Source organism: Hibiscus syriacus, unplaced genomic scaffold (genome assembly GCF_006381635.1).
Source record: "Hibiscus syriacus cultivar Baekdansim isolate YM2019G1 unplaced genomic scaffold, ASM638163v2 tig00110201_pilon, whole genome shotgun sequence".
Taxonomy (NCBI): Eukaryota; Viridiplantae; Streptophyta; class Magnoliopsida; order Malvales; family Malvaceae; genus Hibiscus; species Hibiscus syriacus.
This window is the reverse complement of record NW_024062624.1, coordinates 1,284,396-1,356,484: the sequence shown is the minus strand read 5'-3', so window position 1 is coordinate 1,356,484 and position 72,089 is coordinate 1,284,396. Positions and strand designations below refer to the sequence as shown.

The window sequence follows — 72,089 nt, the reverse complement described above, 5'->3', positions numbered from 1 at the left end:
GGGTGGAACTTGATTATGGAAATAAGATCAAGTGTTTCAGAACAGATAATGGAGGAGAATACACAAGCGAAGAATTTGATGACTTTTGCAGGAAAGAATGCATCAAAAGACAGTTCACATTGGCGAACACTCCTCAATAAAATAGAGTGGCAGAGCGGATGAACAAAACCTTGTTAGGAAAAACAAGAGCAATGTTGAGGGATGCAGGCTTAGAAAAATCATTCTGGGCAGAAGCAGTCAATACCGCCTGTTATTTGGTGAATCGAGCTCCATCAACTGCAATAGAGCTGAAGACACCAATGGAGATGTGGACTAGTAAACCAACTGATTATTCAAACCTCTATGTATTTGGAAGTATTGTGTACGTAATGTACAACTCCCAAGAAATTTCAAAGTTGGATCCAAAATCCAGGAAATGCAAATTCTTGGGGTATACTGATGGAGTAAAGGGGTATCGCTTGTGAGATCCCACAACCCGCAAAGTGATCATTAGCAGAGATGTTATCTTTGTAGAATATAAACTACAAAGAAAAGAAGACGATGATAGCACTGAAAAGTCAGAGACTACACATATATATGTGGAAAAGGAGTTTGAAAAAAGAGATTCTTCTGAAGTAGAACCAACACATGATGAACAAGAACCAGAGAGTTCTGAAGCTCCAATAACTCGTCAACCAGATCGTGTGAGAAGACGTCCCAATTGACACTCAGATTATGTTATAGAAGGTAATATTGCATACTGCCTTTTAATAGAGAACGTTAAGCCATCAACATACCATAAGGCAATAAACAGCTCAGATGCTTCACCGTGGATGATGACGATGCAAGAAGAAATTGAAGCCCTTCATATAAATAATACATGGGACCTTGTGCCACTACCACAAGGAAGGAAGCCAATTGGTAACAAATGGGTCTTCAAAATCAAGCGAAATGGTGACGATCAAGTGGAGAGGTATCGTGAAAGAAAGGATATGCTAAAAAAGAAGGTATTGATTTCAATGAAATATTTTCTCCTGTGGTTCGACTAACAACAGTTCTAGTAGTTTTGGCAATATGTGCTACATTAAACTTACATCTAGAGCAGTTAGATGTTAAAACAACTTTTCTTCATGGAAATCTTGAAGAAGAGATTTACATGCTCCAGCCTGAAGGTTTTAAAGAAAAAGAAAAGAAGAACTTGGTTTGCAGGTTGAACAAATCTCTGTACGGTTTAAAGCAGGCGCCGAGGTGTTGGTATAAGAGATTTGATTCCTTCATTATGTGCCTTTGATACAACAGACTTAATGCAGACCCTTGTGCTTATTTCAAGAGGTCTGGTGATAACGATTTTGTTATATTGTTGTTTGTCCGCGTGTGTGAGTATTATAAAATATACGCAAATAATGTGCAAGTATACACAATCGTTCAAGTAATATAATGATGAGTGAGTATCGTCTCCACAGGGATTGAGTGAAATTACAAAAGTCTAACCAAAGCTAAGCACTAATCTATCTATGTATAGTTAGTCTTTATATATATAAATGTCACGATAAATGAAAATGTGTATACTGATGGATGCAGATGAATGGTTTGATGGTGTAGCAGATGGAAATGCAGTGGCAAGATAAGATGTTTAGTGTTGAAAATGGTGCAATGTCGAGGTAATAGAAGATGGTAAATAAAAAGTAAATAAAATAAAAAGAAGATAATCCTCACGTGACAAGCTTCTAATGGAATGAATGATAGGGATTGATTTAAGGATGCTAAACATATTCCTCAGGCATATTCAAGCTATCTAATCTTTACTTGCTCGACAGGGATTTCCTAAAATGTTCTCAAAAGAACCTAACAGAATAGGATGCCAAGGCATCTTATCTCACTCAACGATGTTGGCCAGCCTATCCTATTGATAAAGACACACTTTTTAGTCGTTGAAATCCTATCCTAGTCTATTCCGAGATCTAAGGGATTAGGTTATAATATCCCTAGGACGGTTCAAAGCCCCTTGAAAATACTCTAACCCATTGCTTATGAGGATCTTGTCTTGTGGTTCTCTCGAATACTTACAAGTATTTTTAGCTTAGGTTTCTCCCGAATACCTAAACTTCATCTAAGAAATGGATATTTCCACGCCTCTTACAAGCCTAGATGGTGAATCATTCATAAGCAAAGCAAATAAAGAACCAAAATAAACTTAAACATACCATTAAAATAAAGTCTAAATATCCATTAAACCAACCACCACCAAATAAGTTAGTTCATGGTGGGGTTCGAAATATCCAAACTCAAAGTCATGCAAAAATTTGTTCCAACAACCCACAAATAAGTAGAAAAATAGTAGCAAAAAGGGAAGTGAGAAGTAGCCTTCGACGCGCCACCGAAGGTCTTCTCGGCCACCACAAATCACCTTAGCTCGCTAGCTCCTCTCGACACTTAGCTCGCCACTCCTTGGAGCTTAATCAATGGAGGAAAACCCAAGGAAGAAGAAAAGGAATAAAAATAAAAATGGAATTTTTCTGCTCTATGTGTGTGCCTCCTCTTCACGTGTTCCTCTTCCTCTCTCCCATGAGGTGTAATATATAATAAAAATATATAGGGGTAATGATGAGGTTGTTGGGTGCAAAATACCCCTCATACCCCTAGAATCACATGTAGTGCGTGAATCTTATCATCCAGGTGGCAGTGGTCCCATAGCAGCTCTGGCAGGCGGTTACAACAATCATTTCACGTGCAGAGCCAGCTTTCCTCGTACAGCTGTATCTTTTTGTCATTTTCTGCACCAGAAATGCCAAGGCATTTCAATCTGCTTCAGCAACGTGTGATGCCACGACATTACTTCCCATCTAGTCCTTTTTGCTTGCTATTCCCTGCACACCACAGACAAGCTGCACATTTCCTTCAAACAACATCATTAAGAAATAAAATAACATTACCACCACAAATGCAACGATATGCAACTACATGATCCTAAAATGCCTAAAATGAGCTTTTAAACAAACAATAACTTAAGTGAAAAAGGCCTTCAAAGTAGCCTTTTTAGGAAGTTGACACACCCCCAAACTTAGCGCGTGGCTGAAGACGCTCTCTGTTGACCGAGTATCTACTTGTTTGGCGCCCACTCCACTCAGTGTTTTCGAAGCATAAGTCCTCAAGGATTTCATCGTAGGTGGTGCTATCGGCTTCATCCTCGAACTGGGCATGTCGGTCCACCACATCCTGCAAATGATAATATAGATTAATCGCAGTGGGTGTAAAACGAATTTGTTTACCTCACAAAAAAATGGCATGTTGGTTTGGCTTGGAAATATTTGCATAAAATTCCTTAACCAACGAGGCATTCACTGAACCCGGATGGCGTGCGAACTTCTTCCACTTGAGTGGCGTAACAATGTCCATTACGTCGGGTCCCAAGCCACTATCGGTCTCCTCAGTAAAAATAAAACCCAACTCGAAGAAGAGTTTACGATTTGAAGTTTTAGAACCGAGCCTTGGCCTTGTCATCCTTAAACTGTTGCCAAGCGGAAGCATCAGTTGGAGCCGGTCTTGAACGCACCATTTTCAATGTTGTTAAAGTAAGAAAAATGGAAAAGGAAGTATCTTTCAAAAGCTTTGTGAAGTTTCGGCTATAGAGAGAAGAATGAAGAATATGAAGAATATGAGAGATAAAAAGTAAAAGTTAAAAATGAAATAGAAAAGTTAAGGAAGAAAGAGAAAAGAAAAAGTTAAAAGTTTAAGAGGGAAAATGGGTGATAGGACGGTTAAGAGAGAAATTAGTGGGTGAAGGGTTATGTGTCTATGAGGAAGGAAAATCTGCCAAAACAATTATGATGATGAGACAAAATTGTGGACAGAGAAAAGAAATGTCAGAAATAAAATAAATTAAAAAGAAACAAAATCAAAGAATATCTCTCCCATTAATGCGCTGTCATTTTCTCCATTTGGGTAACCGCTCCCTGCACGGTTTGCAGCAATGTGGTCCCTACAAATCAGATCAAAAATTAATTACAAAATAAAATAAAATAAAAATAAAGAAAAGCCTAAATTTTAAATTTTATTTATGCACAGACACAAATTCAATGCCGTGGCATCGAATTTTTGTTCTCCTCTTAGCACGCTTCAGCATCATGCAGACGTAACACTTCCTTGTTGTGCGGTGGTGGAACTCTATTGTAGGCTTTCAGACGCTGGCCATTGACCTTGAAGATCGTCCCATTGTCCATTCTCTTGATGTCAACAGCTCCATGAGAGTAGACATAATGCACCTCAAATGGTCCTGACCATCGAGATTTGAGATTCCCAGGAAAGAGTTTGAGTCTGGAGTTGTAAAGCAAGACCTGTTATCCCATATGAAAATGATGTGGCATCAGTTTCTAGTCATGCCATTTCTTGGTTTTCTCCTTGTAGATCCGAGCATTCTCATATGCTTGTGCTCTAAACTCTTCCATTTCATTAAGTTCCAGTAATCTTTGTTCCCCAACTAGTTGAGCATCAAAATTCAATCGCTTGATGGCACAATATACCTTATGCTCGAGTTCAACCAGGAGATGACAAGCTTTACCATACACTAAATTGAATGGTGACATTCCCAAGGGAGTTTTGAACGTTGTTCTGTACGCCCAAAGTGCTTCATCTAACTTTGGCGACCAATCCTTTCACCTTGGGTTCACCACTTTCTCTAGTTGGCAATCTTGTATCGAACTTCATATCTCTTCAATGCCTTGGCAATCAACTTGTTATCAAAGTGGGTTCCTTCATCACTAATAATAGCACGAGGTACTCCAAACTGAGTGAAGATATACTTGTGCAAAAACTTGAGTACAGTCTTGGAGTCATTCCTTGATGTCGCTATTGCTTCCACCCACTTTGACACATAATCCACAGCAAGCGAGATATATAATTTTCTTTCAGAAGACGGGAATGGTCCCATGAAATCGATGCCCCACACATCAAACAACTCTATCTCCAAGATATTTTGCAGCGGCATTTCATGACGTCTGGAGATGTTTCCAGTTCGTTGGCATCGATCACAAGCCTTGTAAAATGCTTGGGCATCTTTAAACAGAGTTGGCCAGTAAAAGCCTGATTGCAGAACCTTAGCAGCAGTCCTTGCTCCACCAAAATGACCTCCACTTGGGGCCGAATGACAATGGTACAAAATATCAAGTTGTTCCTCTTCGGGTACACATCATCTAATGAGCTGATCGGCACAATGCTTGAACAAATATGGCTCATCCCAAAAATAATCCCTTGCATCGTGCTTGAATTTCTTTTTAGCCTGACTATCTAAATCAAAAGACAGAATTCCACTAACAAGAAAATTAACCAGGTCAGCGTACCACAGGATTGTCGTGGCATATAAAATTTTCTTATCAGGAAATTCCTCTTGGATATCTACAGTGTCATGGCGTTCAGAATTGTTCTCTAGCCTAGATAAGTGATCAACAACTTCATTTTCAGTTCTTTTTCTATCTACCACCTCTAAGTCGAATTCTTGCAAAAGTAAGATCCACCTAATAAGTCTAGGCTTGGCATCCTTTTTGTTCACTAAGTATTTTATAGTCGAATGATCTGTGTGAACAATGACTTTAGTGTATATTAGGTAAGGTCTAAATTTATCAAAAGCAAATACCACAACAAGTAATTCTTTCTCAGTGGTGGTATAGTTCAATCGTGCTTTATTTAAAGTGTGGCTAGAATAATAAATAACATGAAAGATTTTACCTCGGCGTTGCCCCAAAATAGCTCCTACGACATAATCGCTTGCATCACACATCAGCTCAAATGGTGATGTCTAATCGAGAGGAACTACAATGGGTGCTGAGATCAGTTGTCTTTTCAGCTCAGTAAATGCGCCAAGGCATAACTTGTCAAACACAAAGGGTTGGTTTTGCTGAAACAATGTGCACAAGGGCTTAGAAATCTTGGAGAAGTCTTTGATAAACCTTCTATAGAATCCAGCATGTCCAAGAAAACTTCTTATCCCCTTGATCAAAGTTGGTGGTAGCAACTTTGCAATCATTTCAATCTTTGCCTTGTCCACCTCGATACCCTTGTGTGGAATTTTGTGGCCTAATGTAATGCCTCCAGTCACCATGAAGTGACATTTCTCCCAATTTAAGACCAACTCAGCCTCTTCGCATCTTTTGAGAACTTTTGCTATATTGTCGAGGCATCGTTCAAAATCGTCCCCACAAACAGAAAAGTCATCCATGAAGATCTCCAGAAAATCCTCAACCATGTCTGAAAATATAGCTTGCATACAACGCTGAAATGTTGCCGGGGCATTACAGAGTCCAAAAGGTATCCTCCTAAAAGAAAAAGTGCCACAGGGACAAGTGAATGTAGTCTTTTCTTGGTCCTCTGGTGCGATGGTAATTTGATTGTATCCCGAGTACCCATCCAAAAAGCAATAGAATGCTTTGTCGGCCAATCGATCCAACATTTGGTCGATGAAAGGTAGAGGAAAATGGTCATTCTTCGTAGATTTATTGAGCTTTCTATAGTCCATGCATATCCTCCATCCGGTAACAGTGCGAGTGGGTAATAACTCATTATCCTCATTAGTAACCACAGTCGTGCCTCCTTTCTTCGGAACACACTGGACAAGGCTCACCCATGAGCTATTGGAGATAGGGTAAATCACTCCAGTATCAAGCCATTTCAGAATTTCTTTCATTACCACTTGCTTCATAACAGGGTTGAGTCTTCGTTGTGGTTCGATTGAATTATCGTCGCAATCTTCAAGCAGAATCTTGTGTATGCAGATCGTGGGACTAATGCCTTTCAAGTCGGCCATAGTCCAACCAATTACTTTCTTATACTGCATCAAAACACTTAACAAACTTTGCTCTTGATTAGCAGTAAGGTTAGCGGAAATAATCACCGGTAAAGTCCCATTACTACCTAAGTAAACATATTTAAGATACCCTGGCAAATTCTTAAGCTCTAGAGTTGGTGTATGTAATAATGAAGGCTTAGGAGGAATAAATTCATCAAAATTTAGAGGTTCAAAATTCATACCTGATCTAGCTTGTAGTAAGCTAGATTACTCCTCCAAGATTGGAAAGTCGTCGGACTCCATTAAGCTTTCATCATCCACCAAATATTCCTTTTCTCCTAGATGAATAAAATTGTTCTGGTAAATATGTTCAGTTTCTTCTTCAATCATTGAGTTCAATTCAGAAATGCCTTGGCATTCTTCATTGTCATCAACATATTTGAGCTTACGAAACACATTGACAGTCACACACTGATCAGCCACTCTCATGGTGAGTTCACCTTTTTCACAGTCTATCAATATACGTCCAGTGGATAGGAAAGGTCTTCCCAGAATAATCGGTGCCTTGGCATCAACTTCGCAGTCCAAAATTAAGAAGTCGACTGGAAACACAAACTTATCCACCCATACTATGACATCCTCGACTCTCCCTTTAGGTTTCACATGGGATCTGTCGACAAGTTATAAAATAACCGAGGTGGGTCTTGCATCTCCTATGCCAAGCTTTAAGAATATAGATTTCGGTATTAAGTTGACACTTGAACCAAGATCACACAATGCCTTTCCAACGAAATTAGCTCCAATCGAACAAGGAATTATGAAGCTGCCCGGATCATTTCGCTTTGGCGGTAACTTACTCAATGAAGAACAAAATTCTGTTGCTGTGGCAACAGTCTCTACTTTCCTCTTCTTGGTACAGATTTCCTTCAGAAATTTGGCATACATCGGCATCTGTTCAATAGCTTCCAAGAGAGGTACATTGATTTGGAGCTGATCAAGAATGTCCACGAACTTTTTGAGTTGAACTTCATCATTATGCTTCTTCAATCTTTGCGGGAATGGTCGTGGAGGTCTATCTTCCTTGACTGCATTAGTAGGAATTGCTTTCGCCTTGGCATCAGAATCTGGTGCCTTAACAGAATCCTCCACCTTTTCCTTCTCAGTACTGCTATCATCATGCAATTCAGCTTCATATTTTTTTAGTAGTGGGAGTAGATTCATCATGTTGTGCCTCACTAGCTTTGACTTGTTGATTGATTTGTGTTCCACTCCTAAGAGTTAACACATTGCAATGCTCATTTCCATGCCCTTTAGTGACTTCAGTATCACTTGGCAATCGTCCTTGCTGACGCTCTTGCAATGCCGAAGCAATCTGACCAACTTGACCTTCCAAAGCTCTCAAAGACGAGCTATAGCTTTGAAGTAAGGCACCTTGACTATGAAGTAAAGCTCCTTGATTCTTAATTGAAGTAGAATAGTCTTGCAGTATTGTCTTCCTAGTAGATATGAACTCTTGAATTGTAGCTTCCAAGGAACTCAAGCTTGCTGACGTTGAAGCTCCTTTGTTAGTATTATGCCATGGCATAGTATTCTGGTAACCTTGAGACTCATTGTGATTATGCTGCCAAGTAGGCTGATTAGAATTGTGGGCTCCTTGATTTCCCCATGAGAAATTGGGGTGTTGACGCCATCTAACATTATAAGTGTTAGAGTAAGGATTGTTGCTGCCTCGATTGAAATTGCCTATAAAGTTGATGAACTCATGGTTGCTCAAGTATTCGCTCTCATGATGATTGCCTTGGCATAACAGACATGCCAAGCTAGTTGATTTCGCCTTAGTAGAGCGTTGTAAGTTTTTCAGTATATTGGTGATAGTTGAGAGTTGAGCGGACACCGAATCCTTGGTATCCAACTCAAATGCTCCAGATGCTCTCATCCCACTCCCAAGTCTTGAGGAAGGAAACTGATAATCATTGTTAGCAATTCTGTCCAAGATAGAAAACGCCTCAGTAGGTGATTTATCCAGCAATGTCTCATTTACCGAGGCATCAAGTAACATCCTCGTAGGTGCATTAACTCCATTATAGAACATGACTACTTGAGTCAAATCGTGAAAACCATGATTTGAACACTTTCGAAGCAAACTCTTGTAACGATCCCAACACTTATACATGGATTCTTCGTCGCCCTGGCAAAAAGATGATATGTCATTCCTTAGCTGAGTATTCATGTTTGGTGGGTTGTACCTCAATAAGAAACTCTTGCAAAGATCAGTCTATGATTCCATCAAACTGGCTGGTACACCACTCAACCAAGCCCTTGCTCGGTCACGCAATGAATACGGGAACAACTTTAACTTCAGAAAATCCTCATGTACTCCCTCTTGGCGAAAAGAATCACAAACTTCCAGAAAATTTCGAATGTACTGCATGGCATCTTCATTTGGCATACCCCCAAACTGCCCAATAGAATTCAACATGTTGAACATGACTGATTTCAACTCGAAATGTGCAGCTTGAATATCGGGTACCACGATTCCAGGATTCAGATCATCTAGCATCGGATTTAAGTGATCACGAATAACGCTCGGCCTAACAGTAGAATCAACATTGTCTAATGCCGCGTCATTCTGATTTCCGTCATCCTGATCAATGCCTTGGTTTCCAATATGATACATATTTCCTCTAGCGCGTTGAGAACGTCTCCTTTGTCTAAAGAGTCTTTTAATCTCAGGTTCTATTGGTTCCAAAGGCTCTTCAGAATTTCTTCTAGGCATACACTAAATAAACCTAAAAAATAAAATAAAAAATATAAAGTAAACTATACATAAATAAAAATGTAAGACAAAATAAAATGCTTTAGCAAAACTAAATAACTTCAGGCTATCAATCCCCGGCAACGGCGCCAAAAACTTGTGCGCGTGTGTGAGTACTATAAAATATACGCATATAATGTACAATATACACAATCGTTCAAGTAATATAATGATGAGTGAGTATCGTCTCCACATGGATTGGGTGAAATTACAAAAGTCTAACCAAAACTAAGCAATAATGTATCTATGTATAATTAGTCTTTATATATACAAATATCACGGTAAATGAAAGTATGTATGCTGATGGATGCAGATGAATGGTTTGATCGTGTAGCAGATGGAAATGCAGTGGCAAGATAAGATGTTTAGTGTTGAAAATGGTGCAATGTCGAGGTAATGGAATATGGTAAATAAACAGTAAATAAAATGAAAAGAAGATAATCCTCATGTGATAAGCTTCCAATGGAATGAATGATAGGGATTGATTTAAGGATGCTAAACTTATTCCTCAGGCATATTCAAGCTATCTAATCTTTACTTGCTCGACAGGGCTTTCCTAAAATGTTCTCAAAGGAACCTAACAGAATAGGATGCCAATGCATCTGCTCTCACTCAACGATGTTGGTCAGCCTACCCTATTGATAAAGACACATTTTTTAGTCATTGAAATGCTATCCTAATCTCTTCCAAGATCTAAGGGATTAGGTTATAATATCCCTAGGCTGGTTCAAAGCCCCTTGAAAATACTATAACCCATTGCTTATCAGGATCTTGTCTTGCGGTTCTCTCAAATACTTACAAGTATTTTTAGCTTAGGTTTCTCCCGAATACCTAAACTTCATCTAAGAAATTGATATTTTCATGCCTCTTACAAGCCTAGATGGTGAAGCATTCATAAGCAAAGCAAATAAAGAACCAAAATAAACTTAAACATACCATTAAAATAAAGTCTAAATATCCATTAAACCAACCACCACCAAATAAGTTAGTTCATGGTGGGGTTCGAAATATCCAAACACAAAGTCATGCAAATATTCGTTCCAACAACCCACAAATAAGTAGAAAAATAGTAACAAAAAGAGAACTGAGAAGTAGCCTTCGACGCACCACCGGAGGTCTTCTCGACCACCACGAATCACCTTAGCTCGCTAGCTCCTCTCGGCACTTAGCTCGCCACTCCTTGGAGCTTAATCAATGGAGGAAAACCCAAGGAAGAAGAAAAGGAAAAGAAATAAAAATAAAAATGGAATTTTTCTGCTCTATGTGTGTGCCTCTTCTTCACGTGTTCCTCTTCCTCTCCCCCATGAGGTGTAATATATAATAAAAATATCTAGGGGTAATGATGAGGTTGTTGGGTGCAAAATACCCCTCATACCCCTAGAATCACATGTAGTGCGTGAATCTTATCCTCCAGGTGGCAGTGGTCCCATAGTAGCTCTGATGTGCGGTTACAGCAATCATTTCACGTGTAGAGCCAGTTGTCCTTGTACATTTGTATCTTTTTGTCATTTTCTGCGCCAGAAATGACAAGGCATTTCAATCTACTTCTGCAACGTGTGATGCCACGACATTACTTCCCATCTAGTCCTTTTTGCTTGCTATTCCCTGCACACCACAAACAAACTGCACCTTTTCTTCAAGCAGCATCATTAAGAAATAAAATAGCACTACCACCACAAATGCAACTATATTTAACTACATGATCCTAAAATACCTAAAATGAGCTTTTAAACAAACAATAACTTAAGTGAAAAAGGCCTTAAAAGTATCATTTTTAGGAAGTTAACATAGTTGTATGTGGATGGCATGTTGGTTGTAGGACCCAACAAAGATCATATTGAAGAATTGAAGGCACAACTGGCTAGGAAATTTGAAATGAAGAACTTGGGATCAGCAAACAAGATTATAGGGATGCAAATTCACTGGGACAGAAGTAATAGGAAGATTTGGCTTTCACAAAAGAATTACTTGAAGAAGGTCTTGTCACGATTCAACATGCAATATTGTAAGCCAATTTCTACCCTTCTTCCTATTAACTTCAAATTATCCTCCAGTATGAGTCCTAGCAGTGAACATGAGAGGATGGAGATGTCTCGAGTACCGCATGCATCAGCAATGGGAAGTTTAATGTTCGCTATGATATGCACAAGACCAGACATTGCACAAGCAGTGGGAGTGGTTAGTCGGTACATGGCGAATCCAGGCAAAGAGCATTGGAATACAGTAAAGATGATCCTGAGATACATCAAAGAGACCTCAAATATTGCATTATGTTGCAGAGGATCAAACTTACTAATCAATGGGTATGTAGATTCTGACTACGTAGGGGATTTGGATAAAAGCAAATCTACTACAGGATATGTGTTCAAAATTGATGGTGGAGCTGTAAGTTGGGTTTCAAAATTGCAGTCTGTTGTGGCTACATCCACAACAGAGGCAAAATATTGTAACAACTACACAAGCCAGTAAAGAAGCAATTTGGTTGAAGATGCTATTAGAGGAGCTTGGGCACAATCAAGAGTATGTCTCTATATTTTATAACAGTCAAAGCGCCTTGCATTTAGCAAGGAATTCAACATTTCATTCAAGGACAAAACACATACGAGTTCAGTACCATTTCATTCGTGAAAAGGTGGAAGAAATGATGGTAGATATGCAGAAGATTCATACCAAAGACAACATAACAGATTTCATGATGAAGGCGATCAATGCCGATAAATTTACTTGGTGTCGATCATCTTGTGGCATGTTAGAGACGTAAGCAACATGATGGTACAAGGTAGAAAGAATGGTGTGAAGATATGATTGTTCCAATCAAATCTTCAAGTGAGAGATTGTTGAAAGTCATGTCATTTCGGTGCAATTAATGCACCGAATGGAAAATGTCAAAAAGGGTAATTTTGTTTGAAAATTAGCTAAGGTAGAAATGTAATTTTAGTCATTGTAATTTTGGATATTTATAAATTAGTCCTTAAGTTTCAACTATAAATACCCTAGCTCATTTAGCTTCAAAATCATCCCAAAGCATTCTAGCTTTCTTCCAATACTAGAGAGAATTTAGAGAGTTTCTTGAGAGTTGTTTTCTCCTTTTTATCAAGAGATAATTATCGTTGTTTTCTCATTGGTCGATCGAGAGAAGTTGTAATTCCTATTTTCTCATAGTGAAATTCTTCTACCGTTGCCCGTGGTTTTTACCCTATATTATTTAGGGGTTTTCCACGTAATTTTGTGTCTCTTTTATCTTTATTTTTATTTTCTCAAATTATCAGTTGCGATTTTGCTCTATCCAGTAGCCGTCTTCCGCAACATGTTCATCTATCGGATAGTAATTTGGGTTTGAATTGAGTGAGCTTTGGATATTTTTAATAATTTCAACCGAATTCTTTAAACAAATAATTCTTTTAATTTAATTATAAAAAGAAAAAAATTATTTAGGGTATATTATACCAAAGGCATTGAACCATGCTAAAATGATCAGTTTGGTCATTGAGCTTTCAAAACTTACAAAATGATCTTTGAATTTTATTGAACTGTTACAAAATAAACATTAAATTTATCAAACGTTTACAATTATCATAAACATCACATTGACTATTTTATAACAATTCGATAAATTTAATGATTATTTTATAATTTTTATAAGTTAATTGACTAAAATGATCCTTTGAGTATACTTTGGTGATCTTTCTTGTACTTTACCCTATTATTTAATACATTCAAATAATAAAATAAGTTTAATCTAATCCTATTCTAGCTAATCAAATTTGGGATTCAATAATGATCAATGAGCAAAGCTGTTAATCATGTTGGGGTATGGCCTATTTGTGCTTTCAGATTGAACTTGGGATTTCTTTCTTCTAATCTTTGCCTGTAGTAAAATAGTGGGCCTTGGACAACTTGGTCTCCACGCATATAATTTAGAGCTTCTTGTAAATCAAAAGTAGCAGAATTGCTCAAATACTAACACAAATCAATAAAGAATAGAGGAATACAATTTTCTCACCTTCTGCTCCAAGTTAGAAGGTCAAAGACTCGAGATCTCGCAATCAATATATTTAGTGAGAATATAAAAGTCCAAGAAATGAACTTTGAACGGAATTCGAAGTCAAATATATCAGCCAGATAATGCCACGCATAAGCTGTACATATATATTCCTCCAGTTTAGAACATTATACATCAAACAAGATTTCAACAAGTCTCATCGGATAAATATAGAACTTGGCTGAACTTCTTTTTGGATGGATTGCTTTGTTTTAGTAACCACTTTATTGGTGTTGATCCTCCTCTATGGGGTTGCAAAACTTTCCAATTCCGTTTGGTTGAAACCCAAATGGCAGCAAAGGCTTTTAAAGAAGAAAAGAATCAGAGGCAGGGCTTAAAATGTGCTGGTCGGGGACATGAAAGAGTTCATAAAGCAGATAACTGAAGCTTGGTCAAAGCCTATTAATCTATGTCACCAGATTGTACCACGTGTTGACCCTTTCACACATGATAATGTCCAGAAATATGTTAGGCCAATTCAAGTATTGAAACAAGTTTTTCAAACATTTTGTTTATTTTTGTTTTCCAACATTTTTAATGCAGGGAAAATATCATTTTGCTGGACTGGAAAACGACCAAGGTTGATCATAAAGGATCATGAATTGATGAAAGAGGTGTTGGCCAATAAGCAAGGTCACTTCCAAAAGCCACCACTGAATCTCATTATTCTCGTTCTATGCAGAGGAATCACGACTCTTGAGGGCGAGCAATGGTTTAATCGCTGAAGGATGATCAGCCCCGCCTTTCATCTCGAGAAACTCAAGGTTCCATTCAGACAACCTTGCTTTCCTTTTGTTTTTAACCATGTGTCAGCTCGATTACTTGAAGAATCAGTTGGGTTCTCATTGTTTCTTGAATTGTTTTTTCAGGGGATGATTCCTATGTTCTCAGTCAGTTGTGGACAGATGATAGAGCAGTGGAAGGAAATAGCTACTTTGCAATCAAGTTGTGAGATTGACATCTGGCCAGAGTTTCAAAAGCTTACCGCTGATGCTATTTCCAGGACAGCTTTCGGAAGCAGCTATGAAGAAGGGAAGAAAATCTTTGAATATCAAAAAGAGCTAATTTCATTGACCCTTGAAGCAATGCAATCATCGTGCATTCCAGGTTTCAGGAGCATTTTTGTTCACCGGTTCAACACAAAATACAAACTCTTTCGTATCTTCGTAGTCGTCGGTATCTTAGGAAGACAATTAGTAGAGATTATGTGATACAAGTTCTAGTCTGTTGTGACGTGCAGATTTGTTCCTACAAAAAAGAATCAGAGCAGAAAGAAATTGAACAAAGAAATCACATCAATGCTGAGAAATGCAATCCAGAGGAAAGCATGGAATGAGGATGGAACAAGAGAGGGCCGATGATTTGCTAGGCATGCTATTTCTTGCTGTGCAAGAAAACACAAATGGAGCAGAAGGGATGACAATTGATGATGTAATAGAGGAATGCAAACAGTTCCACCTTGCTGGCCAAGAAACAACCTCGAGCTTGCTAACATGGGCAATAATAGTCTTAGCTCTGCACCAAGAGTGGCAAGAAAAGGCAAGACATGAAATCTTACAGGTTTTCAGCAAGGAGCTCAATTTTGAGGCTATAAGCCACCTTAAGGTTGCGAGTATTCCACTGCTTTCATGATGCAGCAGAAGCAATGTTATGAACCACAAATCTGTTTTTATTTTATATCAAATATCGAATGATGTAAATTTTCCTGTATGTGACAATGATACTTTATGAAGTACTGAGATTGTATCCACCTGTCGTAGCTCTATATCAGTTTACTAACAAAGACACCAAGATTAAAGAAATCTCTCTTCCGGCTGGAGTTGATATAACACTTCCCAACCTGCTCATGAATCATGATCCTGGACTTTGGGGTGACGATAATGAAGAATTCAAACCAGAGCGATTTTTTGAAGGAGTTTCAAAGGCATCGAGAGATAAATTGGCATTTTTCTCATTTAGCTGGGGCCCGAGGACCTGCATCGGGCAAAATTTTGCCATGATTGAAGCCAAGGTAGCTTTAGCTATGGTTCTAAACATTTCTCATTCAAGCTCTAACCTTCCTACTCCCATGCCCCATACACTGTTATGACTCTTTGAACCACAGCATGGAGCACAAATAATTATACACCAAATCTAGATGGCAAGCTTGGTTTTATGTGGACTAGGTGGATTCACATTTCGGAAATAAAGTTGAGTTTGAATGGGAGAAAGAATTACCTATCATTTGTGTTGCATTTTCTGTAGGAGTGACGTAATAAATGGATACCAGGACATATGATTTGCACATTGTACAATTATGCAGTTATTTCTCTTATCTTGATAAAGTGACCTTTTTAATTGAACACTAGCATTGCAAAATCTAATGGCCATGAACTTAAAGGTGACAAAGTCATCCAGAATCTGTAAGGTCGGTAGAAATAATCCAAACTTAAAGGTGACAAAATACGAGTGATTATATAAAAATAATAATTTAATAAAACAATTTATATGTATATTTATTTAATTTATTATGTATTACATGTGGAGCGACAGCGTTTCTGAGAGAGCATTTCCATTTTAAAATATGGTGACTGACGAAAAAAAAAGAACATGAAAGAGTCTGAGACAGTGTGAGAATGAGACAGGGAGTATGTGCGTGGAGGATAAAAATTGTACCCCATCAGTTACTGACTACTGGCGTTAATGGAGCAAATCAAAGTCTTTATGTAACCAATGCATCCCACTTATCTGACCAACTCACTATTAACTTCCTAAAAAGGCTACTTTTAAGGCCTTTTTCACTTAAGTTATTATTTGTTTAAAAGCTCATTTTAGACATTTTAAGATCATGTAGTTGCATATAGTTGCATTTGTGGTGGTAATGCTATTTTATTTCTTAATGGTGCTGCTTGAGGGAAAGGTGCAGTTTATCTGTGGTGTGCAGGGAATAGCAAGCAAAAGGACTCTTTGGGAAGTAATGTCGTGGCATCACACGTTGCTGAAGCAGATTGAAATGCCTTGGCATTTCTGGCGCAGAAAACGACAAAAATATACATGTGTATGTGGACAGCTAGCTCTGCACGTGAAATGATTGTTGTAACCACCTGCCAGAGCTGCCAGAGGATCACTGCCACCTGGAGGATAATGTTCACGCACTACATGTGATTCTAGGGGTATTTTGCACCCAACAACCTCATCATTACCCCTATATATTTTTTATTATACATGACACCTCATGCGAGACACACACAACAAGAAGAGAAGGCACAGGCATAGAGCAGAAAAATCATATTTTTATTCTTCTTTTTTCCTTCTTCTTTCGAACCCAACCATGAACTAACTTATTTGGTGGTGGTTGGTTTAATGTATGTTTAAACTTTATTTTAATGGTATATTTAGTTTATTTTGGTTCTTTATTTGCTTTGCTTTGAATTTTTTCACCATCTAGGCTTGTAATAGGCATGAGAGTGTCCATTTCTTAGATGAAGGTTAGGTGTTCGAGAGAAACCTAAGCTAAAAATACTTGTAAGTATTCGAGAGAAATGCAAGACAAGATCCTCATAAGCAATGGGTTATAGTATTTTCAAGGGGCTTTGAATCGGCCTAGGAATATTATAACCTAATCCCTTAGATCTCGAGAGAGACTAAGATAGGATTTCAACGACTAAAAAGGGTGTCTTTATCAATAGGGTAGGTTGGCCAACATCGTTGAGTGAGAGCAGATGCCTTGGATTCCTATTATGTTAGGTTCCTTTGAGAACACTTTAGGAAAACCCTGTCGAGAAAGTAAAGATTATATAGCTTAAATCTACCTGAGAGACAAGTTTAGCATCCTTGAATCAATCCCAACCATTCATTCCATTGGAAGCTTGTCACGTGAGGATTATCTATTCATCATTTTATTTGTTGTTTATTTACTATTTTTACCATTTTCCATTATCTCGACATTACACCATTTTCAAACACTAAACTTCTATTTTTGCCACTGCATTTCCATCTGCTACACCATCAGACCATCAATCTACATCCACCTTCATACACTTTTCATTTGCCGTGACATTTGTATATATCAAGGCTAACTATACTTAGATATAATAGTCCATTGCTTTGGTTAGACTTTTGTAATTTCACCCAATCCCTGTGGAGACGATACTCATTCATCACTGTATTACTTAAGCGATTGTGTATACTTGCATATTATTTGCGTATAATTTTATAGTACTCATAACACGCAATAAGTTTTTGGCGTCGTTGCTGGGGATTTGAAGCATGAAGTTATTTAGTTTTGCCAAAGCATTTTTATTTTGTTTTGCATTTTTATTTTTGTATAGTTTACTTTATATTTTTGTTTTATTTTTCAGGTTTATTTAGTGTATGCCTAGAAGAAATTCTGAAGAGCCTTTGGAACCGATAGAACCTGAGATTGAAAGACTCTTTAGACAAAGGAGACGTTCTCAACGCGCTAGAGGAAATATTTATCAGATTGGAAACCAAGGCATTGGTCAGGATAACAGAAATCAGAATGTCGTGGCATTAGACAATGTTAAACCTGTTGGTAGGCCGTGCGCTATTCGTGATCACTTTAATCCGATGATGGATGATCTGAATCCTGGAATTGTGGTACCTGACATTCAAGCTGCACATTTCGAGTGAAACCAGTTATGTTCAACATGAATTCTATTGGGCAGTTTGGGGGTATGCCAAATAAAAATGCCAGGCAACACATTCACAATTTTTGGGAAGTTTGTGATTATTTTTCGCCAAGAAGGAGTGCATGAGGATTTTCTGAAATTAAAGTTATTTCCGTATTCATTGCGTGACCGAGCAAGGGCTTGGTTAAGTGGTGTACCATCTGGTTCGATGGAATCATGGGCTGATCTTTACAAGAGTTTCTTATTGCGGTACAACCCACCAAACATGAATACGTAGCTAAGGAATAATATAACATCTTTTCGCCAGGGCGACGACGAATCCATGCACGAGTGTTGGGATCATTACAAGAGTTTGCTTTGGAAGTGTTCAAATCATGGTTTTCATGATTGGACTCAAGTACTCATGTTTTATAATGGAGTCAATGCACCCACGAGGATGTTATTGGATGTCTCAACAAATGGGATATTGCTGGATAAATCACATACTGAGGCATTTGCTATCTTAGACATAATTGTTAACAATGATTATCAGTTTCCTTCTTCAAGGTTTAGGAGTGGGAGGAGAGCACCTGGAGTATTTGAGTTAGATACTAAAGATTCGGCGTCCGCTCAACTCTCAACTATCACCAATATGCTGAAAATTTTACAACGTTCAACCGAGGTGAAGGAAGTGAAAGCAACTAGTTTGGCATGTTTGTTATGCCAAGGCAATCATCATGAGAGTGAATACCCGACCAACCATGAGTCCATCAATTTTGTAAGCAATTACAATCGAGGCAACAACAATCCTTACTCTAACACTTATAATGCTGGATGGCGTCAGCATCCCATTTTCTCATGGGGAAATCAAGGAGCCCACAATGCTAGTCAACCCACTCGGTAGCAGATTCACAATGAGCCTAAGGGTTACTAGAATGTTATGCCATGGCATAATGCCAACAAAGGAGCTTCAACTTCAGCAAGCATGAGTTCCTTGGAAGCTACGATTCAAAAGTTTATATCTACTACGAAGACAATGTTGCAAGACCATTCTACTTCAATTAAGAATCAAAGAGATTTGCTTCATAGTCAAGACGCCTTACTTCAAAGCCATAACTCGTCTCTGAGAGCTTTGGAAGGTCAAGTTGGTCAGATTATTACGATATTGCAAGAACATCAGCAAGGACGTTTTCCAAGTGATACTGAAGTCACTAAAGCACTTGGAAAAAAGTACTGCAATGTGTTAACTCTTAGGAGTGGAACACAAATCAATCAATAAGTCAAGGTTAATAGGCCACAACATGATGACTCTACTCCCATTACTGACAATGTTGAAGCTGAATTACATGATGATAACATTTCTGAGAAGGACAAGAAGGAGGGTTCTACTAATGATTTGGCTAAGGTACCAGATTCTGATGCCAATGCAAAAGTAAATTTTATTCTTGCAGCTAAGGAAGCTAGACCTCCCCCACCCTTCCCACAAAGATTGAAGAAACATAATGATGAAGTTCAGTTCAAGAAGTTCATAGACATTCTTGATCAGCTCTATATCAATGTACCTCTCTTGGAAGCTATTGAACAGATGTCGATGTATGCCAATTTTTTTAAGGAAATTTATACGAAGAAGAGGAAAGTAGAGACTGTTGCCACGACAACAGAATGTTGTTCTTCATTGAGTAAGTTGCCACCAAGTGAAATGATTCGGGCAACTTCATAATTTCTTGTTCGATTGGAGCTAATTTTGTTGGAAATGCACTGTGATATTGGTTCAAGTGTTAACTTAATGCTAAAGTCAATATTCTTGAAGCTTGGCATAGAAGATATAGGACCCACCTCGGTTATTTTACAACTAGCCGACAGATCTCATGTGAAACCTGAAGGGAAAGTCGAGGATGTCATAGTGAGGGTGGATAAGTTTGTGTTTCCAGTCAACCTCTTAATTTTGGACTGCGAAGTTGATGCCAAGGCACCAATTATTCTAGGAAGACCTTTCTTAGTCACTGGACGTATCTTGATAGAATGTGAAAAAGGTGAACTCACCATGAGAGTGGCTGATCAGTGTGTGACTATCAACGTGTTTCGAACGCTCAAATATATCAATGACACTGAAGAATGCCAAGGCATTTCTGAATTGAGCTCAGTGATTGAAGAAGAAACTGAACATCTTTGCCAGAACAATTTCATTCAGCTAGCAGAAAATGATTATTGGGTGGATGATGAAAGCTTAGTGGAGTCCAACAACTTTCCAATTTTGGAGGAACAATCTAGCTTACTACAAGTTAGATCAGGTATGAATTTTGAACCTCTGAATTTTGATGAATTTATTCCTTCTAAGCCTTTATTATTGCATGCACCCACTCTAGAGCTTAAGAATTTGCCAGGGCATCTTATATATGTTTACTTAGGTAGCGATGAGACTTTACCAGTGATTATTTCCGCTAACCTTACTGCTAATCAAGAGAAAAGTTTGTTAAGTGTTTTGATTCAGCATAAGAAAGCCATTGGTTGAACTATGGTCGATTTGAAAGGTATTAGTCCTACGATCTGCATACACAAGATTCTGCTTGAAGATTGCCACGATAATTCAATCGAACCACAAAGAAGACTGAACCCTTTTATAAAGCAAGTGGTGAAGAAAACAATTCTGAAATGGCTTCATGCTGGAGTGATCTACCCTATCTCCAATAGCTCATGGGTAAGCCATGTCCAATGTGTTCCAAAGAAAGTAGGCATGATGGTGGTTACTAATGAGGAGAATGAGCTATTACCCACTCGCATTGTTACCGGATGGAGAATATGCATGGACTATCGAAAACTCAACAAAGCTACAAAGAAGAACCATTTTTCTCTACATTTCATCGACCATATATTGGATCGATTGGCCGGCAAAGCATTCTATTTCTTTTTGGATGGGTACTCGGGATACAATCAAATTGTCATCACACCAGAGGACCAGGAAAAGACTACATTTACTTATCCTTATGTCACTTTTGCCTTTAAGAGGATGTCTTTTGGACTCAGTAATGCCTCGGCAACGTTTCAGCGTTGTATGCAAGCCATATTTTCAGACATGGTTGAGGATTTTCTGGAGATTTTCATGGACAACTTTTCTGTTTGTGGGGACGATTTTGAACGATGCCTCGGCAATTTGGCAAAAGTTCTCAAAAGATGCTAAGAGGATGACTTTGTCTTAAATTGGGAGAAATATCACTTCATGGTGACTGAAGGCATTGTATTAGGCCACAAAATTTCACAAAATGGTATTGAGGTAGACAAGGCGAAGATTTAAGTGATTGAAAAGTTGCCACCACCAACTTCGGTCAAGGGTATAAGAAGTTTTCTTTGACATGCTGGATTTTAAAAAAGGTTTATCAAAGATTTCTCCAAGATTTCTAAGCCCTTGTGCACATTGCTTCAACAAAACCAACCCTTTGTGTTTGACGAGTTATGCCTCGGCGTATTTACTGAGCTGAAAAGACAACTGATCTCGGCACCCATTGTAGTTCCTCCCAATTGGACATCACCATTTGAGCTGATGTATGATGCAAGCGATTATGCCGTATGAGCTATTTTGGGGTAACACCGAGGTAAAATCTTTCATGTTATTTATTATTCTAGCCGCACTTTAAATGAAGCACAATTGAACTACACCACCACTGAGAAAGAATTACTTACCGTGGTATTTGCTTTTGATAAATTTAGACCTTACCTAATATGCACTAAAGTCATTGTTCACACTGATCATTCGGCTATAAAATACTTAGTGAACAAAAAGGATGCCAAGCCTAGACTTATTAGGTGAATATTACTTTTGTAAGAATTCGACTTAGAGGTGGTAGATAGAAAAGGAACTGAAAATCAAGTTGCTGATCACTTATCTAGGCTAGAGAACAATTCTGAACGCCATGACACTGTAGATATCCAAAAGGAATTTCCTGGTGAGAAAATTTTATATGCCACGGCAATCTTGTGGTACGCTGACCTGATTAATTTTCTTGTTAGTGGAATTCTGCCTTTTGATTTAGATAGTCAGGCTAAAAAGAAATTCAAGCATGATGCAAGGCATTATTTTTGGGATGAGCTATATTTATTCAAGCATTGTGCCGATCAGCTTATTAGACAATGTGTACCCGAAGAGGAACAGCAAGACATTTTGTACCATTGTCATTCGGGCCCAAGTGGAGGTCATTTTGGTGGAGCAAGGACTGCTGCTAAGGTCCTGTAATCAGGATTTTACTGGCCAACTCTGTTTAAAGATGCCCAAGCATTTTATAAAGCTTGTGATCGATGCCAACGGACTGGAAACATCTCCAGACGACATGAGATGCCGCTGCAAAATATTCTAGAGATAGAGTTATTTGATGTATGGGGCATCGATTTCATGGGACCATTCCCATCTTCTGAAGGAAAATTATACATCTTACTTGCTGTGGATTATGTGTCAAAGTGGGTGGAAGCAATAGCAACATCAAGGAATGACTCCAAGACAGTACTCAAGTTTTTGCACAAGTATATTTTCACTCGGTTTGGAGTACCTCGTGCTATCATTAGTGATGAGGGAACCCACTTTGATAACAAGTTGATTGCCAAGGCATTGATGAAATATGGAGTTCGACACAAGATTGCCACGACATATCATCCGCAGACAAATGACCAAGGAAAGATATCTAATCGAGAGATCAAGCATATTTTAGAGAAAGTGGTGAACCCAAGGCAAAAGGATTGGTCACCAAAGTTGGATGAAGCACTTTGGGCATATAGAACAACGTTCAAAACTCCTTTGGGAATGTCACCATTCAAGCTAGTGTAAGGTAAAGCTTGTCATCTCCGGGTTGAACTTGAACATAAGGCGTATTGGGCCATCAAGCAATTGAATTTCGATGTTCAACTAGCTGGGGAGTAGAGATTATTGGAACTTAATGAAACAGAAGAGTTTAGGGCACAAGAATATGAGAATGTTCGGATATACAAGGAGAAAACCAAGAAGTGGCATGACCAGAAACTAATGCCACGTCATTTTCATGTGGGGCAACAAGTCCAGACTCAAACTCTTTCCTGGGAAGCTCAAATCTCGATGGTCAGGACCATTTAAGGTGCATTATGTCTATCCCTATGGAGCTGTTGACATCAAGAGAATAGACAATGAGACGATCTTCAAGGTCAATGGCCAACGTCTGAAAGCCTACAATGGAGTTCCACCACCGCACAACAATGAAGTGTTACGTCTGCACGATGCTGAAGCGTGCCTAGAGGAAAACCAAAATTCGATGCCACGACATTGAATTTGTGCTTGTGCATAAATAAAATTTAAAATTTAATCTTTTCTTTATTCTTATTTTATTTTATTTTGTAATTAATTTTTGATCTGATTTTTAGGGACCACAACACTACAAACTGTGCAGGGAGTGGTTACTCAAATCGAGGAAAGGACAGAGCATTAAATGGGGAAGATATTATTTGATTTTGTTTTCTTTTTATTTATTTTAATTCTGACATTTACTTTTCTCTCTCCATAGTTTTGTCTCATCATCATTATTGCCTTTTGGCAATTTTTCCTTCCCCATGCACGGATAACCCCCTCCACCCACTCATTTTTTTAACCGTCCTATCACCCCTTTTCCCTTTCAAATTTTTAACTTTTTCTTTTCTCTTTCATCTTTAACTTTTCTATTTCATTTTTAACTTTTACTTTTCTCTTTCATCTTTAACTTTTACTTTTCTCTCTCAGTTCTTCATCTTCTTCCTCTTTTATTTTCTCCATAGCCAAAACTTCTCCAAGGTTTTTAAAGTTTTCAAAAGCTTCGTCCTTTTTCATTTTTCTTTCTTCAACAACACTGAAAATGGTGCGTTTAAGATCGGCTCCAACTGACGTTTCTGTTTGGCAACAGTTCGAGGATGACGAGGCCAACGCTCGATTCCAAAACTTCAAGAACCGCAAACTCTTCTTCGAGTTGGGTTTCATTTTTACCGAGGAGACCGATGGTGGCTTTGGACCCGACGTAATGAACATCGTGACACCGCTCAAGTGGAAGAAGTTCGCACGCCATCAGGGTTCCGTGAATGCCTCGTTGGTTAAGAAGTTTTACGTAAATATTTCCAAGCCCAACAAACACTCTATTTTCGTCCGAGGTAAGCATATCCGTTTTACACCCACTACGATTAATAGGTATTTTCATTTGCAGGATGTAGTGGACGGACATGCCACGTTTGAAAATAAAGCCGATAGCCACACTTACGATGACATTCTTGAGGACTTATGCTTTGCAAACATCGAGTGGAATGGGCGCCAAACGAGTCGATACTCGGTCAACCGTGAACGTCTTCAGCCGTGTGCCAAGTTATGAAATCACTTCATTAAGCATAAACTTATTCCTACTTCCCACAATACGACGGTATCACTTTCTCGCTTAATGCTTTTACATTCGATAATGGTATCCCGTCCTATTGATGTTGGTCGTATTATTGTTCAGCAAGTTAATGATTGTTTGGGTAAAAAGACAAGTGCCTTGGTGTTTCCTAACTTAATTACTGCTTTGTGTCGTAAGAAAAAAGTTGAGGAAAATGCTTTTGATGAGATTTTACCTGGATTATCGGGCATTACTAGGGCCAGACTACCACTGCTGTTGGGAATTGAAAATCCCAAGTCTAAAGACCCTGTTCATGAGCAATATACAGGAACTACGCAATCAAATGCTGAGGCAAGATTGCTTGCTCTCGAGGATGCTGTTATGCAGACTCACCCGCATGATTTACACGGTGACATCCATAATTTCTTTAGATATGTGAAGCATAGAAATGTTGTGGTGGAATCAATGTTTCAAGAAATTATTCCCACTGTCAACGAAATTTCCCTGGCTTCCCAGACGAAATTATGTCGGCATTTAATGCCGAGGCATCTCCTAAGCCCGATCAAGATGCAGTCGATCCTTCAGTTGATAAACCGAATCCTGTTCCACACCGTTCTGAAACCCCTGAATATCTACCCATTGTACCTGTCGAAGAAACACCTAGTCCTGTCCCTGCACCCGATCCTTCTCCTGCACCACGAAGTGGTCGTCGCACCAAGATTACAGCTGGACACATTGCGCGTATGACTCCAGTTCTTTCGAGTCCAGTACCCCTACACAAGCGCACCAGACGAGGAACTGCTAGCACCTCCAAGGCAACACCACCACGTAAACATTGAGGTACCTCACTTGCATTCATTTTCATTTAGTTTGCATTTCATTGCATGGCATATAGTTTATATTTAGTTTAGTTCTCTTTAAGCATTGAGGATAATGCTTCTCTTAAGTTTGGGGGAGGTAGTGTTCTTGGTCATATGCATGATAGCATTAGTGTAGTATTATGCCATGGCATCAGTAAATGGTAGGATAGTCAGATAGAATGATGATGATCTTTTTAGGCTAGAAATTAAATGTAAATGGCTATTGAGAATGATAGAACTCATTCTAGGGCTTGATGCATTGTGAAAAATTTTACACGATTTGTATGTTCTCTATACTTAGAAAATTTGGAAAAATTTTATGAAGAAACTCCAGTTAGTTTTGGCATTGGAATATGGTATTGTGCTTAAAAGAAAAATCAGAAATAACTCCCTTATATATGAAACTGTGAATAAATGTTTAGGCATAGCTGTAGAGGGATACTCCTCTTTGTTGTGGCATTGCCTGGAACTATCTTTAATAAATAGCAGCCTCGTGCATATGAGTGAATCAAAGTAGTCATGGGATGACTCTACTTAACTAGCTTGGGGTGGAAGGTATGCTTCATTTCATCTAGAGTGTGGGAGAGTATGTGTGATGAGATGACTCCCTTCGTAACAGCATCTAAAAAAAAGTTTAGAAAAGAAAAATGGAGTCAAGAAAATGTGCTTGATGAATGAGTAAATTCCTTGGCAAAAACTAGAGGACTTGAGTAGAAATTGTCTAAATTTGCTAAGTATAGATTGGATACAATCACGCACACACACTACCACAAAGGATCATAACCTAGGGAAAAAGTATTTGATTTCTTGATAAGTCTAACATGTTGAAGCCTATTTTTCTGAGGGTTGAAATTTAATTTTGTCCTACTGTCTTATTGTCGAACATTTCCATGACATTTTGCTTATGTAATTGCTATTCATTGCTTGAGGACAACCAATAGCTTAAGTTTGGGGGTGTGTTAACTTCTTAAAAAGGCTACTTGAAAGACCTTTTTCACTTAAGTTATTGTTTGTTTAAAAGCTCATTTTAGACATTTTAGGATCATGTAGTTGCATATAGTTGCATTTGTGGTGGTAATGCTATTTTATTTCTTAATGGTGGTGTTAATTGAGGGAAAGGTGCAGTTTGTCTGTGGTGTGCAGGGAATAGCAAGCAAAAGGACTCTTTGGGAAGTAATGTCACGACATCACACGTTTTTGAACCAGATTGAAATGCCTTGGCATTTCTGGCGCAGAAAATGACAAAAATATACAGCTGTACGTGGACAGCTGGCTCTGCACGTGAAATGATTGATGTAACTACCTGCCAGAGCTGCCAGAGGACCACTGCCACCTGGAGGATAAGGTTCACGCACTACATGTGATTCTAGGGGTATGAGGGGTATTTTGCACCCAACAACCTCATCATTACCCCTAGATATTTTTTATATTATATATGACACATCATGGGAGACACACACAACAAGAAGAGGAAACACACACATAGAGCAAAAAAAATTAGATTTTTATTCTTTCTTTTTCCTTCTTCTTCCTTGGGTTTTCCTCCATTGATAAAGCTTCAAGGAGTGGCGAGCTAGGTGTCGATAGGAGCTAGCGAGCTAAGGTGGTTCGTGGTGGTCGAGGAGATCTCCGATGGCGTGCGTCGAAGGCTTTTTCTCATTTCCCTTTGCTGGTATTTTATTTATTTTATTTGTGGGTTGTTGGAACGAATATTTTATGGATTTTTCTATGGATATTTCGAACCCCACCATGAACTAACTTATTTGGTGGTGGTTGGTTTAATGGATGTTTAAACTTTATTTTAATGGTATATTTAAGTTTATTTTGGTTCTTTATTTGCTTTGCTTATGAATGCTTCACCATTTAGGCTTGTAAGAGGCATGGGAGTGTCCATTTCTTAGATAAAGGTTAGGTGTTCGAGAGAAACCTAAGCTAAAAATACTTGTAAGTATTCGAGAGAAACACAAGACAAGATCCTCATAAGCAATGTGTTATAGTATTTTCAAGGGGGCTTTGAACCGGCCTAGGAATATTATAACCTAATCCCTTAGATCTCGGGAGAGACTAGGATAGGATTTCAACGACTAAAAAGGGAATTTTTATCAATAGGGTAGGCTGGCCAACATCGTTGGGTGAGAGCAGATGCCTTGTCATCCTATTCTGTTAGGTTCCTTTGAGAACACTTTAGGAAAGCGCTGTCAAGCAAGTAAAGATTAGATAGCTTAAATCTACCTGAGAAATAAGTTTAGCATCCTTGAATCAATCCCAACCATTCATTCCATTGGAAGCTTGTCACGTGAGGATTATCTATTCATCATTTTATTTGTTGTTTATTTACTGTTTTTACCATTTTCCATTGTCTCAACATTACACCATTTTCAACACTAAACTTTTATTTTTGCCACTACATTTCCATCTGCTACACCATCAAACCATCAACCTACATCCACCTTCATACACTTTTCATTTGCCGTGACATTTGTATATATCAAAGCTAACTATACTTAGATAGAATAGTGCATTGCTTTGGTTAGACTTTTGTAATTTCACCCAATCCATGTGGAGACGATACTCATTCATCACTGTATTACTTGAGCGATTGTGTATACTTACACATTATTTGCGTATAATTTTATAGTACTCACAACATGCAACACCCACCCACCACAACCTTTAGACCAATCTGCAGGTTTCCTCCTTTTTTGCCCATAGCTTAACCCCTCACCACCTGACCACTGCTCTGAATCCTTAAATTCATTGACCAGCCTCTCATGACCCGATCATCTTGGTCGAGTCGTGTTATTAAAATATAAACTAGAATTATCTTTACGAGAATGTTGTATTTTGTGTTGCTATAGTTCCTATTAGTAATTGCAATTCATTGACTTGAATACCCTTGTCTCCTCCGATGAAACATATAATTTATGGACCAATCTAACTAGCCTCAGTCTGCTTTTTGTTAACAATGGTGTGAAACCTTTAGTTTTCTTTATTCGCTTTTGGTTTAAATACGAATTAAAAAGTAGATGCTAGGGGAAACTTTCGGTGATTATAGGAACATTACATTATGTACTGTAGTACTAAAGCAGGCAGAGTAGAGTACATAAAAGAAAGAGATGGAAAAGAAAAAAACATGGTGGAACACTAACGATGATGAACATGGTGAAAAGTGGCGTATCCCTGAACCCACATTTATATGGAATGGAAGATGCTTCTTTTTACTTTTAATAGTGGAATGTTTTCCCAAAAGCTGAAACACAGAGCACTTGATTTAAACCACAGCTCTCAACTTAGATGATATAATATTATAGTTTCATCGTATTTTCTCCCACAACAATGGGACAGGTTTAGATATTATTCAGTGGACCATTTAATTTGGTTTTGGCTTATTGTTTTGAGGGTAAGAGGCTTTGCCAAACTTCAACACATGGGCGTACTCAGAAGCGACAGATTAGCGAATCCTGGGAACATAGGGCCCAACTATTATTATTACAGTACATCTGCAGTAGGTTAAGTGCCTTGAAGTTAAAGCCAACGTGAAAACCCTCAGAACAGCACATTCACATGTTACCCACCACCAAATCTTATGTTTGGAGGACTCATTCAGTCTTAATATTTATCAACACTATAAATTTGCAGTTGGAAAATAACATGAAACCAGTAACATAGAAGTCACTGGATCCTTCATTAACAAAAGAGAAAAAAAGAAGAAAAAAAAACACAACCCGGTTCAACCAAATTTTGCAAAAACAAAAAAGCCAAAGGAGAAGGAAGAAACAAATGGAAGACTACAAAACAGTCGGAATTTACAGAAAGAAGTGATCCCCACTAAGTACATCCTTGACCTCTAATGCAGAAACCTACTACTTGATATTCAACCATCTGCAACAAGAAAAAATCTCTTGTTTTTCAGACCAAAATATTAAATGTCTTAAATTAGATAAACTGACTAGGAGCACAAAAACCAGCCAAAAAAAAAGATACCATTATGAGCTCTTGAATTGAAGATAGGGAAATCATGTGAAAGGATGAATATGGAGAGCCTGGTTGTTGAAACTGATGAGCTGCTTGATGATTTATCGTCCAAATCGAGCCATGAATCTCTATGTTTCGGTGGCCATTCATCAAAGAAACGATGGACTGTCTTCGGGGGTTTTTCTTTCTCCAATTCATTAGGCATTTCGAATTTGATATAGCAATGTTCATCATCGTCCCGCTTGCTTTGTTTTGTGCTGTGATCGGTGAGGCTTTGAACCTGCAAGTAAGAGTATTCACTCTGTAAATCAGAGAAGCTCCTCTGCTTCGAGGAAGAAGCTCTCATCGTTAGTGGTGCAAGTTGCCATGAATCATCTACAGATGAACCAGAGAAGCTCCTCATTGTCCCGGAAGGCTCAGAGAAAAATATATGTTCATCGACCTCTTCTTTTAGCCCATAAACATAACTGTTTCTTCTTCATAAAAACAGAAAAATCGTAAGCGAAAAAGAAAACAAGTACAGTAAAAAGAAAAATCCAAGTTTCTTTTAAAGAGAAACCTGTAATCCGTGTTTGTCTGGGAATACGAGCCAGAGTCCAAGAGAGAATGGGTTGTGTTTTCTTGAGATGACAGGTCATCCCCTGGAGATCTCGATGCAAGGGGATACATAAAGGGATGATTGACTTGGGAATGATAACCATGGTGGCGAAGTTGATGGTGGTGCTGTTGAGACTTATTAGAGTATTATGCAGTTAAGGTTGTTATAACTGTTTAGAGGTTGTTGTAACTAATGGTTAATCTGTTATATATTTTGTTGGGTTAATCAGTTGGGCTAGCTGATATTATAAATAGTGGGCCTGTCCACTTTGAAATATATGAGAGTATTTTTTGTATTTTCTCTAAAAACTCTGTATTGTTCTGATTCTTTTTGGAATAACACTAAACTATTTTCATTCCTGTTGCACTTCTTCTTTCGTTCTCTATCTGTTGTTCATAACTAGATTCTTAGTGGTTACTGTGTGTATCTCCTATCATTATCTCGTGTGCCCTAACTTTTCAAATTGGTGCTAGATTCCTGATGTTATGTTCTTGATCCTTGTCGAAGTGATGTGCCTCATTCGTTTGGTTTATGAACAGTTCGATTGCTTTCTGCACTCTGGTTAATTGTTCGATTTGGTTCTGATTCGGCTCTTTTGATCATCGATTCTGGTGAGATTGCTCATTTACTGTTCTTGATCGATCTTGCATACTGCTCTTTGATTTGTGCTTACTGCTTCTTGATTGGTTTGGCTTACTGCTTCTTCATTGTTATGGTATACTACTTCTTTGTTGTTCCTGTTCTGCTTTGCTATTCGTATTTCGTTCTGGTTGAAAGCTTGTGTGACTGGACTTCTGCATGTTTCTTTTCTTTATGGCAAATACTGCTGATGACAATTCTGTTAGTACTGCTTCTGTTGTCTCCTCTAGATTGTTTTCTACTAAGAAAATCAATGTGACCTTAGATGATCACAACTACCTATTATGGCATCATCAAGTATTTCTTACTATTAAAACTCATAGGCTTAAAAAATTCATAGACTCTAACATCTCATGGCCTACACAGTATGTTACTAGAGATGGTGTTGTTAGTCTAAATCTTGAGTATGAAATTTATGAAGAGCAGGATGGAGCTATTGCTTCCTGGTTACTCTCCACTGTTAGTGATGAGGTGTTTCCTCACCTCATAGGTCTTAATACTGCTGCTGAGATATGGAACACTTTGCATAGGCTGTATAGTGGAAAAACTACCTCTAGATTGATGACTTATAGGAGAATGCTTCATTCTCAGAGGAAGGGGGGCCTGAGTATGAGGGAGTACTTGATGAAAATCAAGGCTGTTTATGACAATTTAGCTAGCTGTGGTGAAATAATTTCAGAACATGAACATATTACTACTATACTGAATGGTTTGCCACCTGAATTTGAGTTAGTTGTTACTGTCATAACTAATACCCCTACTCCTCCAGATTTAAGGTTTGTCAGCACTATTTTACTGGATGCTGACACAAGACAGTCACAGTCCTTTAATCATGTCACTGTCTGTGCTCACATCACCACTCAAGCTATAGTTGATCAAGTAACCTCTAATAATGCTTCTTATTCTGACTATCAAAACAAGGGAGAGGCTGGTGATAATTCTGGTCATAACTTTAATAATAATACCAACAGTAATAGAGGTAGAGGTCGAGGACGTTTTTCATCCTCTAGACCGCAGTGCCAATTGTGTGGTCGAATGGGCCACCTTGTTGAAAGGTGCTATTACAGATTTGACATGAATTATAAGAATGAATCCTCTCGACCTACTCAAAACAATAATAATAAAGGCTACTCTGGTGTTCAAGCTAATGTCAGTTTATATTGTCCCAACAATAGTAACATCAACCCCTATAATTCAATATATTATGCTCACCCACCAATAGCTCCTTAAGCTCATTAGTTTTCTACAGCCCCTCTGGTTCACCAGTTTTCTGCAGTCCCTCAAAGTCCTCAGTTTTCTGTTTTTCAACCACAAGTTTATCCCTTTAATACTCAACATCAAGTACACTCAAACACTCACAACATGTCTTCATTTCCTGCTGGAAATTTAAATCAGCTCACTGCTGTTACACAACCACAATCTACATCTCAAGCCTATATAGCCACACCTGAGACAGTGGATGATAATGCTTGGTATCCAGACTCTGGAGCAACTCACCATATAACAAAAGACTTGAATAATCTGCAGATTAAAGATACTCACCTTGGAACAGGTAATGTAATTGTAGGCAATGGTAACTCACTTCCAATACAGTATACTAGACAGTCTCATTTCTATGTTAACTATAATAAGTTTCATTTAAACAAGTTGTTGTATGTTCCTAACATTACTAAAAATTTGCTCTCTGTTTCCAAGTTCACTCAGGACAATCAGGTTCTGCTTGAATTTTACCCTGATTTCTGTCAAGTTCGTGATCTGTAATCTCGAAAAGTGTTGTTAAAAGGAGGTCAAGATGGAGGGTTATACAAACTCAATATTACTATGAAAAATGCTTGCATGTCTGCTGGTGATGAATTGCATGTTAATAGTTCTAATAAAGAAAAAATTTCTTCAATAAGCTGTCACATTGTAAATACTAGGGTGTATGCAGATGTGTGGAATAAAAGACTTGGTCACCCTTCTAAATAGGTGTTACTTTCAGCATTAAAGCATTACAGTGTAACTCTTTCTGATATAAATAAAGAACAGATGTTATGCAAAGCGTGTCAACTTGCTAAGTCACACAAGCTGCCCTTTTATGATTCACTTACTGTTTATAAACAACCGTTAGAACTTATAGTTTCAGATGTGCGGGGTCCTGTTCCTGTGTATTCTAATGGGTTTAGGTTTTATGTTACCTTTACTGATGCTCATAGTAGATATACTTGGATCTATTTCTTGAAACAAAAATCTGAAGTTAAATATGTTTTTCTTCAGTTTCATAGACAGGTTGAAAGGCAATTTGGTGTCAAACTCAAGGTTTTTCAGTCAGATGGAGGAGGTGAGTTTGGTACCCTTCAAGCTTACATGAAAGAACAAGGTATAGTACACAAACTATCTTGTCCTCATACTTCAGAACAAAATGGTTTAGTGGAAAGAAAACATAGGCATATAGTTGAGGTAGGTCTTTCTATGCTAGCCCAGGCTTCTATGCCTTTAAGTTTTTGGAATGATGCTTTTTCTAGTGTTGTTTTTCTTATTAATAGGTTACCTACACGTGTGCTGTCTGGTATTTCACCATATGAGAAAATTTTTCATAAAGCACCAGATTACAGTTTTTTAAGAATTTTTGGTTGCACATGTTATCCTTTTTTAAGACCCTATAATCAGCACAAATTTCAATTCCGTTCTTCTACCTGTGTCTTCTTGGGGTATTTACCTGCATACAAGGGATATAAGTGTTTAGACTCTAGTGGTCGTGTCTAAGTGTGAAGGCATGTTAGATTTGAAGAAAATGAGTTTCCATATCAGCAACACCAAAGTTTTCCTACTGTTTCTAGTTTGTTAGATTTGAGCAGTCAAAAGCGTCCAAATGTCAATAGTATTTCTCAAAACAGTTTCTTTTATCATTCTTTTATTTCTATTCCTACTAACACACACAATCACAAATCAATCTTACCATTCACTACACCATAAACATCCTCATCTTCACCACATATATCATTACCATCACAACAACTCATCACATCTCCACTTTCTTCTCCTAATGCGTCTCATTCAGTTTTACCGTCCACTACGTCATCATCGTCACCACATGTATCATCACCATCATCATCTTCACCTCCATTTTCTTCTCCGAACTTATCACATTCAAATTTTCCATCCACTACACCGTCAACATCAACATCATCATCTTCATCACCTCCACCTTCACCGTCACCACCACCATCTCCACCTCGGCTACTTCAGAATGCTCATCCTATGGTCACTCGTGGCAAGGCTGGTGTTTTTAAGCCTAAAGTGTTGCTTGCTGAGATAAGTCCTCAAGAGCCAGCAAATGTCTATGAAGCATTGCAGCATCCTACTTGGTGTGAGGGGGTTCAAAGTGAGTATAATGCTCTTATAAAGAATGGAACATGGGAGTTAAAGCCTATGCCACTAGCACGTAAAGCAGTAGGCTGTAAATGGCTTTTTAAAGTAAAAAAGAAGCCTGATGAGTCAGTTGAAAGGCTTAAAGCTCGTCTAGTGGCCAAGGGGTACTATCAAATGGTGGGAAGAGATTTTTTCAAGACGTTTAGTCCAGTGGTTCGAGCAAGTACAATAAGAACTATACTGGCAGTTGTTGTCATGAAAGATTGGCCATTTAGACAAATTGACATCAACAATGCATTTCTCAATGGGAGGCTAACAGAGGAAATATGCATGTGTCAACCTCTAGGTTTTGAGCAAAGAAGTGAAGATGGGAAGGAGTTGGTTTGTTGTTTGAAGAAGGCTCTTTATGGGCTTAGACAAGCACCTAGAGCATGGTTTAAGACCTTGAGGAAGTTTCTGGTTGAAAGCTTGAACTTTGTTGCTTTAAAAGTTGATTCTTCTGTGTTTATCAGAAACTCGTTGTGTTCTCAAGTGTTATTAATGGTATATGTAGATGGCATAGTTATCACGGGAAGTCAGGTGATAGAAGTGGATGCCATAGTGCAAGCAATTAACAAGGAGTTTTCACTTAAAGATTTGGGTCAGCTAGAGCTGTTTCTTGGAATGCAGGTAGAACATTCTCAAAGAGGCTTATTTTTGAATCAGAAGAAGTATATCTCTGAGCTACTAAAAAGGTCAAGCCTAGATGAGTCAACTCCAACTCCTACTCCCATGGTTGTTGCTCCTAAACTCAAAGTAAATAATGGATAATTGTTTGGTGATGTCCATCTTTATCGTAGTATTGTAGGAGTTCTGCAGTACATATGTTTAACAAGACCTGACATTGCCTATGTGGTTAATAAAGTGAGTCAATACATGAACAGTCCATGTGATACTCATTGGAGGGTAGTGAAACGTATACTGAGGTATCTCAGTGGGACACTTGAGTATGGGCTGGTTTTCACACCAACTAAAAATTTTAGTCTTGTCTGCTACACTGATGTAGAGTGGGCAGCCTCGGTTGAAGACAGGTGATCCACAACGAGCTATTGTGTGTACCTTGGAGGCAATCCAATTGCATGGTGCTCTAAAAAGCAAAGTGTTGTCTCCAGGTCTACGTCAGAAGTAGAGTATAGGAGTCTTGCTAATTCTGTTTCTAAGTTGGTTTGGATTGAGCAGCTACTTGGTGAAGTAGGGATTAGTGTAACTGGAAAGCCAGTTGTATGGTGTGATAACACCTCTACAATCTCTATGGCAACAAATCTGACTCATCATGCTCGCATAAAGCATGTAGAAATTGACTTTTACTTTGTGAGGGAAAGAGTTTTAGCTGAACAGCTTAGTGTTAACTTTGTTCCCTCTGCAGAACAGGTAGCTGATATACTCACCAAACCGTTGCCTCCTGCAGTATTTGGTGACATGCGTTCTCGCCTTGGTGTAAAATCTTGGGCAAAAGTCAATGATACCAGCTATGTCAAGCAAATCTGAAGATGCCAGGAAAATGTTGAATTGGTACTTCAGATTAGTAGAAAACCCAGAGAATATTAGAGTATTATGCACTTAAGGTTGTTGTAACTGGTGGTTAATCTGTTATATATTCTGTTGGGCTAGCTGATATTATAAATAGTGGGCCTGTCCACTTTGAAATATATGAGAGTATTTTTTGTATTTTCACCAAAACCTATGTATTGTTCTGATTCTTTTTGGAATAACACTAAACTATTTTCATTCATGTTGCACTTATTCTCTCGTTCTCTACCTGCTTTTCATAACTAGATTCTTAGTGGTTACTGTGTGTTTCTCCTATCATGGTATCATTCGCCTAAACATCCTGCGGCCATTTGCCTTCCGTTCTGCGAGGAGATTCTGTTCTTTGTTTTATCTCGTGTGCCATAATTTTTCAAATTGGTGCTAGATTCCTATGTTGCGTTCTTGATCCTTGTCGAAGTGATGTGCCTCCTTCATTTGGTTTCTGAACAAGTACAGTAAAAAGAAAATAAGCAGAGTAAAAAGAAAAAACCAAGTTTCTTTTAAAGAGGAACCTGTAATCCGTGTTTGTATGGGAATACGAGCCAAAGTCCAAGAGAGAATGGGTTGTATTTTCTTAAGATGACAGGTCAGCCCCTGGAGATCTCGATGTAAGGGGATACATAAAGGGATGATTGACTTGGGAATGATAACCATGGTGGCGAAGTTGATGGTGGTGCTGTTGAGACTCATAGGACAAAGAAAAAGAAGGGTGAGTCTTGGTGATTGATGAGATGTTTTGGGTTGCTGTTGAAGGGTTTGCCATTGTCGTAGTAGGACTATTAACTTCCACAGGCTTTCTTGAACGGTTTTTGCCTCTATGCATGTGTCTTTCACAGTACTTCGAATCTGCATAGGCTTCTTTCGAGCATCTCCATTTCTTTCCGTCGGTTCTCCTACACCTTCCGGGCTCTGGGTCCACTTTTCTCTCCAATCCCATCTGGAAACAGTTCCATCCAACTGCCAAAAAACAACAGGAGATCAGGTGGTGTGGGGATGCCTGAGACTATGTACTTGAAGATTAGAGCTTGGTGTTCAAGCTCTTGATACTGAGATGCAGTAAAAGGAAACCTGCTTTTTCCGCTCATCATTCAAGGAGGGGAACAATGTACAAATTTGTTGAAATTAAACAGAGGTAATAAATAAGAGAAAAAGGCAGTTGTTCAGACCAAACAGATGAGTGAGAGAGAAACAAACATGAAGGAGAAGATTGAAACAGACTTGGTTTCTTTGTAAGTTTGTTGGGTTGGTGGTTCATTACTTAAGGTATATATATTTCAGGGACCATTTCACTGCAGAATCTTCTGTTCATGGATAAAACTAATGCTTCTGATTATAATGATGCTAATGCCAATGCCATCAACCTTCTCTCTCTTTCTACTTTTTTTTTTCTTCCCTTCTGACACCTGAGCGAGAGAACTGAGAAGAGAGCAGTGACTCATATTATGACTGCACCTCTCTGGTGCTTTCCTGGTCCTGCAGGCTAACCTATCCCTCAATGGCAGTTTGTGTCATTCTGACAACACTTCTGAAACCCATAAACTAAATTTTAGTTGGATAAAAAACACTGAAAACAAAGGGAAATTTTATCGTTAGACAGTCTTAATATATTGAAATATGTTATTGATTTTGTTATTTTTTTTAATAAAATTGATATAAAAATTATTAAAATTATTATTATTTTTATCTAAAATATTAAATTTTTTTAATATTTTCGGTAAAGTGTCTAATAATAATAAAATCGGTAAAAAAATAACAAAATCGGTAGCGTTTTATCGGATATGTTAACAAAACCGGTCAAAGACCCAATAATAACGAAATTAATAGAAATAATAATGTTTTTGATCATTTTTTATCAATTTTTTTAAAAAATAATAATAAAATCAATAACATCTTTCTTTAACTGTATATTCACTAACAATTTTCCGAAAATAAAAGATAGTAGTATTATTATCATTATTATTTTAACTTAGATGGGGGTTTCTGCCACATCAGAAGTTCGTATGGTTTTGGGCTTTTACAGCTACTAACTCTTTTACTTTTCTTCTTCAGTTCCCCCACTTACTTTATATATCTTTTTGCAACTTTGGGAAAATGAAAGGTTAATTCTAGGGTTCTTTTGGGGCTTAACCAGCCTAATCCCCCCTTTTTCCCATCATTTTACCTTTTGATTTTCTCAATTTTGTAAATAATATATTCATGTTCTGTTTTCCCTAATTCTCAAATATCTGTCTCTTGTAAAGTAGCCAAGTCTGCAATCTGCATAATCCAAACCACCTCAGCTAGGCACTGTCTTCCCTATTTGGTTAGTGAAGGGTGAAGAAAGAATCAACTCATTGCATTGCTAAACCCAAAAATTAATATTCTTATAATAAGAACTGGTGATAATATATATATATATATATATATATATATATATATATATATATATATATATATATATATATATATATATATATATATATATATCAGCTAACCTAAGCTCTATGGCAGCTGTTCATCATGACTCCTATTGGCTATTTTCTAATATAATTATAAGCAGCAGCTAGCTAGTGGAGGGTCCAAAAGAGGGTTAGAATGGACACAACTGTTTTCAACAGTCTTCAAATTATACTATTGTTTCTCCCTGTAGTTTTGCATTGCATGGAAAGATCATGTGAGGGGTTCATAGTGGGAGAAAATCACAGATTTTGAGATTAATGGAGTTAATGAAACCCTGGGGAATTGCATTTAATTCCCAAGCACTGTTGTTGTGTTTTGAGTTTGGCAGGTGTTGGTACAAAGTAAAGTACTCTTTGGCACTGTATGGAGATGTCCTTATCCCCCCTCCTAGCTTCAAACACACCTTCAAAACAACATAAGATTACCTACTTGACCAGATGTACGGCACCTCCCCATTTATTCCTTGGATATAAGATGGTTTGCTTTCTGATTTTTTTCAACATACAAAAGATGTTTCCCCCTCTTTTTCTTCATGGTAGAAAGACGGATTCTTAACTATAAAGATTCATTTTTTGCGTGAAAAAAAGCAAAAAAAAACTCTTTTAGAAATTATAGAAAAATATATTAATCAAATTATATGACAAAATATATATATTTACAAACTGACCCTCAGCATAGTTTGGTAGAACCCACTTGCATCGCTTCACTTTGCTCCCAAAAGTAGTGACTAATGAGAATAATATAAGAAATGTTTTTCTTTTTTTGGGGTTTTGAAATATTGGGATCATATGATTCAGCGATGTAGTGGGAAGTATTGGCCTTCATTGATGATCCTGGAGCCACCACCACCACCCACTGTTTTACCTTTAAGGGCTCCAACTCCCCGACTCAAATGTCAAATGTGGGCCAACAACAAGCTCCACCTGTAACCATTTTCACAGTTTACAAAAGCATATTTATGGTCAATCATGTCTTCGAAATCCCAGCAAAGTTTTTTCTAGTGGTCCTAGCATTGCCATTTTCCCACTTTGCCAATATTTTGCTTGTTTTCTCATTCATTACTCTCTGCCGCCATAATTACAAAAGCTTGAAAAATCTGATCCATCGCTTGAAAAAAAGACTATTCCCACTGTTAATAACTCAACAATCAATCATATTTTACTATTCCCATTTAATTTCAATGTTCGAACTTCATTAATCCTTACCCACGTTTACTCCCGATATTTCCACGGCCCTACCGTCAGTCCAGGCAAAGGTAATAGCAAAGGTGCGTCTCAATAGGTTGAGAACAAGGCCCATTGAAGACTTGACTGCTCGACTCTGTGATGCCATTTGAAGACTAACAAAAAGAGTTTCATTTCCATTAGAATTGTTAGTCAATGACGGAACTAGAAGGTTTCTATAGAATATTGGACAGATACTAGATCGTGCACCATTAAAACCGAGTCTGCTGCTTGCTTTATAGACACTGTTCCTTTCCACTAACCAAACGTTTGGTCAGCGGACAGGAAAAGCCTTAAGCTTTTGTGTTTTCTTCTTGTACGCAGGCAGATTCACGTGTCTTAACCTTTCGAACTGACAAGGAATTTGAATTGCAGTATTATACTGTTTTGATTGTGGTTTACCAGTCCCTTTGTTTCAAGGCATATCCCCGAGAATTATTTCCTTGAATTCGACAACACAAATAGTAAAGAAAAAGGGAACAAAAGTAAATGAATTGACCTGCATATGCTAAAATTTTACTCTTCCTGTTTGATAAATTATGTATGATGCTACAACTTGATCAAAATCCCATTTAAGGATCAAGTATATCATTGAATTGTACTTTCAATTTCATGAAGGCAAGTAGAAAATGGCATTGGGGAGAATTGAATATATTTCAAAAACCCTATAACATTATGGTGATTGATAACATGATTTGACATTATACAATCATTGCTGAACTTATGTCCAAGTTACAACACTACGGTAGCAGGCCATCTTTGGATGATTGTGGTCTCTCCTATTCCTTCTGGATAAATGATAGAACAAGATCTGTATGTACAGTGAAGAGTTGTGTGTCCACAAACAGCTGGGATGAGAAAGGGGAATACTGTCAGTATTATATATATTTCAAAATCTGCTATTTAACATGAGCACCACTCATAATGAATATGGAAATAATCATCCCGACAGGAAAATAGATGGAAAACATGTCCAGTATACCACAATTATACTGAAACTAGGAGTTAAGGCTAATATCTAGAGATCGAGTTAAGGGAAATGAGGGACTCACCTTCATAAATGGTCGATCACGACTAGGGAATGAATCAATGAAACTCTCTTTTAAAAGCAATGATACCTGAACATGGAAGAACTTCAGGATTTTATTGTTTGTTTTCAAACAATACAAAGTATCACAATAAAACAGATACTGTGCATTATGCAACTCCATCTTCCACCTCACACACAAGGAACACCAAGCCCGTAAAGAACTTCCATCAAAGCCCCTTATAATCCCCTATGCAATCCATATCCCTTTTAAACCAAGCTTGTAATTTGGATCTGGTAACTACAATATCTATGATAGAAAATCCTAAATAGTTCACAAATAAGTTAACGAAAAAAGCAGTAAAATGCATAGTAGGTTTGTTCAGATACCAAAGAACCCAAAGAAAACTGCTTGGCTAAATTTATTCTAATTCAACGAAACACAAACCTTATCATTGTTTGACTGTACATTTGTAATTGTGTGTGACCGCATGTTAGAGCAAAGAGAATCCAAGTATGATCTTAACACCGATATAAAACCTTTGGCAGCTTCAATCTATACCATTAACAGCATCAAGACAACAATTAACAAACCACTGATATATGACAGCAGTACTTCATTAGATGACCTTGAACAAGTACTCATGCAATACCCGAAATGAAACAAATAAAAGATGGTTCAGTGATTCATACCAATAATACCATATAAAGCGACATGATCAAATTATAAACTTCATAAATGCTGATAGTTTTTCTTCTCATTAAAATGGTGGTAAACTAGTCCACCAAAAGATGGTCGAAATTATAAATTATAGTTGGATCACACTATAATTGTGACCACTTGATAGAAAATCCTAAATATATTGTAATTGAGCCACACTCATGAATATTAGAATTGCATAATTTTGCATGATACGTCATAAGTGAGCTTGTTAGTAAAAGGTCTTTTGGATTTAATATTGCATGGAAAAAGCAAAACTGAAATTGAAGGCAAAAGGCATACCTGCACATCTGTGCACTCATATACTGGTCTTTTCCTCCCCAAATAACTTTCACCAACGAGCTTTGCATGATAGGGACTTAAGCAGGCAAAGAGCTCCCTATGCTGTGGCAATTGTGGTATTGTGGATGCCTTTATCTATCACATCATGCAATGATAAAATCAGAACAGGAGAGAACGACCCAAATCCTAAACTAAAATAATTCCCAAGAACAAACGTCTTCTTCAAATGCACAATGGAAAAAAGGTACTAAAAAGTGGAGTACAAACTTGTAAGAACTAAAAACATGCAAAGTAAAAGCAAGCAATTTGGAAATTTGGTCTTCTGCTTGCTAAGCAAGAAAACTGGCTTTTGGTCTGTGTGTTTAACCTTTTCCTTTTGATCTGAGAAAAATCAAACAGAGATATGAAAACTTTCATATTAAAAGCATATGGTTGTATAAAAGAAAAGGACATCAAACCATTCCAACAATGATTTGGCAAGCCAAACTCCCCAATAGAACTTTTTAAAAGGGGGGAGAGAGAGGGAGAGGAAATGCAAACATTAGTAGACTAGTCAAACTTAAACACGTACTTTTAGTAGCAAAAGGAGATAATATTGAAAATAAAAAATATATATTGTAGAATTTATAATGAAATTACATTATTATGCCATGTTGTAATGCAAACATTTGAGAAGATGCATACCTGGTTCTTATTGGCATCAGCCAGAATGACATTGGCCAACTTTGACTGCACTTCACTGGTTTTGTTCTTTACACCAACCTAGAGATGAGTAAAATTCTATTAACAAATACATCGGAGAAAACTGAAAAAAAAAAACAATACTAATGAAAAACTGTGAAGTGTATGTTAATTCAATATTCCACCACATAATTCATTGAAAACAAATTCCTGGGGGAGATAACTTGTTCAGAAAGATCATATTACTTTCTAGTTGATACTTAGAGTGAAACCTTAGCCAAGATTAGCCAAGAGGCTTTATTAGTACATATATGATAATGACCAAGCCTCTTCCAAGTATACAGATTCAGTTGAACGGGTTACATTAGCCATTTTGCCCTACTGGATATGATATCCTCATAAGCTCAATAACAGCAAAGAACTTTAGTCTACCCTCCTTTCCTAGTATGTGCTCTACAAACATGGGCCAAAGTCACCAAACCCTTTCTTCAGTCTGGCCTCATTTCCCTTTTGACATGAGCATTACCACTTGGAACATAAAGTATCACTTGTACATATAGACACATTACTGAATAAATATTCACGGGAAACTAAACAATTCAAGCATGCAACATTAAGCCTTTTTTCTGAAAACTTACTATGTAAGGAACAGGCGCATCTAAAAAATCTAGCATATCATCCGGCAAAACCTGCAAACTTTTGAATGTAAGTACAGAAATCTGAATAGTCTAAATAACTTAGAAAATATGAAGTGACCGTTAAGAGATATACCGGAATCAAAAGGCTTTGCCATTGGTATGGACGGATAAGAGGGACAATTGACAAAACTATAGCTGATAAGATTCCCTGCATATAATTTCAAATCTAGTATAAATGCAAAAGTTCTAAATTTCTAACTATTAAACACTTGAAAAAAAAAAACAGTAGGAATAATCCATATCATCATTAAAACATAATAAGTCATAAACATCAAGCAGAAAATCTCAACAACAACAAAAAAAAGGTCTCTTAAACCCAATCCATGTGATCCCCGAGCGATGATCTAATTATATAAAGTTCCAACGTAATGGGTGCAACTAGCCTTAGAGACCATGGAAGGAGATACACTAGTTTTGAGGTTAGGTATATATAATTGCAGCATATTCATCAGGTTTTAACATAAAGATTGGTAGTTGAAACATAGTCAACTAGAAATAGATTACCATCATTAAGATGATACTTAATACCTACCAAATTGGAACAAACAACTACAATCTGTTTCTCGAGCAATGCTCCAGCAAAGATAGTTAACACCTGCAGAATAAGAAGAATCAATTCAGCTAGCCTCTCAAAAGTCTATACAAGACCAAGCAAATGTAAATCACCAATGCTCATCATATCTTCAGGGAACAGTCAACTCACACACATACACATGCAAACAAGAAAAAGGAAAATAAGATAAATGGTGTTTGGTTTTTTTTTTTTTTTGATAGGAAAATGGTACGTTAAAATATCAAATAGAATAAGGTTAAAAGAATATGTCAAAACTAACAAATTCTATGATTAAAATAATGATTGGACTTCACAGATTAATGAATAGAAACAGATTTTAGAATTAATAATACAGCACCACAGTTCACCACTAGATTTATTGATGCACTTATAAAGCACAAAACAAATTTATGTTACATCCTTAATTTCACGACACTAGAGTCCATGAGCAAAATGTATTATATGAAAACCAAAAAGCCAAGCATGACATCAAAATCAACTTCGAAAACCTCAGACAGCATGTTATGCTTCTGTAAATAAGCAGGGACATATTTTTACATGTTCAAGCCGCAGAGATCCACACATGCATGCAACAGCCCATGTTGACAGAGCGGTTGCTTCCTCTTCAGCCAAAAGAGCAGTGTGTGCCTGATAAAAGAAGATAATAGTGAGACAGAATTAAACCACCAAGTCTGAAATGAGGAATGCAACATTATTACATCCTATGAAACCAATAATCATGGTTACCTCAGCAAATTCAAGACTGGTACTGCAAGATCTCAAATCAATGGTTGAGCCAGCAATACGCAGAACTTGTTCATCAGGTCTATGATATTCCAGTGGATGAAGGTGCTCCAAAGGATGAAACCTAAGTTTTGAACCCCTACCTGGACACCGTAACCGATAATATTCACATAGTATCTGCAATGATCCATGATTGTTTACCTGGAAATTGTGGAGGATTACTTTATCTAAAATGTAGAAAAAAAGTGAGGCATGCCATAAGGGTAAGGTTAAAAAAGATTAAATTACTTAAAGTGTGACATATTCAAACCTTAGCCCATTCAAGGATATCAAGGTGGTCACTAGAATCTTCCTGGCCAGAAATAGATGCCTCTTCCGTTTCTGTATCATCAACATCATTCCTCAAATTCCTATCATCACAAGGAGAACCTTGAAAACTGCACAGGCATCAATACCATATTTATTAAAAAGATAACTGAAAGATAAGACTCCTAAAACTGAAAGACCCAAAGGCTTGCTTCCGCAATACATTATAAAATTTGTTCTACCTGCAAGAAGACTCAGAGCTTTCATACTGATAATAGCGCAGAAATGGCAGAACAGCATTTGGCAAATGTCGTTCTGCTGTTTGTTTATTTGTAGTAAATTCATCAACATCAGTGTCACAATCTTCAGGATATGCACCACTAGATTCTTTTTTACTTTTAAACGTGTCAGTTTCAAGATCAAATGGAACAACAGTATCACGGTTAACAACTTTGTTTGAGTCACAGTCCCCCTCAAGCATCTGATGATCCAAACTATTCCAATCATCAGTACCTCCAGGCTTAGAATCTGTGGAACTGTACTCGGAGGTTTCCGTCATTGCATTCTGCATGTCCTCCAGAGCTCCTTGATCCGTTAAGGCATCATCTATAATTGCTTCATTGCTATAACTCTCAGACAATTCCAAATCTATATCACCGAGACTCTTTGTTAATCGTTCCAACCTTTCTTCATCAAAGATGCTGCATGTAAAATTTAAGGAGAAAAAAAGTTATGAAGCCAGTGAGATGAACTAAAACCATGTTGCTAGCATCAAATCCTCAAGATTTCAGTCTAAAAAACTTCAAGTTGGACTTTTACATTAATGCACAAATCTTAACTGATGTTTCAGTCCAAATAAATCTACATTTTGCTCTTAGTGGAAATAATAAGAATAAGTTACAAGATCCTCATTATCATTTGCTGTATCTGATGTTAATAAAGCACACCTATTAAGAACACCAAAGTGCAACTCAAAGCATGGAAGCCTCGAAAGAATGCAATAACATCTGCGAGTGGTCATCACATAACGACTCCGAGACGGGTAGGCAGGTTGTCTATCAGAAATCAAAGAAAGCAATCCAGAGGGCTTTTGTACTATTTCTTCAACTAACACACAGCACCCATACAAAGTGGAATTATCAGCAACCTAGAGAGAGAAAGAACGAATAGTCACAGAAATATAAAATGCTACCATAATTAACAATGTCATGATAAAGGAAATCAGAACTGAAGCAGAAATTATACATTTTATAAACAATCCAAGATATGAGGGAAACAACAAAATCTCATCTTTAAAAATAAAAATATACATAAAATAGCAATAAGGAGTGATATAGTAACCTTAAAGATCAAGTATAGTGTACAGATGAGTAAAAGATTCAAAAGATGTATACATATATGTCCCAATAACAACCACAATACAAACCAAATCTGTTAGCAGAGGTTACTAACAAGAAAAGGATTTGGGGATCAAAAAATAATGAGACAAAGTCAGTTCAACAGAATTCCAGAACACATTAGCCTCTATTAATAGCTCTGATAGGAGCATGGAATTGAAGTTTCACTTCAGCATCTATTACTACATCTATAAACTTTAGAATGATGAATGATCATCAACATCCAACATGTCAAGTTTTGATCACATAAGCAGCAGGCAGCACAACTTAAAATAGAAAACACAATGAGAAAAGAAATTTCAACAGTACAGAACCAAATAACATTATGTTTCAAAGGTTACCTGTAACCGGAAAACAAATGACAGATCACTTTGATTTAGGTGTTCCTGCAGGACATGAATTGTAACCTAAGAGATTAGCATTTGACAAGACATAACATTTGCCAAATATAAATGTACATGCACGTGCTTATATAAGTCTCTAAATTGAGAGACAATAGAAAACAAGATTTGCTTTACATTGTCAATCAAGTGATACAGTCGAACTATGCAGTCTGAAGCATTCACTTAAACAAATCTAGAACTAATTATGATTTACAATTATTTTTATGGTAAATCTCCACAAGAAGGGTGATCGGAAGGTACAAAGGCAACTAGTTTTAGATAATCTATTATCAAAATTCAAGTGGAAAAGCATTATCGTCAGATTTTAGCAAAAATACCTGCGAAAGAAGAATTTCATTCAGCTCACTCATTGAAGGAGTTCTCTCAACGGCATGAACCTGATATAGCACAGACAGACTTTAGAAAAAACAGCTTAAATTTGCATCTATAATGCAATATATATTTTACTGGGAAAAGAAACAGAAATTAAATTGACAAACTTGCTCAACTGAGCATTCAAAAGACAGCATGAGTTAAAACACTTTTTAGCATGAACATTTCACACTACTATGCACTGCAAACAATAAATGGAAGAAGAAGAACAATTAGCCAACCTCTACACCTCCAGGGAAGCAAAATGAAAGAAGATCTTTGTATTTAATAGGTAGCTGCTTTTCTGGTGGATAAACAAATAAGACCTGGCGATAGAGAACAAAATCAATATCCAAAGACATGATCCATTGCAATCCCCCTCCTCAACATGAGAGGTCTTTAAGAAAATACTTGTTTACGAAGAACACCCACCTGGGGTTCGAGGCAAGGTTCGACACGAGAATTATTCTGACAACTTAGAGCACTTCGCAACTTCCCAGAACCTTCAAACTGTCTGGTGACATATAGCCTTTGAAGAGCCTGAACATCACAACTAGGAGGAAGTCCAACAACAACCATGCTCTCGAACAACCTTGAGGGTTCCTTAAAAGATCTATGATCCTGCACATGTAAAATTACAATGTCATTAAAACATTTTTTGAGATTCTTGGTTTCTAGTTAAAACATAACGAACATATACAAGTAAAATAAAAGAGGTTTATCAGGCCTCCTATTAGGCCTTGCAATAAATATATATTGAGTGATAATTAGACAAGCTACATAACAATCATATACATGAATTAAGGGTTGTAAATGTTGTACAAAAATAACAGCTTCATAAACAAAATTACATCCCTCAGTATATACTTGCTGTGAAAGTCCATAACAGGTCTGAGTAGCATTAACAAAAAATGTCCACTTGAATGAAGTAATATACCAAATATTGCAGCTGAAAGCTAGCCCACTGGCGCTTTTGGCTAGTCAGAACTTCCGGATTGTAAGTTCCACGTCTCACTTCAGTGCGCTGCGAGAAACCTTTTAACACTCTAGATACATGATGCTGTAGCTTCTGAAATCTGCTACCGGTATTTTCATCTTTCAATGAATATACAGCAGATGGTCGAGGAGAATGAACAGCAGTCGCAGCTGCTGCAGCAGAAGCAACTGCTCTAGCAACATCCTCCTTTGTCGGCATGAAAAAGGATGCACTCCATCCAGGGCTACCGGAATCTTCGCTCTTAGACATCCTTAAAGCCACTCAACAGTCAACATACACGACCAAACAACAAATAAACATAAACAATTGCAAAAATATCAAATATTTCATTGAATGTGACTAAAATTACTAGCTTTGAAATTTCCGCCCTTCAAGTGGAACCCGTCTTACAACAAATCATAATCAATCATCTGAAAAGATTACCGATCCAATCAAAGAAACGAGTTCAAGAAATTAACGAAATCAACCTATGGACTCAGGCAAGTTACACTAATTAAACGTCTATCTTAGATGAGAAAATCATCCAGTTACTTATAAATTATTAAAAAACAGTTCAGTTAAAACTTATAACAAGCTTGAGAATAACAGGCTCAGAGGTTGGAACAGATCAATATTATTGCAATAAAATAGGATGCCCCGAAACACAGTACTGCGCACACAGTTCTTCATAAACTCGAGCAAGTCAAGCACAAAAAAATCTAATAAACAATCTAAAGAGTAATTGTGAATCCAACGAGAAAAAAAAAAGAGCTTTTCAGATACAGATGGGTACTGAAACTAACCTCGAAAGAAATTAAACACTGAAGAAAAACAAAGCCCCAAAAATAACTTCGTAAAAAAACTTGGAGCCACAACCAAACGAGTATCGTCTTAGAACTTCACGGATCGATGAATTAAGGGGAAAACCAAACCCAAATTTAACAAAGAGATAAGGAAAACATAAAGGGTTTTAAGCAGCCGCCATATAAAGAAAAACAAGCTCTCTCCTTGAGGTCAAATACCTTCAGATTTCCCCCCTCTTTGTAATTAATGAAGGTTTTTAATAAGAAAAATTAAAATCAACAAAAAGAAAACTTAAAAAAAATTCCTTTTCCCCGTCAAAACTAAAAATTATTTTTAAAGAAAAAAAAACACAGGACCAATAAGAAGCTCTAGAAGCCGCAACGAATAAAAAACGACAACATTCGAAGTAAGGAGACGGTCAGTTTCACTTGCTATAAGTTTGTGTTCTGGTTTCTGTCATGGTTTTAGGGTAGAAGTTTCAGAGTGAAAGCTTATTTAGGCAGACAGAATGAGATTATGGAAACAATGGAATTTTGGGAAATAATCCTTTTTTCCCCCAAAAAGCAGCGATTGCATGAAACCTTTCAAATTCAACCATTAGTTTAATTATTATTAATTAAAGTATTAAACCGTGATATTTTCTAGGGTAACCTAAACGTTTAGCAATTAATTATTATTTTTGTTTTGTTTTAATTATCTAATTATTTTTATTTTAAAATTATCTCTAATTATATTTTAATTTTATTTTAGTCACTCATCGTTAAAAAATTAACGATAATATCAATGTGTCATCATAAAATAATATCACTTTATCTTTATAAAATATAAAACTATCACATCTTCATTTATGTTAAATTTGTTAATGGTAAATTATCAAAATGAAGTCAAAACATACAATTAAATATGATTTTTTAAAATAATAGTTAAGTGTCAAAAAAAAAGGGAAAAAAATGATAAGTAGATACTAAATATATAATTTATACTATTTTGTTCTCTCTCTCTCTCTCTCTTTTTTTTTTTTTTTGCGCGCAATGCGTCACTATGGGAGAGGGGGAGATTAATTTGTTAGGATTTTTCAGATAATTTTGGTATGGCTTTATAGGATGACACGTGGACATTGAACCACGTGTGCGGACATGATCCTCGATATAAGGTTCGGTGTATTTAGTTGTGTTTTGCTTTTGACTAGATCTTACCACTTCCTTTATGCCTTGAAAAAGTGGGGTATCGTCAAAAGGCTTTTGTCGAAGTTAAAATTATAGATCAGTTTTCACTTTTCATAATTAAACAGTTAATATATCTTTACTTTTTGCCATTCTAAATTATTACCAATTTGGGATAAATATTAATATTATATATGACATATAAATTTTTACTTTTTTAAAAAAAAGTTGTAAAATTTGCCAATCATCCCAAGGGTAAAAAATGTATATTTTTTGCTAGTGAAAGTCTTCGTATGGAAGTGAACTAAATTATAAATGAAAATAAATCAACAAGTGAACATGTACTTGAAAAGGTGGGGATAATTAACCTTTTATATATATATAATATGAAGGGCGGTGGCCAGATATGAACAAGGGAAGCTGATTGGGATAATTGCCTCATTAAAAATTTAAATTATCATATATTTTTAAATTTTTTATTTATTTTTTAATTAAAATTTTGTTTTTATTTCTGAAATTGTTAAATTTTTTTCTAAAAATTATGACCGTCTCTGAGTTCGAGGAAAAGGCATGAACTAAATAAGAGGCATGATTAAGGTTGGCAAGGGTGTTTGGTCCTTTTTTGGTGTTGTTTTTGCCAGGAAAGTAAATGGTGGTGGGGGGCCAAAGACAATTTGTGTGATGAAAAACGAAAGCCCACATTTATGTATGATTGCATCGGACAGGATGAGAAAAGGTCTCGGTGTGGGATACCTCATGTTTACCATTTTCACCCACTAATGCTTTATTGATATTGCTTCTACTTACATATCTTAATTGTCAAAACTCACAAATCTACTCATGTTAATCTATTATATTTTTCAATTTAAATATTATTATATATATTTATCTAATATTTAATATTAAAAATGTAAAAATCTGGAAGGCCTTTATTATTTTAAGCTGATGTCTTGAATGGGCAGCTGAAATTATTGACCGAGATTGAGTTTCAAAAACCAAGAAAGATAAAACATAAAATAATTTAGGGTTTAGGCGTTTCCGCATGTTTTTCGGTTTCTCACTTGTTGACGAAATTAGGCAGACAGGGTACGTTTCGTAGCTCTGGTATAGTGGTAGACTTTTTGTTTAATTAAGACGTTACTTCAAATCAATTATTTAAATACGGAAAATTTTAAAATATGTTTTGAAATAAGTAGTTAAATGATGGGCGATACAAAATCAAATAATGTAATTCGATAATGATTAAAAGTGGATATCTTTAGCAATCGATCAACGACTATGTTACGTTATTGTTAAATATAAAAGATCCTTCGTAAACAATGCTTAATTTTGAATAGTATAGATGATTTTGATCGGTTAAAGATGGTCGAAGAAATGTGACGATATCGATGACTTTCATACATCCAACAATTTAATATAATAGTTGAGTTTGATTTGAATTTTGCGTATGTTATAAATTTTTTTCTTCGATTTACTTTTTCCTACCACATTTATATAGTAATTTTCTAACGTAGGTAAAAGTACTTTGAGTTACAAGTTCTAATATAATTCTTTTTTATATATTTATTTTATGATTTATATTTTAAATTTATAATCATTTCTCTCGATAAGATTATCTCTAATATTTAAATATATGTTATATCCTTATAATTATAGTTTACCTTGTTAATCTATTCAACACTTAACAATCATGAGCGCATTTTGTATTTACATATTTTATTATGTAAAATGTTTTACTTTTGTATTGATATTAATTTTAAAATACTTGTGTATTACCTTATATTATGAATATTAGTTTCTATTTTAAAATCTCGTAACTTTTAATATTATAAAAAAATTCTATGATGATTTAGCCCCCACCCCGCTTGAAAACGTGCATACCAGCAGACAAGGCCTGACCAAAAAATAAAAAATATATAATTAAGTGGATTGAAAATAAATATGAAACTGAACACACATTTGGCAATCAATCATTATAACCACTAAAGTTGACAAAAATTGAAAAAGAACATCAAAGAATTTCGTCAAAAAGGCCCAAGTTTTAGGTAGCAAATACGATACCATGACTATCCCCAATCCAGTAATAATGGGCTTTACTTTAACAGGAGCCTATTTAATTGTGATTAGTCCAACACATAATTTTAGTCCATTTTATTTTTAAAAGGAAAATAAAATTAGTAGATTTTATAATGTGTACTCAAAAATATTTTATAATTATATTTTTATAATTATATATTATAAAATAAAAATAAAAAACCAAGTAAAACATAAAAAAGAAGAAATAAAAATAATACTAAAAATAAATTTTTATATTGTTTTATCAATGAATCACGTGTACTATTTTTTGTTCTAAATTTTATATTTATGATTAAAAATACATCATGACAATACAAATAAATAAAATATATTTAAAACAATATATAATTTTCAGTAAACTATTATAATAGTCTCTAAAATTTTAAGACATTTATAATTTAATTATTGAATCTGGGACTTTGATAAAAGAAAGTAACATTTAAGGACTGGGTCAAATTAAAAAATTTATCATATTGATAAAAATAATATTTAAGTTAAATTATGTTTAAGAATAATATTATTTATTTTATAATAATATATTGTTATTATTTAAAAGATTATATGCAATTTAAAATTTACATCAATTTGATCTAAAATTATAGAATGAAAATAGTTTATATTTTTATAGAAGTTGACTGTTTAGGATCTGCAGCCTAAGAAAGTCAACGCGGAACTCAGCCGAAAAAGCAAAGGCTGCAGGCACAAACACGAATGTGTAAAGCAGCACACGAAAACCATGGCAATAATGAAGAAACGCAGCCACACATGACTCGTTCACCGACTCCATCTCCCAGTCTAAGAATTTTCAATTCCAGCACATGTTCATATTCTCTCTTTTTATATTTGTTTACATCCAGTTCAGTTTTAACCAATAATACAATAAAATATACTATTTCTAAGTGTGGGTTTCTCTTAATTCCCCCAATTGCAGTATACCATCAATAAATCCATTTGCATACCATCGAGTTTTGTAGAAAAAAAGGAAGAGTAACAATGGCAGAAACCCAATCTCAAGGAACCCCAACGCTGTTTTCTCCTTACAAGATGGGAAAGTTTAATCTTTCTCACAGGTTTGTGTCTACTCTCCAACTTCGATTACTCTGTTTCTGTGATTCAGTTCGTGTGTTTGCATCGAACTCCGTGATCTAAGGAGGATCATAGATCCTTGTCAAGGGCACTTTCGTTTCGGGCATCTTCCTCCACTATCTCCTCGGATTCTGAATATTCCGAGAAAAACACGGAAGGGTAATTTCGTGGCAATTCATTGCATTTGTTTCTGATGGCAGGGTGGTGCTGGCGCCTATGACGAGATGCAGGGCGTTGGATGGAATTCCAAGGCCGGCGCTTGCTGAATATTACACCCAGAGGACGACTCCCGGCGGCTTTCTCATCACCGAAGGGACACTGATCTCCGACACTGGCGCAGGGTAATTTCGTAACTCAATTTTGATTATGAAATTTCATACGAGTCACTCGCATCATTTTCCAGAAATAGTGGTCTGCTAGTGCTGGTCCCATCACAGCATTACCCCCAAACTTCGTGCTTTTTAGAGTCCACTTAACTCTTATCTTAATAAGTTCATTGCTGATTTCCCATACATTGATTTAGAGTGAAGTTTTACTTAAAACTATGGACAGAATTATGATACTGTTTGCGAAATAATGGCACCCTTTTTGCCTTTTTGACTCCAAACTCAGTACCGAGTTATAATATAATAGTTTGCCAATATTATTCCTCATTTGATTAGTTTAGCTATCAGTTCTTCAGTCCGTCTCTGATATAACCTATTGAATTATGCAGACATTCCCTGCTACCATCCTAAACTTCTTTTGAAATCCTTTTGTCACATTTATTTCATATGTGTTTGAGAGCGTTTCTTTTGTCTGATATTGCAATGTTGAAGCAGGTTTCCACATGTTCCTGGAATCTACAATGAAGAACAGGTGGAGGCATGGAAGCCGATCGTGGATGCTGTTCATGCCAAAGGAGGCATCATTTTCTGTCAACTGTGGCATGTAGGCCGAGCATCTCATTCAGGTAACTTACCCAATCCCTTGGTACCCTTTTTGCTTTTTACTCTCTTTTTGGGTGTTGATCATTCAGCATGTTTTAATTGGTTTTTGACTAATGAAACAGTGTATCAACCTGGTGGAGCGGCACCGATATCATCAACAAATAAGCCCGTCTCAGACAGGTGGAGAATTCTTATGCCTGATGGGAGCTATGGCATATATCCAAAACCTCGACCTCTTGAAACCTCAGAAATACCAGAGGTTGTAGTGCATTACCGCAAGGCAGCCTTGAATTCCATTCGAGCAGGTTAGTTAGATATTAAACATCAAATTCTATTGGTACGATGCCCTGAAGCTGTATTCATTTCAATTTATGGGTTTGATGGAGGCCTCTAGACAAAGTCAATCTTATCCTTAAATAGGAAACTGGATTTAGAAAATAATGAGTTACCCTTTACATATACACAGCTTGAGCATTGTCGAATGATGTCAGATTTCGTAATCAAACTTGCTAAAATACTAGTTTGAAGTATGAACTTGTGTTTTTGGTCATGAATACTAGTACAAAGATGAAGCTGTTTGGTTTTTCCTTATATTTTGTCAGTATCCATCAATATCTTGAAAATCATTAAAACTTGCAGGTTTCGATGGAATTGAGATTCATGGAGCACATGGCTATCTCATTGACCAATTTTTAAAAGACGGGATCAATGATCGCACAGATGAGTACGGTGGGTCGTTGGCAAACCGTTGCAAATTCTTAATGCAAATTGTTCAAGCAGTAGCTTCAGCCATTGGTATAGATAGAGTTGCTGTCAGAATTTCGCCCGCAATTGATCACCTAGATGCAATGGACTCTAATCCGCTCAACCTAGGCTTGGCAGTGATTGAGAGACTTAACAAGCTCCAGTTACAGCTGGGGTCAAAACTTGCTTATCTTCATGTGACACAGCCTCGTTATCATGCTTATGGGCAAACCGAATCAGGCAGACACGGGAGTGAAGATGAGGAAGCTTATTTAATGAGGACAATGAAGAAGATTTACCAGGGAACTTTAATGTGCAGTGGCGGATTCAATAGGGAGTTGGGAATGCAAGCTGTGGTGGAGGGTGATGCAGATCTGGTGTCTTACGGCCGTCTTTTCATCTCAAATCCTGACCTAGTCTTGAGGCTGAAGGTTAATGCACCTTTAAATAGGTACATTAGGAAGACATTTTATACTCAGGATCCTGTTGTCGGATATACAGACTATCTATTCCTGAGTGAAGAAAAAGGTACCCAAGTACAGTCACGCCTTTGATGTGGAATCGCCATTGATTGTTAAACATCAAACATTTTCCATAAAGTTGAATGAGCAATTACTATGTTAAAACAATGTAAGAAGAGACATTTGATATGCCTGTATTCCTCTTATGTAGGATTAAAATCATGTTATCTGTGACAGACTAGGCTACCCTGTTGTAGCTTAGTTTCACGTCCAGAAACTCCAGGTTAATCCTTTAAAATGGTAAGTACCTTGTTTCGATAAAAACGTATATGGTAAGATTTTGCTTGTTAGAAGGAAAAAAGAGAAGCTCAAATTGTTGCTCTACCTCCAGCTCATTTTATGTCTCGCTGAACAATAATAAAAAAAGTACTTCTAAAATCTTGCAAGTGTGGCACTTGTTGAAACCGTGGTTTGAAAAATGACTTGGTCTTGAAAAACTCGTTAAGAAGACGAGTCATCATCAGTTGTTCTAGACTAGGTATGACTAAATATTCATAATCTGGTTTACCTTTAACACTAAAATCAAAGTCAAGTTCGAGAATCGATTACATACAATAATTAATATCTAATTTAAAAATAAATGATCACAAAAGACGCAAATGTTAAACTTTTGTATTGTAATCTAGATGCCTTGTAAGACGGGGAATTTGCAAGCTCGCATATTTTTCCCAATGGAGATAATAAAACTTATGACCGGACTTGCAGGGTCTCTTATTAGCAGTCTAGAATTTCTTCTATAGCCCTAACTGCGCTCATTATTAACGTACCGGTGGAGCCAATGGACCACCTATTGATATCACTTTCATTCTCTTTTTAGATCCCCAACCTATAAAAAATGATCTAGGTTTTCCATGCTGGTTAAGCCATAATAACAGGCTATGTTGTTGTGTTATAGTCTCTCTAAATAGAAAACTTTGATATTACCAAATATGTGATTGCATAGAAAAGAGGCGATGTCAAGAGGAACTTTGTTAGGATTTTTGAAGATCGACAACCGAAAAAGTGTCAAGAGGGTGAATTGGCAAATATTGTTTAGGGAGTAAGAAGAAAAAAAAGATAGAGAATTTTGCACAACGATTTATAGTGGTTCGACTTCTCAACTAAGTCTACATCCACTACCTAAGCTCCTCACTTAGTATTTTCCAACAAATCTACTAATTTGTTCTTTCTTTTTCAAGGATTAAGAGTAACATTTACAAACTCCCTAGTTTTTTTCACTTGACTAAAATAGAACCAATCCCCTTTACAAAAGGTAAAAAGAAGTAAACAATAAAACCTCTTAAAGGTATGTGTTTACAAAATTAAAGCTCACAAAAACACAAACATTTAAAAGAAAATAAAGATAAAGAGTGAAAAAAAATTTATCGTGTTTGATTGCTTGGATAAGTGTTCTAACCCTTCTTCAAGTGTCTTGAACTTGTATTTATATGTTGGAATGTGTTTGTGGCAGTTTCTAGCCGTTGGGAGTGATTTAAAGTCGTTGAGATGTTTTCTCTACAAAATAAAACTATCTAGTACAGAGGATATCGGTACTCCTATAGGGAGTATCGATACTACCCTTGTAATATTTAAATAAAACTAGCTGTTACTAGTCGTTAGACCTAACGGTTCGATACTATGCTCATGGTATCAATATTACTATGTAAAGTAGTATTGGTGCCCCTTTGGTTATCATTACCTATTTTACATTCTGGAATTTGAACAAGCTGGTAGTATCAGTATTACCTAGAGAGTATCGATATTTCTCTTACCTAGGGTATTGGTACCACATGAACAATATAAGTACTGTTCATATGGTATCGATACTATAAGAACAATATCGGTACTTTGTACGTGAAAAACTTTTTTGCTCAAATTCTAGTTTATTGGACTTTGAATTATTTTTTAAAACTTTCGAAAATCTTGAACAAGTTCAATTAAGTCCAAAAACATTTTGCCTTAATTTATTATATCAAAATATTATAAAACATGATTAAACAAACTTACTCAAATGAAGGAAAAGTACTGTTCCCATCAATCTATCATCTTCGATGGATACACATATTTGGAACATTAATGATACGCACGAATTCAACCAAAATTTCTTCTTCATTAATGCTACCAGATAGTCAAAAGGAATCTAAATCCGTCACAATTGGACGCAAAAGTTTGATTTTTACCTATTATTCATATCAAGGAATTTCATTCCTGAATCTTCCGGAAATTAGATCTTATATTAAACTCAAAATTTGTGTACAAATTATCATTCTATATAAAGGATGAACTTCTTCAAGCTCAACTTGAAACGTTACCACCCCTAGAAAGACGGTGGCAAAATGATGTTTCTCCGAAGCCTTTTCACTTTATCTTTCCTATTTTCATCCTCCAACGCATTAGATTTATGCTTTGGGGACTTGAATGCTAATCAAGGTCCTGCAGGCTACTCTTGCAAGAAGGCCGAAACAGTCACAGTAAACGATTTCATTTTCTCCCTCGCTGCCACAGGCAACACTTTAAACCTCATAAAAGCTACCGTAACGCCAGCCTTTTCGTCTCAATTCCCCGGTGTTAATGGATTTGGCATTTCAGTAGCTCGTCTGGATTTGGCTGTTGGTGGTCGGGTGCCCGTGCATACACACCCCTGAGCCTCGGAAATCCTTGTTTTTATTCAAGGCACTATTTGTGATGGATTCATATCCTCAACCAACAAAATTTACTTCGAATCTCTCAACGAGGGAGATGTCATAGCTTTTCCACAAGGTTTAATGCATTTCCAAATCAATATCGGTAAAAGTCAAGCCTTGGAATTTGCATCCTTTGGCAGCGCAAACCCAGGTATATATACCATGGACTATGCCTTATTTGCAAATGACTTGCCCACTGACATGCTACAAGAGACCACTTTTCTCGATCCTGATCAGATTAAGAAGCTGAAGGGCCTTCTTGGTGGAACTGGTTAAGATATCTAAATTTTTAGTCGTGCTTCCTTAGTTTCTTGTGTCTTATTGTCTCTCTGTCGTAGTTTCTTTGAATAGAAATAGCAATAAAGTGAGTCTTGTTGTGAACTATGTAAGCACTGCATTTAATTTACCATTTTCTGTACCAACAATCGAGTTAAAAGATCGCTTCTACGAGGCTTGGTTTACTAACAAAATTTGATCTCTGAAGATTCTCTTTCACATGAATCTTTAAACTTTGTTTGAGAATGTGTCACAAAATGAGAAAAATTAAGGTGAGGAAATAATATGAACAAACAGTAACGGAATCAGGATGAAATATTAGAGTATAAATATAAATAATAATAAAATGAGTTATGGTCAAATTGTTATCAATTTAAAATTTAAATTTAGGGTCTAATATGTTTAATGTTACTAAGAAGTACTTGAATAAATAAAAACGATGGTCAAAACTTAATTTGTCCAATCCTTTTCACTTTATCCTTCCTATTTTCCTCCTCCAAGGCAGAATACTTCTGCGTTGGGGACTTAAATGCTCCTCAAGGCCCTGCAGGTTACTCTTGCAAGAAGGCTGAAGCAGTCACCATTTTGCCTTCTCAGGCCTTGGAGCCATGGGCAGCACTTTAAACCTCATAAAAAGCTGCTGCAACACCAATCTTTTCAGCTCAATTCTCCGGTGTTAATGGACCTGGCTTTGAAATGGCTCGTTTGGATTTGACTGCTGCTGGAGCCTATGCAAATTGTTCAAGCACTAGCTTCAGCCACTGGTATAGCTGGAGTTCCTGTCAGACTTTCGCCTGTAATTGAACACAGCGATGAAATGAACTACAATCTGCTCAAACTAGGCTTGGCAGTGATTGAGAGATTTAACAAGCACCAGCTACACGGGTCAAACTCGTTTATCTTCATGTGGCACAGCCTCGTTATCACGCTTATGGTCAAACCGAACCAGGCAGACACGGGAGTGAATATTAGGGCTAGGCTACCTGGTTGTTTAGCATGAAACAATTGCCATAAAGTATATTGAGCAATTACTATGTTAAAACTATGTAAGATAAGACATGTTTTGTGCATGTATTCCTCTTATGAACAAATGTTATCTGTGACATAGAATAGGCTACCTTAATGTTTTAGCTCAGTTTCACGTTCTTGTTTCGATCAAAAGTATATTGTGAGATTGATTTTGCTTGTTAGAAGAAAAGAGAGGCCCAAATTGTTGCTCCGCCCCCAGCTTGTTTTATATTCTCACAGAACAATATGCAAGAGAATAGAAGAAAACTTACTCCTATCATGTAAGTGGTCGAACGGCTGGGCCTGATTGTGCATTTCGAGGTCCGTCATAAGTGAGTTCTATATCTGTAGTTTGAGTGGAAATTCTTGTGATGATAAAATAATATCTTGTAGAATGACTGCTATCCCAGGCTTATATTCAATGGTCGGCTGTCCAGAGCCCTAGGTCAAGGATATTTCACATGGATATGAGAAATCAGAATGACAACCACTAGGCTTCTAGCTTCCAAAGTGGCCAAATACCCGCAAAGGTATTTTAATGTCAATAAGCTAAGAAAAATTCTGAACAGATACTACTTTGTAATCTTCTCAGACTATTTATTTAAAAAATCATTTTAGCCTCGTAAAAGTTGTCCTAATGATTAAACAAATTGGCAGGCACTAGTAAGGACATATTTTTGAGGGCATTGGTGGAGACTGGAGAGTAATGAGGTTGGCTTTTACTCTGGTAGCCTTAAAATGGTCTCAAAAGACACAGGAAATTGGACGTTAAGAACGTGGCTAGCTGTTGGTAGACTATATGTATAACTGTGAATTGGATGCTGTTGCTTAGTTTTAACTGAAATCCTGTTAATAGTTTGTCTTAATGCTTGATGTAACTATATTGGACGGAAGAGATGACCAAGTTCATTATTTACAGTGACATTGATTTATCTTGCCTTATATTCCGTGTGAGTAAATTCACTTTCTAATTTTCCTCTTATAGCCATAGGCCTAATAACAAAGTGTTATTTTATATTTAAACCAAAACCAATAATTTTCATAAAAAAAATATGAGATATTTTTTTGGAAATATCTACAGAATTTACTAGAAGTTGAAGTAGACATGTTTTTTACAATGAGAATCAAGAAGAAAAAAGCTCCGCTGGAAAATCAGTTCATAAAATCCAAAGGAAAAGTCTTGAGTGATGATGATATAATACAACAGTAACAAGGGAATCCTATTTTTCCAGCTAGAAAACGGATGGCTATTGGCCTGGCTCGTACTCTTCAGTCATTGTCAAACCTTACCTTTGCCGACACTTTTAGGGAATTGGCTCTTACCCTTCGTGCATCAGGAACCTCTAGCTTTACTTGTAGATAGATTAGATATTTTCCCTCTGCTAGAAGATTTTTATCTTGTTCCTCTGTTGGCTTCAACTCGAGACAATGAGCCGTAAACTCATTTTAAGAACTTACTCGGATGGTGAATATATTGTTACAACAGTTTCTAGCAGCTTCAAGTGAGGGCCCTGAAAAAGGGCGTCAATAAATGGGATGCCTGATGCCTCGGAGAAAAGATAATATAACCCTTTTATACCTCAAGCTGCCACTTCCCTGCTTGATGTCCTGTGTCCATAAAAATGTTTGGTATTTTACATTTTAAGGATCCTGCATTGTCAGGAAAACGCTTGAGAGACCATTTTACCCTTTTGGGTTAATCTAGATGCCTTGTAAGGCAGGGAATTTGAAAGCCCCACATATTTTTTTTCCATGGAGATAACCAAACTGATGAGCAGACTTGCAGAGACTCTTATTAGCTGTCTAAATTGTCTTCTAATGTCCTAGCGTGCCCGTGGAGCCAATGGACCACCTCTTTTGATATCACTTTCATTCTCTTTTCAAATCTCCACCCTGTAAACAATGATCTCGGTTTTCCATGCTGATTTAGCCTTAATAACAGGCTACGATGTTGTGTTATTCTCTATATATGTGGAAAACTTCAAGTTGATAGTAGCAAATACGTGTGATTGGATAGCAAACAGGCAATGTTAACTTCAGAGACTCCTTCAAACTATGCAGGATTAGTACTGTTCCTATCAATCTATCATCTTTGATGTATACACCTTCATTTTATAAGGCAAGGGTTGCTTTAATTGAAACATTAATGATACGCATGCATTCAATGAAAATTCCTGTATCATTTATTCTAGCAGATACTCGAAAGTTATATATATAATATATATAGATGCATGATAATACTCATGGCCGAATCCTGGTTGTCTTCACAAAATGACTCAGAGTAGAGGTATAAATGACATAAATCAAAATTGGATTCAAATTACAGCTAAAAACTCTGTCAAAGAAAAGAAATTTACCAGCAACAATGGGATGAAAAGATTTTCTAGTTTTCCAAAGCAAAAGAATATTTTTGTTTTTTTGTGAGAAAATTTTACCTCTAAATCACATGCATCACTGCTTCATATGTCGATTCTCACAAAGGAAATAAGTCTCATCATCGTCACGTGAAAGTATGCATGGACATACCATCAATCACCAATCGCAATGGCTCAAAATTTTTCCTTTCTTATCATTCTATATAAAGGGAAGACTCGCTCTTCAAGCTCAGCTTAATACGTTTTCAGGCCTCGAAAAACAGTGGCAAAAGAATGTTTCTCGCAATCATTTTCGCCTTATCTTTCCTATTTTCCTCCTCCAACGCAGCGGACTTCTGCGTTGGGGACTTAAATGGTCCTCAAGGCCCTGCAGGTTACTCTTGCAAGAAGCCTGAAACGGTCACCGTAAACGATTTCGTTTACTCCGGCCTCGGTGCCACAGGAAACACTTCAAACATCATAAAAGCTGCTGTAACACCAGCCTTTTCAGCTCAATTCCCCGGTGTTAATGGACTTGGTATTTCAATGGCTCGTCTGGATTTGGCTACTGGCGGTGTGATACCTATGCATACACACCCTGGGGCCTCGGAAGTCCTTGTTGTTGTTCAAGGCACAATATGTGCCGGATTCATATCCTCAGCCAACAAGGTTTACTTCAAATCTCTGAACAAGGGAGATATTATGGTCTTCCCTCAAGGTTTATTACATTTCCAAATCAATGCAGGCAAAACTCAAGCCTTGGCATTTGTATCCTTTAGCAGTCCGAGCCCTGGTCTCCAAATCCTTGACTTTGCCTTGTTTGGAGATGATTTGCCCACAGACATTATACAAGAGACTACTTTCCTCGATGTTGCTCAGATTAAGAAGCTAAAGGGTGTTCTTGGTGGATCTGGTTAAGATATCTAAATTTGTAGTGTCGTTTCTTGTCTTCCATAAATTTCGTGCTTCCTTGGTTTCTTGTGTCTTCTAGTTATGTTTGTTTGTTTAAAAATGCTTGCGAATGAGTGTGTCTTGTTGTACTTCTTTGTGTTTCTCCTCCAAGTTCAATTGCATTTTGGCAGGGTAATCTCCGAGAATCTATAATGTAGTAAGAAAAAGAACCAGTTTCCTCCCTCAGTTTGCAAATCTTTAAATAAATTCAATTTGTTGTGTTTATTTTTCTCCCTAAAATGGGAAATAACCAAACTTCATTGTTCTCCGAGAATGATGGAGTGCAGTTGTTTGGGCATAATGGAATAGTGCACTGACAGAAGAAAGAATATTTTAGTTGGACTCGAATTTAATTTATACGTATCTTTGAATTTCAACTTTTATAATCCTTTTTCTTTTCATTATTTTTCACTAAATTAAAAGTAAATGGAATTGGAATGGTTAACCCATAATGAGAGTTTTGACGTCATCCGATCTGAATTAATTAACCAATAAATTAAATTATTATAAAGAAAAATTTAACATGGAATCATAACCTTATCAAGCAATAGTACCCGGTCAAAATTCTATTGAAAATTATACCGCACCAGCATGGGGATACAAATATTTATTTCTATGATATTATTTAAAAAAAAATCTTAACTATATGATCATCTGCTTATAAAATTTAAAACTAAATTTATCAAAATTCCAAAACTAGACTCTCATAGTTAAAATACATTAAAAAATTATTTTGGAAAAAAAAACAAGCTTATTATGGGTTAGTTGCAGACTTGCAGTAACTATAAACAGTGACTCCGGGCATCACTGAGAAATTATTAATCAAAAAGTTCAATATTTGCAGCTCAGGAAGAGAATGTACTTTTCTTATAGTTTCATACAATAATGCTCTCATCGTTGTCTCAAAGCAAACAAGAGAACAATACATTAGGAATTTATTCTAAACACATCGACATGGTACACCTACCACTTCAAACTACAAGCATTAGATCAAACCAGGAAGCGGCAAGTGACCATCTCCAAGACTAAAACTGCAAACCATCTGGAAAAGTCTAGTTCCATAATTTTGAAAGTGAAGCTTCGGTTAAACTCAATGCAGTTTGTTGCCTTATAGCCACTGTGAATAGCCAGACCAGCTGTTAGGAGTTCTAACAGCAGTAAACTGTAGGTCAGACAAGGAGGGTTTAGTAGATTATGTTGCGGAACACGGCTATCGAATAGAGCAAAATCGCAACTGATAATTTGAGAAAATAAAAATGAAGATAAAAGAGACAAAATTTACGTGGAAAACCCCTAAAAATTTAGGGTAAAAACTACGGACAACGGTAGAAGAATTTCACTATGAGAAAATAGGAATTACAACCTCTCTTGATCTACCAAGGAGAAAACAATGATAATTCTCTCTTTATAAAAAGAAGAAAACAACTCTCAAGTAACTCTCTAAATTCTCTCTAGTATTGGAAGAAAGCTAGAATGCTTTGGGATGGTTTTGAAGCTAAATGAGCTAGGATATTTATAGTTGAAGCTTAAGGACTAATTTATAAATACCCTAAATTAAAATGACTAAAAATGAGATTTTACCATTGTTGATTTTCAACATAAACCTACCCTTTTTGACAATTGCTATTCGGTGGATTTGTTTATTCCACCTTTCGGTGGATTTGTTTTGATTTTCAACAATCTCTTACTTGAAGATTTGATTGGAACAATCATATCTTCACACTATTCTTTCTACCTTGTACCATCATGTTGCTTACGTCTCTGACAGGACACAAGAGGATCGACACCAAGTAAATTTATCGGCATTGATCGCCTTTGTCATGAAATTGCTATGTTGTCTTTGGTATGGATCTTCTGCATATCTACCGTTCATTCTTCCATCTTTTCACGAATGAAATGGTATTGAACTCGTATGTGCTTTGTCCTTGAATGAAATATTGGATTTCTTGCTAGATGCAAGACGCTTTGACTGTCACAAAACAAAGATACATACTCTTGATTGTGCCCAAGCTCCTCAAATAACATCTTCAACCAAATTGCTTCTTTACTGGCTTGTGTAGCTGCTACATATTCTGCCTCTGTTGTGAATGTAGCCACAACTGAATGCAATTTTGAAACCCAGCTTACAGCTGCACCATCAACTTTGAACACATATCCTGAAGTAGATTTGCTTTTATCCAAATCTCCTGCATAGTCAGAATCTACATAATCATTGATTAGTAAATTTGATCCTCCGTAATATAATGCAATATTTGAGGTCCCTTTGATGTATCTCAGGATCCTCTTTACTGTATTCCAATGCTCTTTGCCTGAATTCGCCATGTACCGACTAACCACTCCCACTGCTTGTGCAATGTCTGGTCTTGTGCATATCATAGCGAACATTAGACTTCCCACTGCTGATGCATATGGTACTTAAGACATCTTCATCCTCTCTTCTTCACTGCTAGGACTTATACTGGAGGATAATTTGAAGTTAATAGGAAGATGGATAGAAATTGACTTACAATCTTGCATGTTGAATCATGACAAGATCTTCTTCAAGTAATTCTTTTGTGAAAGCCAAATCTTCCTATTACTTCTGTCTCGGTGAATTTGCATCCCTAGAATCTTGTTTGCTGATCCCAAGTCCTTCATTTCAAATTCCCTAGCCAGTTGTGCCTTCAATTCTTCAATATGATCTTTGTTGGGTCCTGCAACCAACATGTCGTCCACATACAACAACAATATAACAAAATCGTTATCACCATACCTCTTGAAATAAGCACAAGGGTCTGCATTAAGTCTATTGTATCCAAGGCACATAATGAAGAAATCAAATCTCTTATACCAACACCTCGGCGCCTGCTTTAGACCGTACAGAGATTTGTTCAACCTGCAAACCAAGTTCTTCTTTTCTTTTTCTTCAAAACCTTCAGGCTCGAGCATGTAAATTTCTTCTTCAACATTTCCATGAAGAAAAGCTGTTTTAACATCTAGTTGCACTAGATGTAAATTCAATGTAGCACACATTGCCAAGACTACTCGAACTGTTGTTAGTCGAACCACAGGAGAAAATATTTCATTGAAATCAATACATTCTTTTTGAGCATATCCTTTAACCACCAGTCTTGCACGATACCTCTCTACTTGATCATCACCATTTCGCTTGATTTTGAAGACCCATTTGTTACCAATTGGCTTCCTTCCTTGTGGTAGTGGCACAAGGTCCCATGTATTATTTTTATGAAGGGCTTCAATTTCTTCTTGCATCGCCATCATCCACAGTGAAGCATCTGAGCTGTTTATTGCCTCCTGGTATGTTGATGGCTCATCGTCCTCTGTTAAAAAGCAATATGCAATATTACCTTCTATAACATAATCTGAGTGCCAATTGGGATGTCTTCTCACTCGATCTGATTGACAAGTTGTTGGTACTTCAGAACTCTCTGGTTCTTGTTCATCATGTGCTGGTTCTGCCTCAGAAGAATCTCCTTGTTCAACCTCCTTTTCCACATGTATCTGTGTAGTCTATGACTTTTCAGCGCTATCATCGTCTTCTTTTCTTTGTAGTTTATCTTCTACAAAGATAACATCCTTGCTGATGATCACTTTGCAGGCAGTGGGATCCCACAAGCGATACCTCTTGACTCCATCAGCATACCCCAAGAATTTGCATTTCCTGGATTTTAGATCCAGCTTTGAGATTTCTTGGGAGTTGTCATCACGTACACAATACTTCTAAATACATGGAGGTTTGAATAATCAGCTGGTTTTCCAGTCCACATCTCCATTGATGTCTTTAGCTCTATTGCAGTTGATGGAGCTCGATTCACCAAATAACAGGCGGTATTGACTGCTTCTTCCTAGAATGATTTTTCTAGGCCTGCATCCCTCAACATTACTCTTGTTCTTTTTAACAAGGTTCTGTTCATCCGCTCCGCCACTCCATTTTGTTGAGGAATGTTCGTCACTGTGAACTGTCTTTTGATGCATTCTTTCCTGCAAAAGTCATCAAATTCTTTACTTGTGTATTCTCCTCCATTATCTATTCTGAAACACTTGATCTTATTTCTAGAATCAAGTTCCACCCGCGCTTTGAAGTTTTTGAAAGTTGAAAACACATCTGACTTCTTCTTAATAGGGTACACCCAACATCTCCTGGATTAGTCATCAATAAATGAGACAAGGTATTTTGCTCTGCCTAGAGATGTAAGTGGTGCTTGCCATATGTCAGAGTGAACCAATTCTAGAACACCTTTGCCTCTAGAATTTGATATGTTGAATTTCAACCGGTGCTGCTTACTTGTTATGCAATGCTCACACAAAGGAAGTGATACTTTTGTTAAGCCTGAAAGTAGCTTTTGCTCCACAAGGTCTTTCATTCCTTGTTTCTGACATGTTCCAGTTTCTGATGGAGCATTGAAACTACATGAGGCAACAGAGGCTTCTGCTTCTAGTAAAGTCTCTCCCTTCATCATGTACAAGTTTGCTGCTATCTTTTCGCCTTTCAGCACCACAAGCGCTCCACGGAACACCTTCATGATTCCTTTCCGTGTTTCAATCTTACTTGCATTATTATCCAACAATCCGTAGGATAATAAATTTTTCTTCAGGCCTTTCACGTGTAGCACATCTCGAACAACTTTAATTGTTTCATCATACATCTTCAATTTAATGGTTCTCACGCCAACGATCTCTAAGGCATGATCATTGCAACTATACACAGATTCTCCTGAGACAGGTTCATAATGATGAAACCATTCTCTTCTTGAGGTCATGTGATATGTTGCTCATGAATCAATGAGCCATATATCTGTAAATCTTTTTCTGCCTTCCACAGTGGTTGACGCTTCACAGCATAGAGCATCTCCATCATTTGAAATGTTTGCGGTATTGTCTTGTGGATTGGAGTTTTTATTTAGACTTCAATAATCCTTCTTCAAGTGACCCTTCTTTCCAAAGTTGTAGCACTTTAAATTCTTCTTGCTCCTCAACTTCGATCTACCATGTTTATGACTGATGCTTTGGCCACGTTTTGTTAATTTCCCTCTCATCGTTGTCAACGCTTTTGCTTGTTACAGATTTACTTGTGTAACACCCTCAACTCGTACCCGACCCGGATACGAGTCCGATGTGTCACATTGACTTTTCAAACTTTGACTATTGACAAAAAATCAAGGAAATTTAAAACTTTCATTAAAATAACATTGTTACTTTACACAAGTTAACCAAAACAAGACAAAACTGATCAGAGCATTTGTAACATACACTTTTCTTACATGCCAACTATATACATGACAAAAGACATACTTTATCCGTTACTTCTGATCTAATCTTCTAGCAGTGATGATGTTCTTGCAACCCTATTCCCACTCTTCCTGATTCTTGGTATCTACGTGTAAATCACTTACACGCTAAGTCATAAACTTAGTGAGACATATAAATATAACAATAATGCATTCAGTATGAATATGAACATGCAATCTATCCATTCAATCCTGTCGTATACAATTCAATGTAAACAATAATAATATGATAACATATAACTATAACAATGTAATTACCTTTGATAACCTTTTATAGGCCCATGTACATTTTTGAGAACTCAAGGTATTCGAGTACATTGAGATTGTGCACTATGCTGTCACCACAACTCGTATGGGTCCCACTAGGGGCTATGAAATTTGTCCCGAAGGACCTATGACTGTATTTGTCCCGAAGGACCACTCCTTAAGAACTATATACATATTTTCGTGGATCAGATCTGTCTCAAAAGACACTGTAAATGTTCCAAAGGATACATATACGTCCCGAAGGACCACGTAGAACCCTCGACTCTTGGCATGCCAACTATACCTATAGCTCTCATATCGTATACCATGGGCATTATTCTTATGTTTCATGTGTTCATGTGTTCATGTCATTTCTCTTGTGATCACATAGCTCATATCACTTATCATATCACATGTGCATTTGGGTCTTTTCACATATATCATTTATCAAATCATATGAACATATATACTTTATGCATGTATCATAATAATTATCATGTATGCATGTTCATAACTATTGTGCTATGAAAATCAACATATGAATTAGACTTATCACAAGTCTTATTCCATTGTACCATACTTCTAATATGTACTCACCTTAGCCTTGCTTGACTCGATTCTAATCCTTCAATTGTTTCAGAATGACATCACGTTCTAAATCTACATATTAATACATTGATACATATCAGTATACTAATTGATAAATTCTAAACTATCATTCCTTAGGCTAATAAGAAGCTTAGTGATCAATTTGTAAAGTTTCAGTATTTGGTGATTTAAGTAGAATGATAGAAGCGTTCAATGACTTATTTGAGTTATTTTGTGTAGGATTGAATTATAAAGAAGGAAGATTAGAAGGACAAAATGGTCTTTTTATAGCAATATAATTTTGGGGTTAGTATTATATTAAGCACGTGGAAGAGTAGGAAATTAAAACAAGCTTCCAGAGTCATCTTATTCTTTCTTTCTTCTTCATATGTGAGACCCAAGCTAAGGTAAGATTTTCTGGTTAGTGAATTTCTTGATGAATTTATGGTTTATTCATGACCATTAGGCAATAGTTAAGCTTAAAGGAAGTTTAAATTGTTTTAAAACCTCAAGAGGAGAAGTATATGAAGAATTAAGAAAGGAAGTAGAAAGTGAAATCTTAGATTAGAGTTCTAATAAGATTGAAGTGAGATTTGACTTGTCATCAAGTTAATTAAGGGATATGAAGTGTTAGAATTGGAATTAGAACACCTTGAAAATTTAGTGTGATTCTTGAATGCCATGTAAATGATGGAATTCTGGGTTTAAAGAATTGATTATGGAATAGAAATGAGTTTAAATATGTATATGGAAGTTAGGAATATTAAAGGAAGTAAAATATGAAGGTTTAAGCTGAAATGAAGTGATTTTCGAGCTCAAAATAGGATTTCTGGGCTAGGGGAATCGATACCCATTCAAGGGGAATCGATACCCCCTCAAACGAATATGAATTTCCATAACGCTAGAGGGGAATCGATACCCCCAGGGGGGAACCGATTCCCCCATGATAAAAAAAAAGAGAGAAAAGAAAGAAGAGAGACTAAAATATCAATTTCTTAAATTGGTAGGCTATTAGAGGTTAATTTCAAGACTTAGGCATCTGATAATCATCTTGAAAATTTTGCTTATGTAGATATTGAGCCTAATCGAGTTCTGGAACCATCGACAAGTAGGATCAATCGAGGGAAAAATAAAGAAATCTAGGTGAGTACATATGCATAGCATGAATATGTATTTTATTCAGTTCTAGACTTGTGAAGTCTAGATTCATATTTTGATACATGATCGTAGTTCATATGATGATATATGACATGAATCCATACCATATGCATTATGGGACATGAATATGAAAGAAAAGTTATATGAGTTATATGATAAAGGTATGGAAATAATATGTCTACGTGATATGAATTAGATAAATTGTGAAAGCCCATGTTATGTAAATGAGAACTATAGGTATAGTTGGCATGCCAAGGGTAGATGGTCTATGTGGTCCTTCGGGACATATATGTATTCTTTGGAACATGTGTGAAGTCTGGTGAGACACATACTTGATCCTTGGCATATGTATATGATTCTTAAGGAATGATATGTGGTCCTTCGGGACATATATGTATTATTTGGAACATGTGTGAGGTCTGGTGAGACACATACTTGATCCTTGGTATATGTATATGATTCTTAAGGAATGATATGTGGTCATTCGGGACATATATGCATTCTTTGGAACATGTGTGAAGTCTGGTGAGACACATACTTGATCCTTGGCATATGTATATGATTCTTAAGGAATGATATGTGGTCCTTATGGACATTATTATATGGCACTACGGTGTAATTCTACGCGGCACTCCGGTGCAATTCTACGTGGCACTTAGGTGCAATTATATGAGCTGTAGTGACAGCATAGTGCACAACCTCACAATACTCACATACCTTAGGTTCTCTGTATGGTACCATGGACTAATGAACTTACTAAGGCGAACTTATGAATGTGAATTTGATAAGTATATGTGTAAGAAACATGGTTTTGGTTATTGCATTGTTTACATACATCTTATTACTGCAACCCCACTCATTTTGGCAATTACTTTATATTTATTGATATTATTATTATATTATTGCCTCACTAAGTCGATGACTTAGCGTGTGAGTGTTTCACACATAGGATCCAATAAAGTAGACGATCGAGGTTAAGCAGCTGGACAACATTACTCATGCAACTATCAGATCAGAAGCAACTTAATCAGTAGGTCATTTTGTTATGAAAATGGATGTTGGCATGCAATTAAAGAGTTAAGTTGTGTATGCTCTGAATATTTTGGTAAACTTATATTACTATATGTATATTATTGTATTTTTCGTAATATAAGTTCAAGTATTTTACTATTATTTGTAATGAGTTGTGTTTTAAAAGTCAATGTAATATCTCTGACTCGTATCCGGGTTGGGATACGGGTTGGGGTTGTTACATTTAATGGTATCAGAGCTATGGTTTAACCGATTATAGACATAAACCAGAGTCTTTAAATGGAATACATGCCAACAAATAGTGAGAACTTCTGATCTGGTATAGTATGGGTATGTTGTTTTGCTAATAGAACAATGTGTTTATTCTTATTAGATGTCCGGACATAATAGCTCCCGAAGTGAAGCGGGAGAAGATAGGCATGCTGAAAGCAGTAATTCACCTGCCCTGGCCAGGCAAGGTGAAGAACAGGCATCTCAAGGAGTGCCTGTGCAAGATCAAGATATGTTCTTCAGAACGTTAGACGCTATTCTAACGCGTCTTCAACCTCCTGCTCCACCAACTCAAAGGATGAATGTAGTAAAAGAGTTGAGAGGTTTAGGAGCTCCTGAATTTAAGGGAGAAACCGAAGAAGGTCCGGTTGCGGTAGATCTTTGGTTAAATGATTTAAAAATCATGTTGGATGGTATCCACTGTTCTGAAGTGGAGAAGTTAGATGGAGATGTCTCGTTGTTAAGGGGTCAGGCGAGAATATGGTGGACGAACGTCACCATGAGGATGCCCAGTGACCAATTGACTTGGTCTTTATTCTGAGATGAATTTAAAAACAAGTACATTGGAGATCAATTTATTCGACAGATGAAGCAGGAGTTTTTGAATTTGAAACAGATGAACCGCTCTGTATATGAGTATGAATGTGAGTTAAACAAGTTGAGTAGGTTTGCATCTGAGCTTGTGCCTACTGAAAAAGAGGCTTGTGAATGGTTTGTGGAGGGTTTACGCCCTAGATTGAAAGAGATACTGATAGTATTGAATTTGTCCCATTTCTAAGAGGTGATCAATCGTGCCAAGGCTCTTGAAAGAGCTCAGAATGAGAGATTCGGGGATTTTAGAGTTCAGACATCAAAAAGAACGGGTGCTTCTTCTAGCTCTGCACCATCAAGAAGGGGAAGAGACTCGGGATTTTGATCACAAGCTAGATCAGAATCAGTTGCATCGTCTGCTAGGGGAGCAAGTCAGGCAAGACCTAGACAGACGCAGTCAGTGGGATCTGGTGTTGGGAGATCTACTCCGAGTCAAGCGAGACAGTGTCAGCACTGTGGGAAAAACCATTCTGGGGCTTGTCAGATGGCTGCTGGGACTTGTTTTCGATGTGGAGATGCCGGACATTTTATCCGGGATTGTCCATTGATTGTTGGTGAGCCTGCACCATCTGAAAGAGTTGGTTCTTCCTCACAAAGAGGATGAGGAAGAGGCAGAGGAAGGAACCCGTCTGAATTCTCTGCTCAACCTGAAGTTCGATCAACCGCACGGGTGTACAATCTAAAGACAAGTGAAGACCGTGATGACCCTGATATTATAACAGATACTTTTCAGTTGTATGATAAATTAATATTGGTACTGATTGATCCGGGTTCTAATTATTCTTATATTACAAGTAAGTTAGTAAAGGAATTGAGGATTCCCTTAGAAGCTACGAGTAATGAGATTATAGTAACAACTCCGTTAGGCCATAATGCTCGGGTGAATAAAGTCTGTAAGGGGTGTCCCATAAAGGTTCAGGGAATTGAATTCCCTGCTAATCTGATGGAATTACCCTTTGACGAGTTTGAAGTG

At 36.8% G+C, this 72,089-nt stretch overlaps 2 protein-coding genes and 4 pseudogenes across 4 annotated transcripts; 4 read left to right on the top strand and 2 right to left on the bottom strand.

The window, feature by feature from the left end:
• Positions 1 to 13,800: 13,800 nt before the first annotated feature.
• LOC120218683 lies at positions 13,801 to 15,874 on the top strand (annotated as a pseudogene).
• A 13,199-nt stretch (positions 15,875 to 29,073) lies between these two features.
• Positions 29,074 to 36,654, bottom strand: LOC120218779 (annotated as a pseudogene).
• Positions 36,655 to 39,890: 3,236 nt separating this feature from the next.
• LOC120218778 lies at positions 39,891 to 48,675 on the bottom strand. Of its 3 annotated transcripts, none has more exons than XM_039215667.1 (19): positions 48,172 to 48,675; positions 47,330 to 47,639; positions 46,825 to 47,013; positions 46,635 to 46,718; positions 46,359 to 46,418; positions 45,979 to 46,023; positions 45,188 to 45,387; positions 44,483 to 44,941; positions 44,245 to 44,371; positions 43,938 to 44,135; positions 43,749 to 43,838; positions 43,170 to 43,232; positions 42,711 to 42,785; positions 42,578 to 42,628; positions 41,943 to 42,020; positions 41,259 to 41,393; positions 40,704 to 40,811; positions 40,281 to 40,346; positions 39,891 to 40,076 (listed from the first exon to the last, which is right to left on the bottom strand). In XM_039215667.1, exons 2-19 carry the CDS (start codon positions 47,636 to 47,638, stop codon positions 40,008 to 40,010), a joined length of 2,406 nt encoding a protein of 801 aa, XP_039071598.1. In that variant the 5' UTR covers position 47,639; positions 48,172 to 48,675; the 3' UTR covers positions 39,891 to 40,007. The 3 variants fall into 3 exon arrangements, with proteins under 3 accessions (XP_039071598.1, XP_039071599.1, XP_039071597.1); XM_039215668.1 differs by lacking the exon at positions 48,172 to 48,675 and having other exon boundaries at positions 44,483 to 44,609; positions 44,796 to 44,941; positions 47,330 to 47,680; XM_039215666.1 differs by lacking the exon at positions 48,172 to 48,675 and having other exon boundaries at positions 47,330 to 47,681.
• Positions 48,676 to 52,299: 3,624 nt separating this feature from the next.
• On the top strand, positions 52,300 to 54,806 carry LOC120218772 (12-oxophytodienoate reductase 3-like). Its single transcript, XM_039215665.1, has 5 exons — positions 52,300 to 52,481; positions 52,698 to 52,838; positions 53,319 to 53,449; positions 53,549 to 53,731; positions 54,066 to 54,806. The coding sequence occupies exons 1-5, from the start codon at positions 52,405 to 52,407 to the stop codon at positions 54,722 to 54,724; spliced, it is 1,191 nt and encodes a 396-aa protein (XP_039071596.1). The 5' UTR covers positions 52,300 to 52,404; the 3' UTR covers positions 54,725 to 54,806.
• A 2,178-nt stretch (positions 54,807 to 56,984) lies between these two features.
• LOC120218776 lies at positions 56,985 to 57,652 on the top strand (annotated as a pseudogene).
• A 3,502-nt stretch (positions 57,653 to 61,154) lies between these two features.
• LOC120218775 lies at positions 61,155 to 62,129 on the top strand (annotated as a pseudogene).
• The last annotated feature ends 9,960 nt before the right edge of the window (positions 62,130 to 72,089 follow it).

Excerpts from the sequence above, each read along its gene's own strand:
- LOC120218778 (XM_039215667.1), bottom strand. The coding sequence starts at position 47,638 with ATGTCTAAGAGCGAAGATTCCGGTAGCCCTGGATGGAGTGCATCCTTT. Across the intron at positions 41,394-41,942 it reads CTGATGCCAATAAGAACCAG|ATAAAGGCATCCACAATACC; the intron begins GTATGCATCTTC and ends ATGATGTGATAG. Across the intron at positions 40,077-40,280 it reads GTGATCGACCATTTATGAAG|CTGTTTGTGGACACACAACT; the intron begins GTGAGTCCCTCA and ends TTCTCATCCCAG.
- LOC120218772 (XM_039215665.1), top strand. The coding sequence starts at position 52,405 with ATGGCAGAAACCCAATCTCAAGGAACCCCAACGCTGTTTTCTCCTTAC. Across the intron at positions 52,482-52,697 it reads AAGTTTAATCTTTCTCACAG|GGTGGTGCTGGCGCCTATGA; the intron begins GTTTGTGTCTAC and ends TTCTGATGGCAG. Across the intron at positions 53,450-53,548 it reads AGGCCGAGCATCTCATTCAG|TGTATCAACCTGGTGGAGCG; the intron begins GTAACTTACCCA and ends CTAATGAAACAG.